Raw genomic sequence first — 72,089 nt, forward strand, 5'->3', positions numbered from 1 at the left:
TCCTCTTTGTAAGAAATCTTATTATCAATGAAAAATTTCCTTTGATTTGGCCGATGCTCTTCATGCTGATTTAGCCGATCTGACTTTGCCGATTGTTAGCCTAACCAATGCTCAATGACCAGATGGGGCCACGCCTTGGTCTCTCACGATAATCCGCGAGACAGGCCAATTCAGTCATCCTTCCAAGTTAACTAGCTCTGCCGATGACGATAACACTGGGTGCAGACGATCGCAGTAGACCGGCTTCCTTTGATTTTGAGCGGACGTTCCCAAGAGAGCCCCGGAACTGTTGCTGAATCAGCTTGGATGCTGAAACTGATAACTCTGTAATAAAGCATCATTCTTCAGAACAGTTGCAATGTAGAGCCAGCTGATTCCAACAAAATCGGCTCCCAAAGCCAAGAACCTCTCGGGCGAGTTGCCCTCCGAGCCTCATCCAAAGCGAGCCAAATGCGTCGCCATTGGTTTCCAAGTTATAATGCAGAAACAGCCGATTCCAACAAAATCGGCTCTCTAGAGCAAAGATATTTCAGGGCGAGCTGCCCCCCGAGCCTTTGATTTTCGGAAAAACAGTCGCACTGAAAAGCCTTGGACAGATCAGCAAATCTGTTCCTCGAACTAAGAAGCCTCAAACACAATGGCTTCTCAACTCCTTACTCGCGCCTTGCTAATCAGATCGGCTCATCATCTCTGGCAAACTTGGTCCATGCTAGGCAAAACATCATAGCCGCCTCCTTGGTCCATGCTTGACTGGTACTGCCGAACTTGGAGACTTGCAGAAGGAGTTGGGAGTCTTGAGAAGGAATTTATCCAGTAAGAAATCTTCTTGTAACTCAACAACTGTTCCACCAGACTTCTGCTCATAACAGCTGTACCTCTTGAGTCGATGGCCATGCATCGGCTGTATACCCACTGCGAGTGTATTTTTTTTTTTCTCTGGCCGATTTTTCCCATCGGCCCCCAATGGTTGCTACACACATGTTTACACATGTTTATCTGCACATGTTCATCTGACTACATGCCCCCCGAGCCAAATCTGCCAGGTGACTGTAGATATCGGCTTTGTGGTTAGCCAAGGCACTGTACTTGCACGTCGGCTCCGCGAGGATTCGTGCTGACTTATATCCGCCGACGTGGCCGCTGCCCGGTAGACCGATGTTGAACACAAGCAGAACATGTGGTGAAGATAATTTTGGCCGATTGCTGGAATCGGCCTCCATATTGATTGAAGCGCTGACTGAAGGTTCTGTAATGCTCCTTCATAATTTTTGGGGCCGATCACAAGGATCAGCCTCGCCACGTTTGCTTATCGCTTTGCTTCAGCTACTCGGTCAGGCTGGTGGATAAAACCAGCCCAACCTCTGACTTGATGCGCTTGCTGTCGTCCACCTTGAGTGCATCGTGTAATCGAGGAGCACTAAACTCCGTCGGAAGGACGAGCACCATGTTTGTGCCAGCCGATGTTTCATCATCGGCTTTCCTTTGCTTGGGGCGCCACTCCATTTTCCGTGGACGACCCTCTTCGTCCAGGGTTCGCTGAACCTTCGCAGCCAGATCAGGTCGTGCCTTCCTTAACGTATGCAAGTATAACCTTTCGGCTTCCTCCAGGCCGCGCAATCGCTGAACCCTGCGCTTTTGTGAACGGCTGAGTCCATCAGGGCACCACCTTGGTCGGTGGTACCTGTCTTCTTCCTCTTCTTGTCCCTCGTCTTCTGAATCCTCGAGATCTGCCCAGCGAGGGGACTCAGCGCGTTTGCTTTGTGGCGGGAGAGGCCCTAAACGCTTGAACACAGACACGTTGGTTGCCTCCTTCTTCTTCTGGTTGCATTCTGGGCAATTGCCGATTGTGGGCAATCGGCTCATTCCTGAATCCCAAGAAGAACCGAAGAAGGGGCAGTCCCAGTGCCTGTCGTTGTCGTCTTGCTCCCTTGATTTTTCCGTGGCACGGCGCTCGTGCTCCTCCTCATCGCGATCGTGCCGACGATGTCTTCTGGCTTCTCTAGCCAGACGATCTCTCTCATCATCATTGCTGGATCGTCAGCGCTGGTCATACTGACTCACATACTTGTTGAGGAGGTGATCAGGGAGGGGTCTTTGATATCTCATGTTCTTCACTTCTCCCTCTGTGACGTAGCGCTTGCCATCATGACGGAGCCGATCGCGTGGAGCGGCCTCTTCTGTGTCCTTGCTATGAGAGCAGCTGCCCTCGTCTCCATCTTTGCCAGAGTGGTTCCCAGGTCCTACCATGTTGATGCTGAACGAGGATCCTGGCTGGCAACCTTCAGGGTAAGTGCACTCTACCATGTTAACGGCGGGGAAGGGCTGGGTGTCGACCTTCATGGCGTATTGGTTGAAAATTAGACGCCCCTTTTCTATCGCCGCTTGGATGTGCTGACGCCATACCCTACAGTCGTTGGTGGCATGGGAGAGCGAGTTGTGCCATTTGCAGTATGGCTTTCCGTTCAGCTCTTGCACCGTGGGGAATTTGAGACCTTCAGGAATCGTCAACTGTTTCTCCTTGAGCAGGAGGTCGAAGATTTGCTCAGTCTTGGTCACGTCAAAATCAAATCCCCTGGGCGGGCCTGGTGGCTTTACCCATTTGCAGGATACGGGGGTTCCTCCCCGAGTCCATTCAGCCACTGCTACCTCTTGGTCTCCCGCAGGAACTTCGTCTTCCTCTGCATCGACCAGGACTACTGCACGCTTGAACTTGTCTTGGTACAGTCCGGTGGCGCTGTTCATATGCCGATAGTTTCTGAACCATGTGCGCCAGTGAGGGATAATCTGCTTGGGAGGCCATGTCCTTGAGCTGTGTTGCAAGGCCTGCTACTGCCAACTCGACTGCTTCTTTTTCAGTTATACGAACCGAATAACATCGGTTCCTAAGATTCCTGAAGCGCTGGATGTATTCTGTCACAATTTCTCCACGCTTCTGACGTAGTTGTGCTAGATCGGCAATGCCAGACTCGGAAGCCTCTGAATGGTACTGCATATGGAACTGCTCTTCCAACTGCTTCCAAGTCCGGATGGAGTCTCGTGGCAAAGAGGTGTACCATCCGAAAGCCGATCCCGTGAGGGACTGTGAGAAGAGCCTCACGCGTAGTTGATCCGACACCGGCCGGTCCTAGTTGCGCCAAATATCGGCCCACGTGCTCGATGGAGCTGGAACCATCTGATCCACTGAATTTGGAGAAGTCGGGGAGCCGATATTTAGGTGGTAGCGGGATCATCTCGTAGTCGTCGGGGTACGGCTTGGAATAGCCGATGGCCCTTCTTTTCGGCACCATGCCGAACTGGTCTCTCAGTATGGTACTGATCTGATCCGCTGTGCTGGCTGCAGGAGTTGAATTCTGAAGATTCGCCGGGGTGGCGTACTTAGCCAGCCATGTTTGCTTTTCCAGCTCTGAGCCAACTGCAGGAGCTGAGCTCTGGAGGTTCGTCGGGGTGGCGTACTTAGTTAGCCACGTCTGCTTCTCAAGCTCGTCGCCGACGTCCCTCCCCGTTTTCCCGTAAGTCCCCGATGTTGTGGCCTGGTTTGTGAGTGCCCAGCTGTTACGATCCGGGCACATACGTGCACGTGTACCCGTGAGGGACCTCCTTAGGCGCCTCGGGCAAGAACTGGTAGTCACTAGGGTCACCACCGATCTTGTAGACGACGAATGCCGGTGTAGCCGGCACTTCTGGTGCTGCCAACGCATATGGCAGCGGTGGACGGGACTGGAGTGGCAACTCTCCTTGATGCGTCCCGAGAGCTGGTCCTGACGGCGAGTACTGGTGCCTCATGATCTCCTGGATCACGCGAAGAGCGACACGCTCCAACGTGTTGACCAGGTTCTCAGAGTGGCGGTGTAGCGAGTGAGCCACCAAGTAGTTGATCTCCTGCCGCGCGAGGACCTGGTGCGTTCTTCCGACGGGGCAGAGAGGTCTATCCCATCCAAAGGCACCATTAGGCGAGAACCCCTTCCCCTTGATGCCATGTGAACGGGTTCGTGGAAAGAGCCGATGAGGTCGGCTTCGAGGATGACTTTGATCTCGTCATACTTCTTCTTGAGCTCGTCCGTCGATCCTCGTACGTGATCGGGCGTGCCGTCCGCCATCTCAGATGTAGATGGCGATGTGGTTGATGTAGAAGCGTGTCCCACCGGGCGTGCCAGAATGTGTTGTCGTCAGAAACCCACCGGCGGGCAGCGACGGGCAACACCGTAGAGCCGGGAACAACCTAGAGCTGCGGCTGGCTGAGGTCCCTCCGAGCGACGGCCCGCAAAGCATTCTGGTCACACGTCCGATGCCGATGCAGGCGTGCCACCCTGACCTATACCTGGTCGGAAGGTGATGGAGATGCCTCGCTTAGTTTCCTGCATGGCATACACGTAAACATTAAATACGAGCCTCGATCGGCTCTCGGGTTATCTGTGACTCGGCTCAGGGAGCCGATCCACCCATGATTCGTACGAGGTGCACGAATATATGGTGGTCCTGCTTGATCAAGATAAAGCTAATGAGATCTACGACGATTTAGGGTTTTCACCGCATAATCGGATCATCCTACTCACGGTTGGGCCTCGCGGCCACGCACGGTGATCGTAAGCCGATCCTAAACAAGGCCTAAAAACCAACACAAGGTTGATCCCCGGAACATCCTGTTTAGGGCCAGCGAACGACACCCTACGTGCCGCTGGATCCTCCACCCCTTTGTAAGGCCTAACTATTGCAGATATTAAACTAATCCTTGTAGAACAAGGAGCAATCGTAATGGATCAGATCTACTAAATAATGATCAAGCGGGGTGCCGCCCCCACACCTAAGATAGGTGTGAGGGCGGCTAGACATGCAAGGGTTGCACTACGATAGCATGTTACGCGAAGAACTATGCTAACCCTAACACATCTATGATAACTACGCTGCTCGCCATCAACAAGGCTTCAGTACGAGCAACGCATGAACAACGTGGAGCTTGTGCTGCCTAGATCGCAAGATGCGATCTAGGCAGCATGTTGCTTACCGGTAGAAACCCTCGAGACGAAGGAGTTGGCGATGCGCCGAGATTGATTTGTTGGTTGAACGTTGGTTGTTGTTTATTCCATAAACCCTAGATACATATTTATAGTCCAGGAGACTTTCTAACGTGGGAACAATCCCCACCGTGCACGATACAAACTCTAACTTTCAATCTAAGATGCGATCTGCTATAATTAAAGATACACGGGCAATCTAGCCCAAATTCTTCGCGCAAGGCCGCTTCAGAGATTCTCCATGCGTAATCTTCCAAGCCCATCTCCCTTACGGCCCACCTCCTGATTTGGCCAAAATCTGGTGATAACACCTATATGACATTGGAAGTAGTATCAACTATTTTCTGGTGCCATTGCCTCTGTGTTATTGCTACCGCTGTTGTGTTACTGTTACTATTGCTCTCATATTACTGCTGCTTTCACATCACCCCTGTTACTAGTGCTTTTCCAGGTGCAGCTGAATTGACAACTCAGTTGTTAAGGCTTATAAGTATTCTTTACCTCCCCTTGTGTCGAATCAATAAATTTGGGTTTTACTTCCCTCGAAGACTGTTGCGATCCCCTATACTTGTGGGTTATCACCCCGTGACACCCGGGGCGTGGCAGGCGAGTGCCTGAAAGCGATCGGCGAAGTCCTGCACCGTGGACGTGAAGGGGAGGCGCCCCAACTCCGCGAGGCGGCTCCCGTGGATCGTCGGCTCAAAGCGAAGGAGGCATAGCTCCCGAAAGCGGTCCCAAGGAGGCATTCCCCCCTCGTCTTGCTTGAGGGAGTAGTACCACGTCTGGGCGGCGCCCCGGAGGTGATAGGAGGCAAGCAAGGTTCGATCCGACGCCAGGGTGCGCTGCCCGCGGAAGAACTGCTCACACTGGCTAAGCCAATTTAGGGGTCCTCCGACCCACTGGGTGTAGCGGGACGGTGGCTGGGTAACCCCGCCGGGGCCGTGCACGTCGGGGCGCGCCTCATGGGGGCGTGCATACCCCCCGGGGGTGGCGCCCAGGAGGGAGGGCATCGGCGGCTCGGCGGCGGTGGTGTAGACCGGTTGGGTCGACGAGGCTGCAAGCCACGCCGGCAGCGGAGACGGCGACAGGGGGGAAGCGAATCTGGTGGATGGGAACACCCCCCGTGGCTGCGGCACTCGGGCTGGCGGGGGCGGATGGCGGCCACTGCGTCCAGGGCTAGGCCGGCGCCGGTGGAGGCTGCAACGGGGCGCCTGTGAAGGGCGGGAGCCGTGGCGCGGGCGCCTGCACGGAGAAGACGGCCGGCTGCGGTGGCATCGGGGGCCCCTGGGAGCCGATCAAGAAGAGGAGGATGCCTTGGACCGCGGTGACGAGGTCGTTGATGACCCCGCTCATCTGCTCGGGCGTGTAGATGACGGGCACCGGCGCGGCGGAGCCCGCCGTCGTGGCGACCACCGGAGGGACCGCCATGGTGCGATGACCGAGGGGGCGGGCGGAGGCGCGGATGACGTGGTGGTGGGCGGCGGAGACGACATGATCACAGCCGAGCTAGCTGATACCAAATTGGTAGAACCAACTAGTCTACCATCCCTAGGGCGTAGCTTGTAGGGGAAAGAGGGGCGGCGTGCGGACGAGGCGGCGGACACCGGAGGCAGGGCGTCGTCGTGCGTGGGAGGAAGAGGAGGGGCGGCGGCTAGGTTAAGAGACCGACTCCTCGGGGAGTCAGCAAAAATGAATATTATTATTGCTTGATGTTTGCCTCGTTTACAACTAGTATATAAAGAGCTAAAATTGATAAAGATTAATGGGCTAAGCCCCTAGTTGGGCCCACGGTTGGACCCCTTCCTCACGTAACTAATACCGGTCATAACATATCCCCTTTTCAAGAAGTAAAAATTGTATCTTACATTATGTGTCTGAAGATATCTTAATACTCACAATAAGTGCTTTTATACTTCACCAAGAGATAATTGATTTCACAACCATTATATGACAGGGAAGTGGCGGCCAGATGCAAGGGTGGAGAGCACTCTGCACTCCTCACGCATGGCTGACGGCACCAACTATGCATGTTCGTCTCTCCAGCACTTTCCCAAAGACTGCCCAACAGTAAGGGAGACCAGACCAAAAGGTATGTGATCTCGGTGGCCTCGCGGTTGATTTGCTAGGGCACGAGGGCTTGTGTTGTGGTTGGCCCATTGGTTCCCGGAGTTGACGTGTGGAGATGTGCATTTGTTGGCTGGTCGCTATGTGCGGCGAGATGATACACAAACGTAGTGAGATAGCCTGTGAGGAGAAGAGAGTGATGAATTTGTGTGTGCCATACTTTCATGTATTTATTTATTAGCAAATGTGACGCTTACTTTTTTTTGGAGCTGGATTACTTTTGTTTGACTAACGACGGTGATGGTGAGAGTATATAAATACATGATGAATATATTGTCATTTATTTTTGCTTTCTATTTCGTATTTGATTATTGTATTTTTATTTACATGATGAACACATGTTTTATTTCCTTTCATGTAACTTAGTTTGACTCCTAAGGCTGTGATTGGCACCTAGAAAATTATATTAACTGGTACGACAATGGTATAGACTTGAGGCATCTACTAATGAGATTATACAGAATGGAAGCAAGCTTAACACAGTTAAGCAATCGTGTGAACATGACATATGTTTCAATCTGTTGTCTATAACAAAATTTCCTATCCCGTAGCAACGCACGGGCAATTGTTCTAGTTTAATAAAAAAAGGCTGTAAGATTTGAACCTCCATTAAAAAAGGAGTTGGATAATATTCTAGAATGAAGAGCATCCACTCAAAACTGGAAAAGACAATTAAAGATGATCTTTGTTTCGTTATTCATGGAGCAAAGCAAGAGAAAGTCAACATTCTTGAAGACTAGATTTTTCTTGAAATGGGGTATCCCTGTCTCTCGATCAATTAATGCATACAGCTCTTTATAAAAAAATCACATCAAAGCAGTACACAATTAAGCTCAAGGATCACTTAGTTAGAGTCAACATGGATAGCGACCTAAAAAAGCTAGAAGAAAAAAGCGATGGAGCATCATGATGTGAGTCTCTTCTTAGACCGCCAACCGCACTGGCGGTAGAAATCCCGTGCGACCATCGCCAAATGATTGCACCCAATATCCATGTCCCGATGTTCCTCCATCAGATGCAGAAAGGACCACATATGGATCCAATGCGTGACCAATGGGATAACCTGCATAAAATATGTGAAGCATCTTTTATAAAATATAAAGTCATTACGTATCGTACATATATCCCACAATAAAGTGCACACACCAATTCTAATGTGGCCTTTCTGTTTTTTGGTACCCCATTTAACCAATGTCCAAACAAATTTAAGACACTAGAAGGATGGGGTAAGTGTCATATAAATAATCCTTCAAATAACTTTGGCAAACTGGCATAAAAAGAACAAATGTTGTATTGTTTCTTCTTGATCACAAAAGCTACATTTAGTGTAACCATGCCAATTTCATCTGCAAAGATTGTCTTTGGTTAAAATAACTTTATTATGGAGGAACCACATAAAAAATCTGATTTGATGTTCCAATTTTTTTATAACATAATCTGTGTCCACTAAGAAAGTCTAGGTATTGATTTAACACTGAACAAACCAGAAGTAGTTATCGACCGCCTAAAGACACCTTCTGTATCCGTCAATTGAAACATCATGAGGCGATTAATTAAATGGACCCATGTATCCCATTTGTTCCTCCTAAATCATATGTTCAGAGGTGTCGAACCCATCACATTTGCTTCCGTAACGTTTGTATGGTTAACAATGTTTTAAAGAGTCAGATATTGATCCTTAAGAGGCAAGTCCCCTAGCCATGTGTCTTCCCAAAATCTAGTATTTTGTCCCTTTTCTACGACAAGAGAACCTCTTTTGAAAAGCTCATCTTTGATATTCATTAAACCTTCAAAAAAGGTGAATTCGTTGGCTTCATCGTAAAGTGTCTTAGATTTCAAATACTTGTTTTGGAGTAGCTCTTGCCACACTCCTTCTTCATTCATCATCAGTTTGTACAACCACTTGATAAGTAAACTTTTGTTTTTTAGTTGTAGCACTTTCACTCCTAATCAATCTTCCGTCATCTTTGGGTCTACAAATAACTTCCCATTTTGCTAGTCTATATTTCCTTTTGTGCTATCGCTTTGCAAAAAACGAGATCTGAAGAAGTCTAGCCTCTTTCTTACTCCTATAGGTATCTCTTGGAAAAATAGCATAAACATTGACAAACCTGTGAGAACCGAGTTTATAAGAATAAGGTGATCACCATAGGATAGCATCTTTCCCGCCCAACAACTTAATTTCTTTTCAAAACGGTCTTCCACCGGTTTCCGCTCACTATTTTTTAGCTTTTGAAACTAGATTGGAACCCCTAGATATTTAAATGGAAGTGAGCCTATACCACATCCGAAAATATTTGTATACTCTCTCTCATCACCTTTCGCTTTGCCAAAACTAAATAACTCACTCTTATGAAAATTGGTTTTAAGATCAGAATGTTGTTCAAAAATACAAAGAACCATCTTCATGTTAAGTGCTTTGTCTAAACCATGTTCCCTGAAAAGAATAAGATCACACGCATACTGTAAAACTGAGAGTCCCCGTCCAATAAATGAGGGATTAAACCACTAGCATGCCTATCATGTTTTGCATGTTGGATAAGGATTTCAAGCATACCAGCAACAATATTAACAAAATAAGAGATAAAGGATCTCCTTGTCGCAAACGTTTTTTTGTTTGAAAATAATGACCTATGTCATTATTCACACGAATTCCAACACTCCCTTTTTCTATATACCTCTGAACCTATTCACACCATTTGGGATCGAACCCCTTAATTCGCATTGCTTGTTGCAAAAATAACCAATTAATTTAGCGTAGGGTTTCTGGAAGTTGATTTTTAAAAGAACACCATCCAATTTTTTCCTATGAAATTTGTGAATGGTTTCATGAAGGGTCACTACATCCTCAAGTACGTGTGTCCCACGCATAAAAGCGGTTTGGGTTGGCTGAACTACTTTCTCAACAATACCAGTTTAGTGAAAGTTTTCAAACTAACATTTAAAAGGCATATAGGACGATATTGTTGAATTTGAACCACATTCTCCATTTTCCGGTAACAAACTGATTGTCCCGAAATTTAGGTGAAAAAGAGGAAAGATCACCTAGATAAAAATCTCGAAACATATTCATGAGATCTTCCTTAATAACTTGCCAAAACGTTTGATAAAATTAAGCTGGAAATCCATCGGGACCCGGCGTTTTGTTTTCCTCCATTTGTGATATCGCCTTCAAACTTCCTTTTTAGTAAAGTCTGCAATTAAGACAAAATACAAAATAATCTCAAAAATCTGCTCTTTTTTGTTCCTTTTTCTTACTTAGACATGTAATATTTACTTTTTTTATTAATACAAAATACACAAGGACTATTTGTCCTACTGTTTGAGCGCCAAAAAGAAAGTCGGGCGAACTTAGAGCATCATGCACAGGTTCATCGCGCTCGCTCTCAATGATCTTTTGTGCATGATTACACATGCGTTCATCACCTCCCACATCTGAGACTCAGATCAAGTGAGAGAAGGGTACCTGACAACGGCGAAATGTTGTTGAAGCACCCCAAAAGCACGCTCAACATCCTTGCGAGTTGCTTCCTGGCATGTCGCAATATAGCGTCCATCTCCGAAGTTGGAGTCGGGATTGTCTTCACAAATGTAGCATACGTTGGATAGATATCAGCTAGATAGTACCGCTTGTTGTATGCGTGGCCGTTTACCTCAAAGTTCACGGCAGGAGCTTCTCCCTCGACTAGCCTAGAAAACACCGGAGAGCGCTACAACACGTTGATATCATTGTTTGTTCCTGCCATGCGAAAGAAAGCATGCCAAATCCAGAAGTCATAGTCTACCACCGCCTCAAGAATGACACTGCACTCATCGGTATGAACCTTGTAGATCCTTTGCCAAGCAAAAGTGCAATTCTTTCAACCCCAATGCATACAGGCGATGCTTCCTAGCATCCCAAGAAACCCTCGGGCGGCATTTTTTTCCAAGATTCGAGTTGTATCATATGCCCTTGATGCTCTCAAATAATCCCCACCAAACATGTTGACTCTGTCATCCGCAGGTAGTCGTTGGTTGTATCTGGAGGAGCTCTGTATGCAAGATAACGCATTGCAGTAGTGCATTTCTGGATAGAGGAGAAGCCCCACAAACCAGTGCAATCTTGCTTGCTCATGAAGTAGTCATCGTACTCCCTGATGCCGAAGATAATCTTCATGTACAGTTCCTTGTTCATCCTAAACAGGCGCCAAAATTCCTTCGGCGAATGAGTAGCATCGTTGGCGAAGTAGTCGCACTCAAGTAGCATGGCGCCGGCTTGACGATGCCGATCGACGTTCCTCCTCTTGTCTGGCCTTGAACCGGCGCGTTGAGGCACGACTAGGAAGGGCTAGCGAACATGGAGAAGGATCGCCAGATGATGCTGCTACCGCTGGACAACGGCAATGCTCTCCTCCTCCATGAACAACTGCACCAACATCTCGTCGTCGTTGTCCATCACGACAATCCGACGAGCACCTTGCGGGCAGGTTGTTTGGGCGATGGTGGCGGCGACCTCTATTCCGGCCGAAAGAGCGGTGGACGGTACAGGGAGTGGCGGCGATCTTGATGGCCGGCAGTTTATGGATAGGCGGAGTGGAAGGCAAGCACGGGGGCCGCGACATCGGTGATGGGTGGGAGTCGACTAGGGCGAGGGTGGGAGGAGAGGAGGGGGAAACCTGATTCGTGCCCTTTGCGAAGGGGCCGGCACAGGATTGTCGGCCCTTCTATTGGATCGAACCCACGGAGGGCGCGTTTTGGGGCGTGCCGATGTCCCATTAAAAGTATTTCAACTTTGTTAAAATTTGGATGTATTATCTACTAAACTAGCATAGTGGCCCTCGCACATGCGAGGGCAACATCTGAAACTATCCGGTAGATTTTCATAGATTTTCATGGATCAATAACACAATATGAATTGTCAAGATCAATTTTTTGTATTCTATTCACTCGTAGTTATTACCAAACTATCTGTCCTAAAATATGTAGTTATTGTTGGATATGGAATTATACTTCAAAAATATAGTTATATATGGGATATAATGTAGTATAATATGTGTATATTCTCTCTTCACCTAATCAATAATATAAACATGGGTATAGTTGGTTCACCGCTTCTCTTTGATATATTGTAATTTCTATAGATTGTAGTCCAATGACCTATCTATTTTCTTACGCTACTCATGAGAAAATATGATATTATCAAAATTGCATTAACCATGATATACCATTCCTGGGGATAATTGCAGGTAAGATTTGAATCTTTAGTTACTTGTATAAAATCTGGATTTTTAGGGTTTTCACTTTGTTCCCTTTAACAACTGCAATTAATCATCCATTTATGCTGGAATCAGTTTTTAAAAGTTATGATCTAACCGGCTCTCTCCGTTCTTGTTTCCCTGTAAAAATATTTTTATGGTTTTTGTATTCATAAAAATATTAGAGCTGTTATTATCTCGGTACCCCTTCAATCTCAATAGGCAATTATGGTGAAGTAAAAATACGCATCTACATTTTCTGCCAGGAACAGGCGGCTTAGTTTGCTGGTCTACTCTTATATTTTCAAACGAACTTCGCTAGATGTTTTTTTATACGAATGGACTTTGGTAGCTGGCTGGTACTTTTATTTCAGACGGTCTCGTCTAGCTAGCTCGTGTCATTTTATTTCCGAAAGTACTCGATTGGCTATTTATAGAACTTCCATTCCAAAATATTATGTTTAATAAAAAATTAGAAATATTAATCTCCTAAAATATGTACTTATTATTTGGATATGAAATTATACTTCAAATATATAGTCATATATGGGATAAAATGTAGTTTGATATTCGTATATTCTCTATTCGCCTAATCAGTAGTGTGAATATGGTTATAGTTGGTTCACCTCTTCTATTTGCTATATTGTGTTTTTCTTAACCTACTCATGAGAAAATATGGATAGTATTAAAATTACATTAACCATGATATACCATTCTTGGGGATAATTGCAGGTAAGATTTAAATCTTCAGTTATTTGTATAAAATCTACATTTTTCAGGTTTTCTACTTTATTCCTTTCAGGACTTCAATTAATTGTCCATGGATGCTGGAATACTTTTAAAAATTTATGATCTAACCGGCTCTCTCCGATCTTGTTTCCCTGCAAAAAATAGGTTTTTCGTATTCATAAAAATATTAGAGCATTTAATCTTAATAAGTCACAGAGCTCATCTTTTTTTATGATGTAATCATATCTTGTATCATGTCAAACGGCCTATTATACTTAATATTTGCTACTTCGTGCGTAGAATCATTTTGATTCATACTTATTGTGTCTCGTTGGTTTGTTTGCACAAATAACTCATTGGCATCAGCCCGTCATTTCTATTTAACTTTTTTCACATCAATAGGCTATGCATTTTCAGCTGGTCAAGTACGTTGTGCAAACTTCACCACAGAAAAGAGTATTTTTCTGTATATCACTTGATCGTTATTTTCTTGTCTTGGCATAGATTAGTTTGATGGCTGTACTTTTTTTTCTAGCTCACCCGCTCGAAACCCAATGGTTGTTTAATCGGTAGCCACATCTCTTTAAACTAATTGATTTTCCATATATATATGTATGTTTGCCACATTCTAGTCCGTTATGTGAAGTTACTTCTATGTTTACGCGGTCTTATGGACAAAAGGTTAAGAAAAACATAAAGATGAGTTAAATTTTGATAGCATAAAACTTTTATATAGTAGTTTAGACATTACCAGGACATAGAAACCTAGAGACATATTCACAATTTATGTGTGACATTATTTCATTTTATGGATTCAGTAAAAATATTGAGAAAAATCTAGTGTTGAATTTTTCTATTGGATGGCAGTTTAGATATTATAGAATGACCAGGTCACCAGGCATAGCAAATCTGGAGGAAAAATATAAATCAAAAAAGGTTGGTGCTGATTCTAGAGTATCACGTGCAACATTAGCTAGTGTTTTAAATCAGCACATGCATTATATCCCGATCCGGACATGCCTCAAGTTTCCAAATTTTAGCTTGGTCATCAGACGTGTATGTCTTGGACTCTTATTTTTTGAAGGGTCGCGCTGAGCGTCCCCCGGGGGATCAAATCCCCAATCCCCCGGGTCGCTAGCCACCCGATGCAACTAAAGGTAACCGTCGGATCTGGGGTCAACGCTCCCGCACGGAAAAAATAGAGAAGAAAATTTCCCTTCTCCCCGACCTTCGCGCGCCCGAGCTTGCAGCACCTCCGGCGATGTCGCGTCCGGGTTGCAGCACCGCCGCCCGACTTGGCAGCAACTCCGCCCCCTGCCGGCAGCACCCGGTAGCACGACGGACCCCAGCATGCAGCACCGCCGTCCGCACATAGCTTCGCCGGCGGCCTAGTTGCAGAACAGCGGCGCACCATTTGTAGCAACTGCCGCTGCTACTTGTAGCAATGTCCATCGCCGCTTGTAGCAGGTCGCCGCTGCTTTTCACAGCCATCGCTGACCCATGTAGCAGCCGCCGAAGCCCGTCGTAGCAGCAGCCACCGCCAGTTGTAGCAGCTGCGCCGCCGCGGCAAGCAGCAGAGGGTGGCGGTTATGTAGCAGCGGCCGCAGCCCTTGTAGCAGACGCCGCCGCCGCATCTAGCAGTCACCGACATCCATCGTAGCAGCAGCCTCCGCCTAATGTAGCAGCCGCATCCGCAGCAGCCGCGACATGTAGCAGAGGCCGGCGACCATGTAGCAGCCGCCGCCGCTGCCCTTGTAGCATACGATGACCCCGCATGTAGCTTCCGCGGACGCCGCTTGCAGCATTGGCTCCCGTCCCTTGCAGCTCCAGCAATGCCGGTCGCACCCCAGCAACTCCTCCGCCGCCCCCATCATCAGCGACGGCGTGGCCTGTATCCTCCGGCGTTCATGGCGGCCTCAAACTAGCTGCCCCCTGTAGGTGTCGATGTAAGAGAACTCGATGAGCTCGAGCTCGCGGCGGTGGAGCCATGGAAGGATAGCGGCGGGACGAGCAGGAGGCATGGGAGAGAGAGCTTTGGGCGGCGCGAGGTGACGAGTTTGGGTGCGGCGGCGCATCGCCAGTAGCTGCGCACGGCCAGCGCGTGGTGTTTCTGTGGTTGAGGAAGTTGGGATAAGGGATAAGAAAGGGGATGAGAGAGGAAGCGTCCAGAGACGATGCACGTGGGTGGGCCCATGAGGACACGCGTCACTCAGCGAAGGAGGAGGATGGGAGCGTTATGTTCCCCCGGACGTTCACCAGCATTTTCCTTTTTTGAACGCTGTCTTGGATTCTAGATCTAGGCTATGTTAACTCGGACACATGACTCTTATTTTTTGAGCGCTATCTCCTTTTGTATTTACGTGTCAGGTACTTATTTGTACATGTTTTTCGTGGTACGTAACACATCTTATTTTTCAATCTCATCCGTTAAAATTAGAATCAACATGGTATATATATTTGGCATATGTGGACAAACGTGGTTGCTTTATTTTTCATCCGCATTTTGCTTTTAGTATATAATAGATAGATAGTGTCTAGATACATCCAAATTTTAACAAAGTTGAGATAATTTTGGTGGGACGGAGCGGGTAAAACGCAGCTCATCTGTAGACGCCGTGTAGACGTATATAGGATCGGTACTTACGGCGCCGGTGGATGGGTAACGCTTGAGACGTACTGTACGAGAGAGAGACCAAAACAAGCTCATGACATGATGCGCCTAACCGCCATCAGCAAGCAAGTGGTTCGTCCATTTGCTGTATCTAAGGCTTTCGTTAGCTCGATCGGTGGATGCCACGGCTTTCAAGCCGCACGTAAAAGCGAGCTTTATTGCTTCCGAATCCGTCGATGGATGCATGCCATTCTTGGGCACGAGATGTGAGACGAGAGCTAGCAAAAAACCGCAAGCTAGCTTAGATTGTTCTTTTCCTGTAGCAGCAGCACATGCCCAGTGCCTTGCGCAAACTGGAAAACCCCGAGGGGCAAGAAAAGCTACGGCTAGGAATTTCTCCACGTGTGGGTACGTGCATGAGTGGTGAGAGCATCCATGTACTATGTTGTAGTAGTTGGAAGAAAAGCTAGTGGAGATTGGACAAATGATTTGGAGAATCTATGGAGTGGTAGCTAGCTTGGAAGTACAAGCTAGTCGATCATTCATAGATAGATGCAGTATTTATTGTGTGTGGAGTCATACGCGTATGGTCCATCCAAAGACAAAAGTGGCGAGCTTATCTTTCTTGGCTACTTTTCCTTCCTTTCCTCTTGGAGATAAAAGGCAGGGCAATATAAATGGAATTTGCTCTCCTAGCTTGTGCATGTTCCTGGTATGTTTATTTCTTCTTTTACTCCTTGAGAATATATTGATTCTTATTGTATATAATGGACGCACACATGTTGTTATTCCCCATATATAACAAAGCATATATGTTGCTTTCTTTTGAAAAATGGAATATATATATTAATATTATTGGAGAACGTTACTGATTGCTAGTTAATTGGAACCGCTCGTATTTTAGAAAATTATGAACCATCTCTGAAACAAATTTTTTTTTTGCAGATTCTCTCGAGTTCGGTGCTAGATGCGAGTCATAATCATGTGGATGGTTGATCTGTTCCCTTGCACCACCAACAACAAAGACAACATCATAGCCTTTTTTCAAGTAAGTTGGGGTAAGCTAGATATTAAACCCAATGAAAATATAAGAAAAAAGAAGGAAAAAAGAACAAGTAAACTAAAATTCTGACGCATGGATCGCTGGTTCCATGTAGTCCTATAAATAGCCAACTCTCTAGGGACATTTGAATCCATCAAGTCATAAAGTTGAATAGCTCCTGATGGACTACATGCATATCATTTCAGATAAACCAAGATTAGTACGTATAGGAGTGTAAGAAGGCGGGACAGAAAAAAAAAGTCCTTGAGAGGATAACACACAAATATTATCAATCATCCATGAAATGGTACATTGTTTAATTAACATCAGATATATATCATGCATAATTCTATTATGTCTCTCACTTGGCCCCTTTAACCTCCAGGAGAACGAGTCCTTAAGAGGAAAAAATCAAAAAGCGACCAAAAAAGATTTAAAAAGGGAGAAGGAACTTTAATCACTTTTTCTATAAAATAGTGACTTTTGAAGTTAGAAGAAACTAAGACTATCTTTAGTTCTTTTCATATAAGTATATCCAAGGCAACACCAGGCATAAACAATATATGCACGCCAGCCCTTTCTCAACATAAAAGATAATTCATTGCATCTTCCAAATGTCCTCCAAACTCCAAAAGTTTTCGGCAAGGCCCTCGGAGAACCCTTGTACCCACCCAGAGAGCTCTGAGTCTTGCATCTGGCAAGTTTGGTTTAGCTCAGGCCAAAACCCTTGATTCTGCTCTTGTTGGGTCCAGTCCCCGCTATTCACCATATCTCTTATGCCTGCATTTGCATAATCATATGACTCTGACACCAACGAGTCCGAGGATGACGTCACGACGCCGGAGCTTTCCATGTAGCCCATGACTGGTCGAGGCACAACATGATCACTGGCTGTAGATGGGCGATGGAGACGATGGTCGGCGAGGCGAGGCATCCATAGGTACTTCATGGCGTCCTTGAACTTGTTGCTGTTGGCATCGCAGTTGAGCTGCTTGGCGTGCTTCTGGACCCTTGTCCTCCAGTAATTCTTGATCTCGTTGTCGGTCCTCCCGGGGAGGTGCTGAGCTATCTTGGACCACCTTCATGTGCAAGGACAAGAGAATGCAATTAGGGAAACATCCATGGTGCTTGAAGAATCTTAATCGTTAGTAAGAGATTACTTAAGTATGCATTTGTTGGCTGCGGGACATAATGGATAGCTAGCTAGTAAGTGGAATATTTGCTACTATATCTAGCTAGCAAGACTATCTGGGTAAACATTTTTGGAAACCACCGCAAATATATACCAAATTAACTCAGCGATAATTGGGTATGCTCCCTCCGATCCGTAGTAAATGGTCAGGAGTTAGTTTTTTAAGATCAAATAATTAGATGTAGTTTTGTACTTTCCCAGTGTATGGGGAAGGGAAAGATAGAAGAGACGTGCAGCTTTGATGCACCGAGCGTGTCTAGTGAAAGAGAGAGGCATATGCATATGGTGCATGTGGCCATGCTGCCACCCATAGGCATCGTATTCCCATTTAGGTAGGTAGTTTAGCTAGACTTGTAGAATCTCAAGTGTGCCATCCGACGGAGCTGGAGGCTTTCAATTTGATTTGACGTGCAAGCTAGTCCACATCTGGCTAGCTAGCTAGATTTCAAGATTGGACTTGGAGCTAGCTGGCTAGTTGTACTGGCTAGTACAGTATGCACGAGCATGACATGCGACGTTTGAATGATACCTGTTGCCCCATCGGGAATGGAGGTCGAGGATGAGCAGCTGCTCGTCGGCGGTGAAGTTGCCGCGCTTCACGTCCGGCCGGAGGTAGTTCAGCCACCGCAGCCGGCAGCTCTTCCCCGTCCGCTTCAGCCCTGTGTGCATGCCATGGATGCTAGCTATCATCAGTTTGTTTGTAGGAAAAAATAGAGATTATTCGATGGACGATCCGTCATCCGTCGGCGGCGGTAGCGCGCGTACGTACCGGCGCCGCGGGCGAGTGAGTTCCAGCGGCCCTCGCCGTGGTCGGCGATGTAGTTGACGAGTGTGAGGTCCTCGTCGACGGTCCAGGGGCCGCGCCGGAGCTCCGTCTCCGCCTCCTCCTCCTGGCGCTGCGGGTTGTCGTCGAGTGGCATGGTCATGGTGTTGCTGCCGCCGCTGCTCGGCTGCGTCGACGACGATGACGCCATGTTCTCTTTCTTGCTTTCTGGGGCCGGCCGGCTAGCTTACTTGACAAGTTTGAGAGAGAAAGAAATGAATGGGAGAGGGATGTCAAGTACGAAGTCCTTTTATAGTGTTTCTAAGACAGAAGAGAAAGTTGAAAAGTAGCGAGAGAGAATACGCACGTGGTGAGATGGTGTGTGAGGGAAAGACAGAGAGGACGGCTAGTGCAAGGCATCCGCTCGTGCAAAATTATTTACTACAACTAAAAATGCATCTTACTGTTGAGGACGGGCTTACATGCTTGATGGTAGTTCCGCTGCCACTGACAGGGGATTTCTAATGTGGAACTACCTGTACATCTCGACTGAAATTTTCTGACTCACCTGTCGACAGTGGCGGCCCAGCAGGGTGGGGCGGGCCCCACCCTAAGATTTGACCAAACCTGGCCAACGGGCCGGCCCACGGCACGGCACGGCCCACTAGGGCACGCTAAGATAACGGACCGTGCCGTGCCGGCACGTGGGCTTGACATATAGGCCCAGGCACGGTCCCTTTGCTTATCGTGCCGGCACGCGGCACGTTAGCACTGTTGGGACATTTGGCATGTTGTGTCTGTTTTGGTCCAAACTGCTTCATAAAATTTGGAAAAATTACAGAAAAATGTGTCTAATTGTTGTATGGGATTTAAAAGGAGCTTTACTAATGGATGCCTCATTAAAACCTTCCATTCCATTTACCCGCAAAAAAAAAACCTTCCATTCCATAAGGGAAAAGAGTACAAATTTGTGGCCGTGTCGGGCCGAAGCACGCGTTATCCATGCCGGCACGCTAAAGGCACGGCCCGTTGGCCAGGTTTGGATTTGGTCCAGCCCATATATCTTCTATAGAAAATGAGAAAAAAAATTAAAAAAACCCAGCTCAATTAGGCCTGCCCCACCCTAACAAAATGGGCTAGATTCGCCACTGCCCGTCGACTGAAAACCACCGGCTAAAACAGATGGACAAAACCAATACTACGAATGAAGCTTTAATAAAGCATATCAGTAACACAAAAATACTATCAAGCAATATCGTCCAATTCCCTTGATCAATGTGGTCTTCAAGTTTTTGGCCAAAGATTATGCTTCTAGGCATGTTCGGGTAGCCACTCGATCATCACCCCTACTCAGACAACATTCATTAAGGGGAAATGCAGTCACGAGGGAGCCCTCGCGCTCCACGAAATTATCCGTGAGCTAAAGTAAAAAAAAAAGACTATCAAATGTGTTATTAAAATCAGATTTTCAAGAAGTCTCCGGTGGAAGGGTTTTGGTTTTTCTTTTTGAAAAGGGGAGCGATTGAAAACCACCGGCAAAAACGGACGAAAAAAGCCAACATGCGTGAAGCTTAAATAAAACATATCAGTAACACAAAAATATGGGAGGGCCTATCGCTCAGTCGAATGATGTCATTATATTTACTTGGGTCGTGCTTTAGCCCGAGAATCATGTTTAACATTGGTGGGCTGTTTTGCTTTATCCTGGATTTGTTGTTGGGCTTGCTTTTGATTTCTTGTGCCTATATTGATTTCATGGCCTATTGTTCCTGAAAAACGTGCAAGCACATTTTATTATAGAAAGATCCGACAACAAATACCATATTTAAAACAACTCATTGTAGAGGGCATATTCGACGATTATTTACAGAAAACCCCCTAACTACTCCATGTAACGAAAGAAAGGAGGGCGAACCTTGAAGTTCTCGATGGATCTCCAGTTTCACGACGACCCATAGAACATGATCTCGATGGATCTCCAGTAAAAAAGAATAGTACCAATTAATTCCCCTTCCAATAACTAGGTCTCCTTCACCTAGTAGCTAGTAGCTAAAACTTCGATTTGATTTGCTCTTACTGCTTGTCTTCACCGAATTCCTCTTTCATTACTACAACATACAAGATTTTGCATCCTGGTTTACCTGCAAATATAGTGATGTTAGTATGTCCAATTTACTCCCCTGCCTTCTTTTTGGAATAGAATTTTAAAAGCCGAACTTGAAATTTTGTTCATGAATTCTACATGTGTTGAAATGGATGGTGACACTGATATATGCACTCAGATAAAAAACAATATAAACACATGTATGGATGGTGACATTGAATGAAAGAAATAGATAATGATAACAAACTTTGTCTTTGATTCCTATGTATGTAGATTCCGACAACCACAGAAAAAACAAGTTACATTGGGCAGCATTCCAAGCATGGTTAAGAATTATCAGCAACTTCAACTAGTAACAACAACTGGAATAATGATCAGGTTAGTCAAAAACCACAGAAAACCTTGCCTATAGGTTTGTGATTGTACATGTAGTTGGTTGCAGTACATTTTCTTCCAGGCTCTTACCCGTAGTTGATTCCAACACACATAACTCCGCCAAAAGTAGGCAAACATAATTACAATACATTATATATTACTTAACATAGATTCTATAGATTTTTTGACATCAACAATAAACTAGTTGACAACAAAAACAAACAAACAAGCTCCGGTTACAATGACATAGCTAGCTAAAATAACAATACCATTTCTACTAGATAACTTACATCCTCCAGGTCTGCATAAATAATGTAGAACACAAAGGGGGGTCTTACAAACCACTGCATTGTCCTTTGTAATTTTTTTACAAAGGGGACACAAAGAGTTGTCAAGGACACAAAGTATAAGTTGATGAATACCTCGTCACCGATCTTGTAAAACATGATGATAACAACTTCCCTAGCCACTACTGCATTGTCCTTTGTAAAAAATTCAAAACTTCACTGAAACGGATCTTACCGTCTTTATAGGTGAAGTAGAAAGCTTCGCCGGCATTATCAGTTCCATCAATCTGCTATTGCAAGTCCACAACATGGGATTTCCAGGCTTGTGACAATGTACTTGGGGATATGTTGTGCAATAGAGGACCATGATTATAACATTTGGTAGTTATAGAATCAAATATCTCATGATAAACTAAGAAAATGACATGCATAAAATGAGTTGTTATTATTTTACAAATCAAAAACATATTAAACTTGTATAACTAAAAATTGCACTATTGTTCATATTTTGCCATGATGCAAAGGACATATCCTATTGCTCTATCATAATACTAATAGTAAATTAAATTTAGTGATGGCTCCAACAATAATGTGTAAGCAACATTAATTGGTGGGTGGATAAAATCACATGCAATAAATTTTTAAATGAATGAAACAAAATCCATAATTCCAGACTATCAATGTCAAGATAAAAATGTGTCAAGAGAACCATGCTAATTTGAGAGTAGTAGTGGTAGCAACATATATAAAACAATCAAGGAACATAACATGTAGTACTCCACAAAAAATAACTGATTTGGAAATGCTTAGACTATAGATAGCTTTAAAAAAAACAAAGCTTTACCATGTGATGCATGTAAAATGCATACATGAACTTTGGAATTTATTCACACATATTCCCACATATTTGCAGCATATATGTTTTTATATCCATATTTTATATTGATTTATGGAGATTTACTAATGATCCCCTTTATTTGGATTATAACTCTACATGATAGGAAAACCCTGGTTTGTCTACTTTTTACTTTCAGGGACCTACATCACGAGGGGGGGCCTGGAGGCCCAAAAGAGACCAGGTGGCCCGCCCAGTAAGGGTGGGCGTGTCACCCTATCTCTTTTGATCCTCTGTCGTCCGTTTCGCCCGATTCTTTTGCCCACAGACTCCGTTTGACCTAAAAGACCCTATATATATGACCCCGAGGGTTTCCTCGAGGAGAGCGCCACCAAGACACATAAATACCAAAATAGAGGCTACATCAGTGAAGATTAGAGGCGGAAACTCCGCCGGAGTCACCACTGGAGGGATCTCCACCATCTCCATCGTCTTCCACATCAACACCATGATAAAGGGGGAGTAGTCCATTTCTGGACTATGGGTTTTTGGTACTAGCTTGATCTATTTCTCTCTTGTTCTTCATAGATCTTAGTACCATATCAGCTTCACAACATGATTATGGTCATATTTGTAATTCCTATGTGGTGCATCTTTATTCTATGAGATTGGAATCTATTATGTGTGAGATGTATTGATAGATGCAAGTTATGTGCCCCGTTCTTAAGTGCTTGTTGTGATCCAATTTCAATGCAAGAGCATGTGAAGTGAGAAGTGTGTATTAGATGGAGTAGCATGGTTGTAGTGATTGAATAGTGACACAAAATTCATTTTCTATTATGGTTTTACCTTAACCTTAGGTGCCTCACTAGGGATAAAGTGAATGCATGTGCTATGTTTACCATGTGACAATCGTGCTAATCTTGTTAAATCATGGTAGCATATTTCATATTCAAACATTGCTTGGAGTTTTCCCTTTCTTGTGAAGTGTAAGAGAGATGTGCTCCATCATCTCTATGTTTGGATGTGATGCCCATATGAATGTTTATCAAACACATATTGCAGTCCATTGATACTTTGTCATTGATGAATTGTTAGTGTCCACTACAACTTAAAAAGAGAGTAGACAAGTGAACCCATGGACCCCAGTCCAATTTTAATCATAATAAACACATTTCCAACACTTTTATCATACTTTATATTTACTGTAATTATTCAATCTAAAAATACAAAAATACTTTCTTTACTTAAACACGCACAAAACCCGAAAACAATTATCCATTTACTATGTTTATCTATTTTTCTTATTTTATTTACCTTGCTTTATTTTAAATATCTCTTTTATATACAAGTACTAATACTAAACCTTCTGCTTCATAACCACACGGTGGAGTTGGAGACACAAGGCAAAACTTTGCTTTGCAGGATAGATGGAAGAAGAAAAAAAGAGGTGATAACTCCAAGCCAATTCCCCGAGAGTTCAATATTAATCCTCGAGTCACCCTTGTTTCGAAAGCTACTCTTGCTACGACACTCTGTGCTTAGAGTCCCAACCATTTGATGATATACGTGAGCGTCATCAAGACAAAAATTTCTAGCGTCATTGTCGGGGAATTCCTAGTAGTTACATCACAGTCGCAACATCATCAAACTAGGAGCATAACAGTTCCCACAACAACTGGAAGAAAGTTCTCTAGAGCCGTTGCATTAAGGACATCATCAACTTTGTGCAAACATCCAAACTTGCGGAGGTTGCACCACTGTAAGCTCTTCTTACTGTTTTAGATTTTGCAAAGTAATTTTCTTTGTCTTTTTTGTATTTTCTTTTTAGTTCTTATTTAAAACAAAAAAACATAAAAAATAGTACCAACCTTATGATATAAAATATGAGAGAAAAAGGTAAAAAACTATGTGACTACACAAACACTCATAATGATCACTTTATTGCTAAGCCTATTACAACACCTGAAATAACCGTTGGAACTATATGTGCAATATCATTGACTCAAATGATGGGAATGTGAAGTTTAAAGTCATACTCAAGAAGTGTATGGAACAATTTTCAAGGAAGAAGAAGGTAGCACCAAGATTCAAGCTACCACATGATTTGCATATCACTTAAATCAAGTAAGTAAGCCTAGCTATATTGCTTTAAAGAAAGCGCTTTACGGGAGGCAACCCGGGATGTTTTTATTTTTGGTTTTTCTTTTGCACTCTTGCTGTTGAAAGAAGGTTTGTTTTTTTGTTTACTCTCTGGCTTTTCAAATAAAGTACCAAGTTTTACCCATTTCAATGTTTTAAGGTTGTGAAACAAAATGGGCGTTATTGATTTCTACACTACATTTTTTAGTGCACGATTTTTCTGTTTTTTTATGGAAACTCCTCAGATGTTTAAAATTCAATGAAGTTGCAACTTATCATCCTATATATGCATAAAAACTGGCAAAAATTTCTGACATGTCTAAGTGGTAGAAAAAAAGCCCTGTTTTGCTCCTGCTAATTTTTTTGACATATTCTGCCCCCTAATGTTTGAACCATTCTTTTGGGTTTGAAAATGATTTTTTTCTGAATCTTTTGATTTTATAGTAATGTGTAGGACATTATGTGATCTATGTTCTATAAAGTAATAATTTATATTTGAAAAATATGGCAGCAAGTATGGTGTTTTTGTACCACTAATATCACCCCATAGAAAAGAAATGGGAGAAAGTTTTGTGTTAAAGTTTTTTCACAATAGAGGAACACCACACCAAGAGCTATCCAAGAATTGTGAAGAACTAATACCTCTGAAATTAATAATGCCATACATAGATTTGACACTATATACTCCATTAGGTTCCCACATCCAAATGAGAGCATCATTCTCCTCATTTAAAAGTAGGGTTTGAGCAATTTGAATCACCTCATACCACTGCACCATAAGTTTATGGTGAAAACACCTCTTAAAAGTTACTTTTAAAGATGTACCATCATACAGGTAAAAAATAGTATGATTTTGCTCATTGACCAGATAGTAAAACGGAGGTAGTACATAGTACTAGATATATTGTAGTATATGCAAAGGCCCATGTGTACTCCTTGACCATCTCTGTTGGTTACGTTGAACGCGCTGGAACATATGACGTGCATAATGCATAGATCGATCTCTAGAAAAGAAAGCTACTCTCTACGTTCTATAACAAGTGTCGCAATTTTCTCTAAATGCAGAAGTATTTAGACACATTTTAATTTATAGAGATATTTATATTTAGAAAAAATTCGATACTTATTTTAAAATGGAGGCAGTACATAGTACTAGATATATTGTACGCAAATGGCCATGTCGTTGATCACTCACGCGCCTTGCTAGCCTTTTTGGCTCGACCATGGACAGATGTGCTTGGCCCAACCTCTAAGCTCGTTTTAGAACACCGCGGGCCACGTGAAACGACGCGAGCCCCGTCACCTTTTCTCTCTCATCCACGGGCCTGGCGATGTACACACGCAAAATCAAATAAATCGGACGCAGAGGACATGTCAAACGCGATGCTTAGCCTCCCTGCATTCTCCAAAGCGAGGCAAGAGACAGAGAGGTAGATAAGAGATTTAGAGGGTCGATGGTGTCCCGCTTTCGAATTGCCCAAAGGGGCACGTTGGATAGGCGACGCGACGAAAGCTAGGTTTTAAAGAAGCTGCGAATACACACGATGTGACACGGCAACTTGGGGTTGGATATTGCAGCACTCCGTCGACCGGGATAACAGCTCATGAGTCACGACACACACAAATACGCGTCTAGTCTAGCCAAGCTATAGGACGTAGCCGCAAGTAACATCTGCAAGTATGCAACCAGTTACTGTGAAAGGGCGTATATGGGCAAAGGGCGTATATGGGCGTACGTTTTCATGGAGATAAAAAACACTTGAAAATGGGAAAAGCAAATATTGACAAAAAAATATATATCTGAAACATAGGTGTTCTGTTGGGTTTGTTTTGCTATTGGGGTCCTAGACATGCCATATGTCCCACAACATACCCATCCCAGCCTTTCTATTAGGCTTTCTTTCTTATCTATTATAAATAGGCAGAGCTTCTGCCGGGTTTACCCATATATATGATCTAGCGAGTTATATACATGCAAATAAAACAATCGCTCCTGAGTCAACGGGACAAAAATATGCATTAAAAACGCTGAAACATTTAGACGTGTGTAATTTCTCTAGTAAAATTTGCAAAAGTTTGGATATGAATTTTGTGCTAAAAGATGTTATTTGTTGACTTGTGCAATTCCGAACACATCATCTACTTCGTAATTTTTTATATACATATCTTCAGATTCCTTCACGGCCACCAGATATGCATGTGACTTGTGCATATACTTGAGTTTTAAAGACCCAATATCTAGTTCATCCAGTCATGTATCTATGGATAGAAGGATGAACAACCGATTATCTGTTTAAGGAACCGTAAGTCTTTTCAACTAGTTAATATGTATCCACATATCATGGAATTTGTATATGGAGTTGGTCACATCACGAGGGCATTAAGGCGCGCTCTCGGCTTTGAAGTTAATGGGAAGGCATGTGATCTTGCTTCATCCCCATTCAGTGACCGCATTCAGGCTTGCATCTCCCTTGGCTTTTTTGTTGACGTAGCTAAGTGTTTCCCATAAGAGCTAGCAGTCCATTTGTGCATCCATCATTAACTGGACAGCTTGGGCAGGGATCTATCCTCATAACGGAGTCCAATCTTAGACACAATTCAATCAGTTCCTAGCTGCCTAACTAGGCTCGACCCGGGCAACTTTAGGATCCCCATTTGAATGGAATATCAGTTTTCGTCGAAAATAAACAACATGCATCAGTATCTTTTCAGAAAAAAACATTCCGTAGGTTTTTCAGCGGATGCATAACATGTCATCAGGGTGTGTCTTGGTGAACCGTATAAGAAACCGGCAGATATGTAAAAAATTATTTCACAATGGATTTAATATTTATTTAATATTATTGATGTTATTGACTGTTTTTATAAGTTCGTCTTAAACTTGATAATGTTTGACTTAGGACAAACAAATGTACATCGTACTATGATGGAAGAAGTACATAACCCCACCGATCTCACCGTACAAATGGTGTGCCAACTAAAGCCATCTTCAAAACGAACCATGGAGAAGTTTGGATCATTTGATTAATGCTACACTTACGGGCAGCAGCTTACGGGGTAAAATCTAAGGGGATGATGTGCATGCACCTGGGTGGTTTAAATTTGTTTGGCCTTTTGTGCATGCACCAGGATGGCTTAAGAGCATCTCCAGTCCCGTCTCCCATACGGCGTCGGATCGAGAATTTGGGGGACGTGTTTTATTTGTGCTGCGTTTAGGGGACATCGCTTCCCAGCCGCGTCCCCCGAACGTCACCCCCAAATAAATATAAGTGCACGAAAATAAAGGTTTTCATTCAAATTTGATTATATATTACAAAGTTTAAATGAAAACGACTAGATTTCATCTAAACCTTAGCTTACTGGCCGCTCGGCAGTGCGTTCAATGGCACTGCCCCGTCGTCGCCTCTCCATGCGTAGGGCGCTGAGCAGACGCCGCTGCTCCATCAGCGCGTCGCCTGCCCTCCCCTGTTGCGCCGCCTGGAGGGAGAGCTCGACGGGGCAGCAAATCTGCGCGTCTTCACGGGCACGGGCGTCGTCCTGGAGCTTCTTCTCCGACTCGAAGGACTCGAGGAGTGCTTGTTGTTGATCCGCCGCCTCGTCCAGGTGCGGCCCGTCGTCGTCGGACCACTCGAAGTCGTCGGCGTCCACCTCTCCCTCCGCCTCCGCCCCCGCCTCGTCCTACATTTGCTACTCTAGTTGTGCCGCCAACGCGTCAGCCTCCGCAGCCAAAGCATCCGCCCGCGCCCCCGAGGCCACCTCCGTTGCCGCCTGCACCGCCTCCCGCTGCTGCCGCTGCTGATGCTCCGCCGCCTCCCGCCGCCGCTGCTCCATCACCTCCCGCCATTCACGGTACTGGAAATCCCGCTCCATGTGCAGGCGTTGCCGCTCTACGCGCCACCGCTCACCCATCTCCTCCGTCTGGCGCCGCCGTGGAGGTGTCGAACGCCACTATGGTGTCCGCCAGCGCAGTGTTCTCCTTAGCTTCGAGGTCTCCCGCTACTGACGCTCCTGCCGCCGCCTCCTGCTGCTCGATTGCCTCCCACCGATGTCGCCACTCTGCATGCCACCACTTCGCCTGGCGCCACCACGACTCTTCCTATGCGGCGGCGACGATGTCGAACTACGGTGCTTCCGGTGGTGGAGGTGGTGGTGGAGGGAACTGGCCGGCGCCGGGGCGGTTCATCATTGCGCAGTGGTGTTCGAGCGACGATGGTTGTGCTTGTTGCGGAGAAAGGTGTGCCGACGGCTGTGGCGGCTGCCCGTGAGCCGGGGGGGGGGGGGCTTTTATAGACGTCGGCGGGAAGATAGCGTGGGAAGAGGCCAGAAGCGGCGAGAAGAAAGCGCGGGAATGCGCGGTGGCGTGCGAACACCGGCAACGCGTGGAGGCTGCGCAGCACCGACGTCTCGCCTGCCCCTCCGTCGCCATTAAGGCGAAGCTACGACGCTTCGTTCGTGCGTCACTGCGCGCCAATAACTTCCGTCGCGAGGTAGGCGACTGTTAGGTTTAAACTTGAATGTGCCACCGACGCATCGGTCCCGCCACGCCTCGCCTCGCTTTTCGCTGTGTCTGGCGTGCCCCAAGCGTTCCCTGTGTAGCAGAGATGGGCTCGGGGCACCGGACAACGTATTGAACCGCGCCGAACAAAAAGAGGCTTTTGGGTACGCAGCTGAAAATGTTTTTTTGTTCGACGCGCCCTAAATCCCTTTGAGGGACGCTTTGGGGACGCAGGCTGGAGATGCTCTAAAACTGTTTGCCGAGGGAAGGGTAAACAAATTCAAACCACCCATATGCATGCTCATCATCCCTTATATTTTATCTTATAAGTTGCTGCCCATAAGTGTAGCATTGTTGAGTTTGGATACACTGCTTTGAGATACGCTGGTGTGTAGGTTTATAGAAATTTCATGTATTAACAGTATCGTGCCGTGTGAACTGAAGCCAAAGGATACAGGACGTTCCAGGAAAAACTACTAGCAACACAGCGCAACTTTAGTTATGGTCGTGCGGCCGGTCCAGCCCTTTGACAGTTTGACCCCAAATCATGAGCTAGTTTATCTGTCTACTGAACTGGAGCACAACCAAACTAAATTTCGGTAGGTAAGGAGCAACTATACGTGTTTGGCAATCCTCAGCACGGCAGGCTGCATGCGACGAAACCTTGCACGAATTCTGTGGTATTTAAGCCACACGACCAATTTCCAAACTAATGGAATGAAATCTAACCAAACTTTTGACAAAGCTGCTCATTACACAGTAGAAGTCTGCAAGAAAGAAAGAAAAGAGATGAGCTAACTATTCTGTCCACCAATCACGGCCGACGCAGACCCCATAACGTTTGTGCACGCTTTGACCTAGCTATTGCTATCTGACTTGCTTAGTTGCTTATTAGTCGTCGATTGTGAAGTGAAAGAGATGGTTCTGTTTATGCATGATTCCATTGTGAAGGCTGGGTCTCCGCTCCCCTTTTTGAAGAAAAAAAATTTTGGCAACGAGAAACTTCTGAAAATAAGGTAAAACAAAACGAAGGGCTGATCCCCATGGGGTCATGAGTGATTGGTCGTGTACTCGTGTGGTTAGTTTAGGTCAGGACGAACGTGATTTTCAGCTCGTTCGAGAAAAACACATGCTCCCTTCGATCCAACACGTTTTAATGGATAGATCAATTACGGAAAACCAAAACTGATCCCGGGTGCATATGCACCCTATATGTATAAAACATATTTTAAAAACGTAAAAAATTTAGGAAAAAAATTTAATATGTAGAGAGACATGTTCTATGTCTGCGCGTCAGGTTTCACATAAAACCGACAATTTTTGTATCCTGTGTAAAAAAGACAAACAATGCTTCGAGAAATAGACTATTTTAGCACCAAAAATTTATCTTTTTTGCACAGGGCACAAAACATATCGGTTTTTGCTGAAACAACTTTATAAGCATGTATCATGTCAAGGTATGCGCGAGGCATTTTTATTTGTATTTTTTGACATTTGTAAATATATTTAATATGTATTTTAAATAAAGGGTGCATATGCACCCGGGTGCAGAAACACCATGTCCGATCAATTAATATCTATAAACAAAGCAGAGTCAACTAATTTGAAATGGAAAGAGTATGTCACTTTTGTTTTTTGAGGGGAAGAGTATATCACATAGCACCAATGTAGCTGAACTCACCTAGGTCGGTCTTGCACGGCCCAAGTGGCCCAGATATTGGCTCTCGCCGAACCCCCAAGCCCAAATCTACCGCAATCCCTATCCTCCGCTCAATGCGGGAGGGATCTGGTGCTCCGCACACCCCTTGCCCTTTCCCGCGCGCTATGGGCCTGGCCCGTTAACTTCCGCTGACTGTTTCGTCTTAGTCAAAATCTGGTCGATCCTCTTTCTCGCCTCGCTTCTATTTCTCGCTGGATTCGCCCACCTCGCCTTGTTCTTCTCTGCGGCGGGCGCTGGCTTTTCCTGTTTCTCCGGGAGCGCCTCCCCTTCCGACGGCGGGCGATTCGATTCTTCGCCTCGTCGACCATGGCAGCCGAAGGTTCGTCTACTATTTCCCGTACCCATTCTGTCTCACTTTTTTTTGGCCGTCTAAGGTTTCCCGTAGGCGTGGGTGTAGTTGTGGATCGTTTTCGTTTCTTGGATTACCAGATTCGTGTGGTGTTAGCTTCTATACGTGTATTTTCTCGTAGGTGCGGGTGTAGTTTGTATGTTTTTGGTTTGGAATTAGATTTGTGTTGCTTCAGGTGGGTGGTTGGGGGTGATTTTTCATCTGGTTTGAAATTAGTGCTGGTGCTTCAGGTGGATTTTTTGTGTAATATAATTAGATGGATGACTATGTGTAGTTTTAGTTCTTTTCAGATGGATTTTTACTTCAGGTGGATTTTTGGTGTAATATAATCAGATGGATTTTTGGCTTTGCTAACCTAACACTACCTTCTTGTTTGCTTTCTTCTAAGCTAGGAACCTAACACTACCTTCTTGTTTGCGAAAATCGTATTAATAGTTGTAAGATACTTTTTATAATTGGAGGTAGTTTCAGGTTCCAGAAAGCGTGGTTTAGTTGAGATTTTGTTGGCAGTGTGTTTTTTGTGAAGAAGCCTTGCATGGTTCTTATCAGTACTGTTTTTAAGCTTATCAGCTAGTGTATGCTTAGTGAATTTTTGTGTTAAGAGTTGTAAGATACTTAAACAATTCTTAACAAAGTTGATAGTGAATCAGCAAATAAACAAAATTCGAATCTAAAACTAAAAAAGAACTAAAACTACACAGTCATCCATCTGTAATCCCGACCAGCTTGAATGTTTGATGCATTTATTTTTAATACTTCTGATGGTATAGTTACTTAGGTGTATTGTTATTTGTTATACCCAGATTCCACCTTTAATTACGGCGGTAACTTAGACTGCATTTGCTTGACCAATTCTTGAATCAAGAATTTCTTCTTTTTCACAGTTCAACTGATGTTTATCTAAATTCTTTATTTTTAGGCTTAAGCATAGATTGTAAACTGATCAAGAACGTAATTACAGTTTAGCATAGATTTCATATAATATGAATCAACAACAGATTAAGATTTCAACACAGATGGCATTGGAAACTGATCAAGAACATGTTCAGAGTTCAACATAGCCTGCATTGTAAACTGAATCAAGGACATGTTCAGAGTTTGTACTTGCGATGACGCTAGTGCTCTGTTTTTGGTGGTAGATCATCATTGGATTAGCCGGTACCAGCATCCAGACCTGTTGATTCTTGCAATCTGTGTTTGTTCTTACTTAGCTGTATGTAGTTTTGTGGTCGGTCAGTCTTTGCCGTTTCCTCTCACTGGAAAAGTATGGTGCTCTTTTTAGCATATTTCTTTTTTTTTGTGGGATAATCCGTGTGTCGTTGGCTTTGTAGGTGTTTCATCAAGAAGAAGGTGGAGCTCGAGGTGAAGGGCGATGGGGCTCCGGCTCCAGCAGTGGTGGCGGTGGAGGCGGGGGCAAAGCTAGCAGTAGCACCTGTGGCGGGAGGCGAGTCTCACTGAAGCGGAGGCGTCCTACTTGAACTTGTTCGTCCTTGAGTCGAAAAAGACGAAAAGCCCTTGTTTGCTTTAGTTGTTCCTTTTGCGTTTCTTCTTTAGTGCTGGTAGCTATCGTCCTTAAAAAATTACTGCTGTAAGACCTGACAATCTTTATTTCTCAAACTTCTTGAACACTTAATGGTTCATTTGCACCCTCATCAATGCCTACTAAACCATACAGAATATGCTGTGCTGATCCAAAGTTATTTCAACACAAACAAAAGATCATTTTTTTCTTTTTCACCAAATCAATTTGAGGAAGAACTCAACCTCCATTTCAGATTCCATTTCCATTCATTTTCAAGGTTGGAATTTCCTTTTTCAAGTAACAATTTTGTTTGAAGTTGAAACCGTTCATCTTTTCAATAATGTTGAGAATTTTTTTCATAATTTTTCTACATGCAAATCGTTGAAATAAAAAAAAATGTTCAAGATTTGAAAAACAGTTCACATGGTGAATCGTTAGAATTTTTCATTAATTTTTTCAAAGTGGGAAACTGTTCGTTACTCATAATTTTTGAAGGTGCGATACTAGAATTTTTCAAAGTTGTTCAACTCCCATATAGTATGTAAAAGTAGAAATTCATTCAAGTAACAAATTTTTTCGACATGGTAATCTGTTCGATTTTTTAGAAATTGACTAAGTTTAGAAACTATTCGAGGTGGTAATCGGTTCATTTTTTTCAAAAATGTTTAACTTGGGACTTTGTTCATTTTCAAATTTGTTCAAAGACGGAAATTGTTAAAGGCGGAAACCGTTTCATAGTTGGAATTCGTTCATGTAATAGGAAAATGTTCAAGGTGGAAATCCGTTAAAAAATGTTTAAGGAAGGAATCCGTTCAAAATGCTTTAGAATTTGTTCATCATGGAAATCCGTTCATGTAAACAACGTGTGAAAATCCGATCATCCTCGAAAATTGTTAAAGAAGGAAAAAGTTCATGCTTTTGCAATTTTGTTCATTATCGAAATCCGTTCATGTAACCAACCTTGGGAAAAACGTTCATTTGTAGAATTTGTTTAAGTTAGGAAATGTTCGAGGTGGTAATCCGTTCATTTTTTAAAAAATGTTTAACGTGGGACTTCGTACATTTTCAAATCTGTTCAAAGATGGAAATTGTTAAAGGCGGAAACTGTTCATAGTTGAAATTCGTTCATGTAATAGATAATGTTCAAGGTTAAATCCGTTCATGTTTTCGATTTTGTTCATAATGGAAATCCGTTCATGTAACCAACCTGTGAAATTCGTTCATCTTTGAAATTTGTTTTAAAAAAGGAAACCATTCATATTTTGAAATTTTGTTCATCATGGCAAATTTGTTCATGTCTTTGGAAAATTCGTTCATCTTTTCAAAAATTGTTTAAGTTGGAAACTGTTCAACGTGTTAATCCGTTCATTTTTCAAAAAAAATTCAAGGTGGGAGTGCATTCATTTTCAAATTTTTTGAAAACAGAAACCGTTCAAGGAGGAAACCGTTCATAGGTGAAATTCGTTCATGTAATGAGAAATGTTTCAAGAAAACCGTTCATGCTATGCAATTTTGTTCATCATCAAAATCGGTTCATGTAACCAACCTTGGGAAAAAGTTCACTTTGAGAAATTGTTTAAGTTAGGAACTATTCGAGGTGGTAATCCATTCATTTTTTCAAAAATGGTCCACGTGCGACTTTACTCATTTTCCAAATTCGTTCAACGTGGGACTTTGTTCATTTTCAAATTTGTTCAAAGACGGGAATTGTTAAAGGCGGATCATAGTTTAAATTTCGTTCTTGTAATAGGGGAAAATGTTCAAGGTGGAAATCCATTCAAAAATGTTTTAAAGAAGGAAAATGTTCATGTTTCGAATTTGTTCATCTCGGAAATCCGTTCATGTAACCAATCTGTGAAATTCGTGCATCTTTGAAAATTGTTTAAAGAAGGAAACCGTTCATGTTTACAATTTGTTCATCATGGCAATCTGTTCATATAACCAACCTTGGGGAAAACGTTCATTTTTTAGATTTTGTTTAAGTTAGGAACTGTTCGAGGTGGTAATCCGTTTGTTTTTTCAAAAATGTTCAATGTGGGACTTCATACATTTTCAAATTTATTCACGGATGGAAATTGTTAAAGGTGGAAACCGTTCATAGTTGAAATTCGTTTATGTAATAGGAAATGTTCATAGTTGAAATTCGTTCATCATGAAAATCCGTTCATGTAACCAACCTGTGAAATCCGTTCACGTCCAAAGATTCTTATCTACAAATAAACATGGATGCAATGCTAGTTGATAGTGAACCGGCATGGTGAAGATACAAGGGCACTGGAGTGGTGATATTTTTGTCATGAGACTGCACCAATCAAGAAAGTTTATCTATGTGCAAGGCAGCAAATGAATTAAATGGATAATTTCTTGGCGCTAATACTCTGATTTTTCACTATGCAAAGTTGCTGAAAAACACTGTTTTCTTCAGGACCATTCGGACAACTATGTTTTTCATAAGACAAATGTCTAAAAACTACTGTGACTTTCCTACTTTTGATTTTTCTCATTGCTACTTTGCTGGAATGAAAGTTTTATCCCTACGTAAAAATGAAAAGAAGCTGATACAAACATTACGTGCGAAAAGCGAAACGGAGAAAGTAACGCGAAACGGTAACACGAGAATGAAGGAGAATGTGCGAAACAGTAACCCGAAACGGTCCGAAACATTACGTGCGAAGCGATATGTTAAATGGGCTCCTGAAGAAACATTACGGCCCATTTAAACCTATCCTTCGTACACAGGTGCGCGGAGCCGATCTTCAGGTCCGCTTAAAGCGATCAATAGGCGCACCCCAAATCTACCGCTGCTTTTCGTCCAGGCTCCAAAGTTTCCACAGTTTTATTAGAGGAATGTTCTGAGCCTCACCATTCTGCATTCTGCGGCATTTTGCAACACGTGCAAAATTGGTTGAGTCATTGTCTCCGTTTTGGACCCATTACTGTAATTCTAGTTAGCGCTCTCTCAGTCCGCATTAGGTCGTACTGAATCCTCAAAGCTACTGACGCCGGTTGCTTTGCCTCTTCCTGCGGTGAATTCGTCGGCCGTTTTGCGGTTTATTTGCTTGTCGACCATGACCTGTACCGTCTGGTTTCTTCATAAGGACGAACGTGTGCGATGTGCCTTAGTTTCAAGCATTCTTTAGTGAGTCACAGACTCCATCTCACTGTCAGTTCTTAGTTGCAGAAATTTGCAAAAATTCCACATGGGTGCTCGGCAGAGCTGGAATATAATTAACCTCTTGCGATTGAGGTTCACTGCGAAGACCGACTCAAGCAAGCACTCTAAGTCTATTGTGCAATCGGAAAAGACTTACGGGCCTTTTTCCTGTGCGTTGATTGTTACAGGCCAAGCAATGCGAAATAAAAAAGGAAAGCTCACAATAGACTGTAAACAGTTTCAGTTAGTGCAATTCTTATGTAGACTTGATTTAGATCATTTGCATACTTCGTAGGCATATGCCCCTAAAATCCACAGTACAGACAACATTTTTTTCTTCTTATAAACGGACAATACCACAACATATCTGCTGATAGGATTGATGGGAACAGTGGGTAGAATTAAGAGAACTGCTGATGTAGAAAGTCATGTAATCAGACAAAGTTTATGCATAGAACTGGTTCATGGTACATTCTGTCATCATGGTCTACCTGTCAAAGAAGAAAGTTGTAAACATGAAGTCCATGATTCACTTCAAGAACATCGCTCCAGTGGGCCACTGGCAGTGAGCTAATAACAGCTATAATTTACTTGGTCACGATAGATATACTAGTAAATGCTGACTACTAAGCAAGTGAACCAGTGTAAAGTGTGCTAGAACCTTGTGGTTGGTTGAGAACCGTGTTCTTAATGTGACATCTGTGATTTGGAACTTTTCTTGCGCTAATATGCATCTGCATTAGTTTGCAAAGTAAAATTTAAATCATTGCAACACTAGAGTGTTTGGTTGAGCCTGGAAATATTGGTTCATTAATTGCACTAGGATCAACCTCAGCCACACATACATCTCCATAATTCCGAGTGTGAACCAGCCCGGGAGCGAATCGTCCGCGCTCATATATGGAATGCTTTTGGTCCAGGATTGAGATTCATATCAGATTTCCACAGTTTTGTTCGATGGAATGTTCCTGAGCCTCGATACTCTGCATTGTCGGCACTTTATAACACGTGCAAGTTTGGTTGACTTCTTGGTCGCCGTTTTGGCCCCATTACTGTGATTCTAGCTAGCACTCTCCAAATCCGCGTTCAGTAATTCCTGAAAGCTACTGCCTCCAGCTGCGTCGCCTCTTCCTCTTCAACACGTTCCCTCTAGTTCGTTGTGTGGTTTTGGCTCAGCAGTAGTTCCTGAAAAGCATAATTTGAACACGTACATGTGCCTTAGTTTCCAGCATACTTTAGTATCTACTTACTCCAGCTCACTGTCAGTTAGTTGCAAAATTTCCAGTTTGATGTGCATCCTTGTGAATTTCCACATTGATGTTACGTTGTCACTGGAACTGAACTATAATCAGCCCTTTGTCCCTTTGTGATTGATTCACTGCGAAGGCTGACTCAAGCAAACACTCGAGTCTAGGTGTACTACTACTATGACAGTCCTTACTCTAGACACCCCTAATGTCGAAATTATGTTTAAATGTCCAAACAGTTTCAGTTAGGGCAGCACTTTCGTAGAGTCGTTTTAGATGTTGCATATTTTTAGGCATATGCCACTAAAATCCATAGTACAGACTAACTTTTTTTTCTTTTTGAAAAGGACAGTACAGACAAAATGACTTCTGATAGGGGTGGGTAGATTTAAGAGACCACCTGATGTGGAAAGTCATGCAATCAGACAAAGTTGCTGGGTAGAATTCGATTGATGGCACACATTCTTTCGTTATGCATTACCTATCAAAAAGGAGAGCTCTAAACCTGAAATCCATGGTTCAGTCCAAGAAATATCGCTGCGCCACTGGCAGTGACCAAATAAGTACTGTAATGCAAAACAGCTAAAAATTACTCCGTACTTGGTCACTGTATATTAAATCCTGACAAGTTTGTGAGTGAACCGTTGTAGAATGTACTAGAACCTTGTGATCTGAACCAGTAACAGCCATGGTCGAGAATTTTTGTTCTTAGTGTGTGTGATTTGAAACTTTTTTTGTGATAATCTGCATCAATTTGCAAAGTACAAACTGAACCATTATGAATGTGCAATTTCTTGAAAACCTACTGTAAACTACAACAGTCCTGCTTTCCAGACGGAAACGTATGACTTACATGAGACCACTGGAGGTACATTCATTCAGGGAGTACATGGACACCTTTGACGGCTACTCCTTCTGTGCCGAACTGGATTGATCCAGGGCTGAGGAAGTGGCGCGGACATATTCATCAGAGGCCCAATGCCCCTGTATGAGATGTGACATGTCTGTCGATATATCGCCCCTTCGTCGACAATTCTGAAGCAGTACTTGACGGTGTTCATGTCGAGCAGGCTAGGTGCTCGACGCAAGTCCATGTTGTCAGCATCGTATAAGGTTGCTGGCATGAGGCAAATTAAATAATCAATGCCCCGGCAAAAAAAAAGTCAATGCAGATTTCATAAACCAATTAAGAAGTTTTTTTTTGAAACATAAAAAACCAATTAAGAAGTACATTTAATGATATTTTGCGCAATGTTAGCTAAATCCTGCTTGAACGTTAAGATGTTTTGCTATGTTGTTCTTCCAGGTGAACAAGTCCTAGGCTAGCAACATCAGTTACGCCAAAAGACAGGGTGCAGAGGCTGGAGTGGAACCGAAAGACCAATCAGATGTGCCCTCTGGCTGCAGTAAACAGAGCAAGATCTCTTGGAGGGCTCCCTTGGGTTCAACATGACCAAAGCACAAGGAAGATTTATAGAGAACAGAAGCAACAAACAATGCTTTGTCACGTGGAGAACAGAACTTTATATAGGTGATTAACCATCCAACACAAAAAAATGTAGAGCAACACTGAAATAAAATTTGAGGTTTTCTTCCCTGTAGCTCTTTACATCAGTTCACAGTGGGACACCAAAAGGTGGTTCTATATAGGCTGTCCCCTGTTGCATTGCCTCGTGGCCTCTCAAATGCCAGTGAGATGTCTACACTTTACAAGCACGATAATGGGTATCAGTTTGCTACCTCCAGATGAGCTTCAAGCGACAGGTGGCAACATTTACATATCTTCTGCAGATGAATCACAGGGGTGGATCAGAACTTCAGTCCAGGGTCATGGCGGCTTCAAACTAGTTGTTTTTTGCTGCCCTTTTCCCTTTCTGCTTCTGCTTCTGCTTCATTTGAGTGAGGCCGGGTGCGGTGATCTTGGCATTCCCAACAATTGCAGCCACCAATTCAGGATCCGTACATGCCTTCATTAGTTCCTTCTCGCGGTTTGTTGCATCAGGGATGTGCATGAATAAGCTCATAGCAGTTTTGGCAGCTGAAATTAACAAAACAAAGACATCAGGACACTTGATCTACCAGAAAATATAGAACACAGGAAAGGCAAAATGGTGTGACTTCATGTTCCAGAATGAGTAGAAATGTACCTTTTCCTTTCTTTGCGGTGCCCGGGGTGATCTTGACACGATATTTGTATGTCTGCAATGCATTGTAAGGGGCACATACAGGTACAGCATACAGCAAAATGTCACTTGCCAGCGGAATTCCAGTTAAGTAGTCCAAATCAATCAACTTTTCTTTCTCTTCATCACCAAGTTCATGGATTTCATCTTCATCCATGGTAATGCTGCCACCAACAGGAGCAGCAGTTTTGTCCATACCATCGCTGCTTCGACCAATGCTGACTCCAGTTGAATCCACCACAGATGTACTTTCCGGGCAATCACGAGATAGATGCCCAGACTTTTTGCATTTATAACAAATTTTTAATGAGTCATCTTCGCCTGCAAGGGTAAAGGAATGAAAGCTCAGATAAGAGGCTAAATTAGACACAAATCTAGTACCTTACACCACTAGTTCATTCAATGTTTTGTCATGACATGAAAGAAATATTGATACTATCTTATTTTATCTCGAATGCAGATGATTTGTTAACATGGTAATCCAGCACAAGTCCTTATCATGATATAGAGTGGAATAATAAGCGCAAAAATGTAACTGAACAATCACAAGGATAAATTTAAAAACAAGAGAAAGTTGTCTAAAGTACCAGTTGATGGTTTTGATTGTTTTGCAGTGGTGTCTTCTCCATCTTGTGAAGGTTTGTCCTTTTGAGAAGCTTTTCCAGAAGACTAGTACCGATAAAAGAAGTTGTCAGTCCCAATGAAAAAGGAGAATACAGTGCAATGGCAAACAAAACAAAAGAAAACAGACGGGTAGCTAGTGTTCTTACCGCAAGTAAAGCCATACGGATTTCTCTTTCTTCTTCATCCTGCTCTGCATACTTCTCTTTAATCTTCTTAAGCTTGCCCTTCTGTCCACGACTTGTTTTCGTATGAGCAGCCTTTGTGTTATCCTTGCCTTTTTCGTGCTGCGAGTTATCCAGCTTTTTGACAGATTCACCATTAGCAGCCTTTGTGTTATCCTTGCCTTTTTCGTGTTGTGAGTTATCCAGCTTTTTGACATATTCACCATTTTGGGGGTCACTAGTAAACTCACAAGTACTCTGGCCCTTCTTCAGTTTTCTTCTCTCTGCTTTTGATACATATGGTTTCTCTCTTAATGTTGATTTCTTCAAATCAAGATCATCGTCTTCAGCTAAACTTGAAAGACTGCTGATGGGCAAAGAGCTTTTACCCGACACATTGGCAGGGCCCAGACCAAGATTCTTATCCAATAGATCCTCCAGTTGAGATGAAACGGAATCATCCTGCGTTTCTTCCTTGAAAGCGGAGGTTCCATTGTTTTCCAAAGTTTTGGTTCCAGCAACCTGTTCAGATAAGTCGGCAGTATCCATGTTACCAGAGTTTGTATCATTATTTCGGTGAGCACTTGTATGGTCCATGCTTGATTCATTTCCATGAGTTACTATACTCATCTCACTGTCAGTAGCAAGCCTGTCATCTGGTTCAAGATTACTTGGGTGCTTTCGAGGATCAACTTCGATTTCTGGAAGGGCATCATCTTCACCCCTGATCCTCCTTTCATTTAGATGAGATGCCAAGCAACTCTCATCCAAACGGAAGAGAATACCAAATCCCATAACAAGGGGATGAGGTGGGAGAAAGTTTTTCTTGCCACGGATCATAAAACTGCCAACAGTGAGGTACTCGCCAGTGGGGGCTGTTTTGCTAACTTGATGAGGATATACCCACCAAGCACTTGTAACAATTTTTGAATCCCACGCTTTGCTGTGGCATACCTGCAAAAGAAACTCGTGATCAGTAGGGATAATTCATATAAACACACCCTTCACAAGTATTGCCACAACGCATGTAGTAAATTAGTAATACATAATCACATATTTAACTCACAGTGTAACATCCTGCTTGGTTTAGAGTCAAGGGTGGTATTGGACTGTCAGGTTTGTGGTTCTTGATGATTGTACTGGAAGCACCATGTAACTCAGCATGCACATACCTATTAATGATTGAAAACAAGCCAGTAGCTTTTGTAAGAAATAAGATACATACCACTATGGTATAAAAGTTACAAGATATGGGGTAAAGTGGTTCTATGATGAATTGGAAAATGAAATGAATAGTTTGGCAACAAGCTTATAAATGGGTAATAGGCTAATAGCTAATAAGGGTACTTACAAATCTCCTTTAGACATATACCGCTTGACAACCAACTCATTTTGTTGAGCATCTCGACCACTGATAATCAAATAGTTTTCACTGCTGATAAACCAATTGAATTTCTCAAACCAGTGAACTTTCCTCATATGAGTGATTGCAGCCACAGTTTTTTCCTACAAATGTGAAGATATGAAAGTTTTTTAATATAATACAAAGACAATGATTCTTGGAATAGAATTTACTGTAAACACATAGTATGAGTATAGTAAACAAGCCAAATACACAAATAATTGGTTTTGGAGGACAGGTAAAGCTTTTTACTAGTTCATCGACCTCTAATTATTAAAAATAACTCGATTAAGAAGAAAACCAAATGAACAATGTAGATTTTTTTTCTAGAGGATATAGGATGAAGCTGAGTTGCACCGTCTTATGTACTTGCAAGGAAAACTAAAACTTAACCAACATGTTCTAGTATGGAGAAAATGTTAACTGCCATTTTGCTACTGATGGAGCTCTTGGTAGATACAACCGTACAAGAGAGTAACAAATACAAGTGTACTACATGGGATAACAAAGTAAGAAACCTGAGCAAGCTGAAGACGTGTCTTCTTCTCGGCTGCTTTGAAAGCTTTCTCATGTGCTGTGATAGTCTTCTCTTGTTTGGTTTCCTGTTTTTTCTTCATTTCGTACCACCGCCTAGCATTTGCATGTGCAGAAAGTGACAGATCGACCTCTACCTAAAAGAAATGAAAACAAAGTTTGTCATGAAACAAAATGGCATGGAGAAATTATTAGTGCTAAACTGAGTCGCACGTAATATCCAGGTACAGTGTGTAAGCAAGATCAAATATTGCAGTAATGAATACAATTAGCCTCCTAATTTCCATTCTGCCGCATCTTTTTTGTGTAAAATAAATACAAATCAACTCTCTGTCTAATCAATCTTCAATATTTCAATTCAGGATAAATAAATCCTCCACATGAATTTGTAAGGAAAATAAAGACAAGTGATACACTAATACAATATATGTACTGATAAGTAGTGAGAGGCTCTCCATAAGAATAAGTAGTTGGTAAAATTGGCTGTCTAGAGAAATGGAAGGCTAGAAATTTTATGTTACTCCAATTAAGGCGGATGCATGAGGGGATTAACCAAGTGGTATCCTCAGCTTAAAGAACTTACACCAAATCAGTGCAATGTTGATAGAAGTGTAAATATCAGGGGTAAAAAAAATCAACAAACCAGATAGAATTGTTTGTGGAGCATGACACCTTAGGTCACATAACCATACATCCAACATTGCGAATAAGATATAATTTCAAGTATTCAAAGAATATGATACCTCCATGACAAAGACAATAATCATGGTACAAAACTACAAATTAGGTGTTTGTGGAACATACCTTCTCAACAGGTGCAGTTTTCTCATCCTCATCCATGTCATCAAGATTATTGCTAAGAAGTAGGCTAATGCAATTTTTTTCAAAACTGAGCTTATCGATCAGACCAGCTACCGGATTTCCAGCCTTTCTCTCCTCTTTAATCATGCGAGTAAGAGCTTCCCAACTCATTCCATTTGCAAGCGAAACACGAACAGCTGTAATTGCTGCATCGACATCCTCCAAATTGTACTCAATTAGTTCTGCCATACTGATGCAATGGTCTGCTTCCTTCCTCAATGTATGCACACGATTCTCCTGCATGACAGAACAGATGAATGGACTATTAGGTATCGAATGTACTGCATGTTTGAAAGAGAGATGCCCTTCAAATAGAACCAAACTTAAGCAAATTATGAGCAATGTGATTGCAAGGCATAAGATGGAGAGTGAAGTGGGGCGAACCTGATCCAGCTTTATTTTGTTGAGCCTATGGACTGCTGAATCCTCTTTTGCTTTTTGCTGTAGATCCACCCTTTGACTTTCTATTTTGCTGTAGAACTCATCTAATGCATCATCAAATGTCTGAAATTCATCATATTCCCTTGACTCAAATTGCTTCAGCAGGATAGGGCAATATTCATCATATATCTGTGTATAGCAGACAAATTACAGTTAGTACATTGGTTTGGAATTCACCATATCATATGCAAATGTGCTGCTGCCTAAACATAAATTGGGGAAAAATCCTCTTTAGATCTGCAAACAGACATCACTAATGAACAAACACAACTAGCAAATATGTGCAGTCACATACACAGGAGTACAACTAGAAACACAGGAAAACGACGGAGGCACCTTCTGGTTAGTAGAAGACCCTTCTGAAGGTATGATGTTTTTCTTTGCAGCCATCTTATTCTTCATGAGAATGTATCCCTCAGGAATCTTTTGGCCAGAGATGATATCTACGAGCCAGTCCTCAAACCTTGTAACAGATTCTACAAGAGACTGGATAGTATGATCATCAATACTGCTCTCTGGATCTTTCCCAACCTTTGAACTTGGAAGCAACCCAGCATCTAATATGATATGCTCCGCTAGTGCTGGGCCATAAGCCAATGCCTCCCCAAGAAGTGTCTTCAGAGTAGCTTTATTTGATTGACTGCCATCGCCCGCTTTTGCATTGGAACCTGCCTGCTTAATTTTTGCAGCAGACTTCTTTTCTGTTCTTTTAGATGGTTCTTCCGATTTATCAGTAACAGGCACCCCATCATTGGCGTGTTCAGAAGGTTGCTGACCATCAACTGAACTAGGTGTAACTTGAGAAGATTCTTTGTCATCGACTGTATTAGACAATTTCAGAGTTTCTTTTAACTTTGTTAAGTCGGTCCTTTCAAAGGTACGGCAAGCTTCTACCGGATAGCGATGGCGCGACATGATAGCCAATCCTTTGTTGTCGTCTCTGTAAGTTTCACGACAAAAGATGAGTACAATAAACAAACAGTAAGCATCAAAGGTTAAGAGAATTTCTGGATTGCCAGCGGAGATTATGATAGTTTATTGTCCTACTAAGTCCTCACTTCAGCAACAGAGTAATGGCACCTAATATATACAGTAGATTGAAATAGTGGCGCACGAATTAGACAATGACCTATGAGAACGGAGTAGTGTCATCACTGTGTATTCCGAATCTGTGAGGATGATATTTCCTTGGGCATACAGCTCCAGAATTATAAAATGTGCATTACTGCCAAGTCCAAATTGAAAAAGGATCATCTGCAGTTCAAACAAAGGCATCATCAAACGGTGCAAGCCTCAACAAGTACAAAGCTGCTGAATTCAAAAGATTATCCAAGAGGAGTACCCTATCATATCCTAGCATACGGACATCTTCAAGCCTCTTGCTACGAACGTGTTTCCGCAGCTTGAGAGTGAATCCGGAAGGCGTGCTGCTCTTGTCACTGAAGAAATAGACACACGAGTGGATCTGTGCATTAATATTTTGAAACAAATGGCATCATATAAATGTATACATCAACAACTGTGAGCAGCATCCCACCGAACATATTGAGTGGTGTGCAGCCTGACACCACTTTCCATGAGCAACAAAACCTTCTCGCTTTCCCCTGACTCGGTGATCCCACTGCTGTTCATCAGCTTGAAGATATAGGTCTGTCCAAGCGAAAAACAGATCATGTAAAACATCACCTGGTAGATAGCAAAACAAGATGCAGCATGCAAGGTTTCTAGTTTTCTACAACTAGAATGTAATCCACTAGAGGAGGCAGTTCATGGATCGGCCAGCAGCTTCGCCAAGCAATAGACAACATTACTGCATGAAATGTGTAACTGCATAATAAATGTAACAAGATAGTCAGCCCGCGGCACAGAGAGTCCAAACCGATTTGGCAATTTTGACTAGCGAATTTTAGGAACACAGCCACAGCAGAAGGAAACATTTACAGAATCTGACACGGAGCAGCTTCGGAGCATGCCGAAATTGCAGGCAGGGCAGCACACACTGGGGTGGGCCTACACCTACCCTAGCCCCCAAACTGTATCTTAACTACGGCGGGTGAGGCGACTATGCCGCTATCGTTCCGTGCCTAGGGTTTGACGCGAGCAGAAGAGGGGGGAGGAAGGGGCGTGGCGAAGAGAGAGACGGGCGACCTTGGGGGTGAGGTCGTAGACGTTGGAGAGGCGCATGCCGATGAGGCGGCGGAGGCACTTGACCTCCGCCGCCACGTCCGCCGTGGTCATCCGCGCCTTCACCATCTTCGCCGCCGCCGCCGATGCTTCCTTCCTTGCGGCCGGGGTTGCTGGGGTTCTCTTCTTCCGCTTTGCCGAGGCCTCTCCACTCCTCGACTCGGGCCCTTATTGTGATGGGCCATTCCAACAAAGGCGGTTTCATTTTTGTGTTTCTTTTTACCTTTATATTTATCGTTTTCTATTTTACAAATGACCATTTTTCTTGTACTTCTAAAAAAAATTACACTGAAGTGTTATCAACATTTTTTCACATATGATAACAAATAATTTCTAGAAATACATGAACATTTACATTTTTTAATATATGCACATTAGGAGTGACATTTGTTAACATTTCCACAACACATGAAGATTTTTTTTTCTATCAAAGTTATTAATAAAGTTACTAGAAAATGTTGAGGAAGTTTCTTATCGGTTTCAACTCAGTGGGTAGGCGATTAGCGACTAATAGGCAAATCGACCAATAAATGAGTAAATCGACCCACTGAGTAAAATAAATAGAATTAGTTTCTTAGGAGAATAAATACAATTAGTTATATTGGTATTGAATAAAGCAAAAAAAAATATGTATGGCGTGCCAAATGTGTCCCACGTGGAATCCCTTTATGGCTTTAGGGCATCTCCAACGCGGCGACCCAAACGTTGGGCCGTCCGTTTTTAACCGTTTGGGTGGCCGCGCGGACACCCGAACAGCGGCCCTGGTCTGCGTGTCCATTTGGGTCGCACACTGCGCCCAACGTGGTGACCCAAAAAGCCGTCACGTGGTTCATCTTCCTTGGGCGGCGCTAAGCCATGGCAGGCCTCGACGGGACAGCAATGGCGGGCGGGCGGGAGAACACGCGGGAAAGTTCCCGCGTGCACTAGGGTTCCCGCGCGCGCGCTCGCGCCCAAGTTTCCTGCCAAGGCCACCGGCTATAAAAGATGGCGCCGGCCTCGCAGACCTCACACCCGCTCCTCCGTCCTCTCCCTCCTCTACCTTCTCTAGCGTCCTCTCCACCTCCATTGCCATGCCGCTCACCCTGCAGGCCACGTCGGCCAAGCTCTCCCTCGCTGCCTGGCCCAGGCACATGTTGTCGCCGCCATTTAAGCGACGTCCTCGGCCAGAAGAACCAGCTCCTCGCTATGCGAGCAGCCCGTCACCTCATCCAGCTGCCCTCGCCCGAGCGGCGCGCCCGATAGGCTGTTGCGTCGGTGGAGCATGGCCGCCAAGAGCGCATGCGTCGTCGAGATGAGAACCACGAGGCCCAGGACGCCGGCCATGTCCGCCTGGAGGCACGGACCGCTGTGGAACGTGTCGTCGCGCAGGAGCTCGAGTTGTGCGGGAAGCGGATGGTGCCGCCGCAGGAGGCGGAGCGCGAGCACGCCCAAGCTGCGCAGACGGAAAGGAGGAGGGCGGCCACGGAGGAACGCCGCAAGAGGGCCGCCGCCGAGCCACCCAGCTGGTAAGCTGGAGTGGAATCCTCACGCGTACAGGCCACCCGCGTCGTGTGAAATCCACGGCCCCGGCGGTGAGTCGCCGGCGTGGCCGCCGGCCCGGTACGTAGCTAGACTAGTAGTAGGTAGATTTAAGAAAAATTTAATATCTCATTTTAATGAAAAAAGATGCTATCTCCCTATAACACGCGGGCTAGGGGCGGACGCGAGCGGCCAGCAAACGGTGTTCGCGGTCACGCAAACGCGGCCCAAATTTATGCCCGCTTTGGGTTGTCCCGAACGCCGCGGCCATCTGTTTTTGGAATAGATCCGCGCGCTGGGCCAGGTTTTTGTCCGGTTTAATCCATCCAGACGCGGGATGGGTAGCCGCCGCGTTAGAGATGCCCTTAGTGCCCTTGGCGGTAACTTAGAGCCCCCCTCCCGGCCTCCCCCAACTGCATTTGTTCCTGGGATGGAAAATGGTGTTACTGTAAAAACTAAATAAATAAACACGCTTGTCCATGTTCAATGTACGCATGCAAATTTTCTTCGAAAACAGACAAGTTTGGAGGCATGTGTTAAAATATAAAGATGGTGCTCTTAAATTTTCTTTCCAAAGACCTAGTTTTTTGTTATTTGAGGGCACATCATATGTCGTTTATATTCATGACACTTTGCAGACACACAAAGACAAAAACATTTGTTGTCAAAAAACTTCGGAGTTTTAAAATTCTTAAAACATTTTACTGCTTTTACTGTCCCCATCCAAGAGCAAATACAGCCGCATTTGGTTGTGTGGCACAGTCGCCAAGCCATTTTGGCAAACCCTTGCAAAACCTACAACTGAAACTGCAGTTTGCATTATTTCTTGGACAAGTTCTGAACATAATTTGACTGGATTAGGAATATTACACTACATTAATAAAAAGTTCAGGATAGCTAGCCATTGTTTTGCTCTTCTTGTAGCCTTTTTCCATGTAGTTGGCGAAGGTGATCCCCAAACAGAACCATTGGTCAGTGGCATCATTTTTGCATGTTTTCCGATTAAAGTACAATCACAAAAATAATATGCATCTATTGTAAGTAACAAATCTCATTGAATTGAGTAGGTAAAAAAGAACTTATCACTAAAGTGGAATCACAACAACCCTGTTACATGACCACATAACGACATATTCAAACCCAAATCAACAAAAATGTACATCAAAAACAGGAGTTGGAATTGGACAGTCAAATAGTTTATATCAAGCAATTCAAAGTCTCGACGGTCAACCAATTAGTCCATTCCCCGCAGACATAGAAACAAATTTCAATGTTCCAAATGGGACCATCGAACATTTAGATGACGTGGTCACACATTTCTAGCATGAAAGGTTCCAACAACAAATGTACCACCCATTGATGGCTGACTGAGAGCACAAGGCTAGACCCATTACTGAGCGGAATACCACAAATGAGCAGATATAAAACGTTGCTAAGAACATTCCCCATTGAGTATTCAGCTAATCAAGATGTCGCTGTAGCAATTTTCAGCACCTCAAAATGAACACCTATCATGAACCCTGCAAATGAAATGAGACTGGCTGAGTGAGATTTATAGTATGTGGCATTTTCCTAATAATGGCAGAAATAATCAACAAACTGGGAAAGATGACTTTGTTTTACTATGAGCAAATGAAAAGTTTGTCATAAAATCAACTAGTACTGATAAGAACTGCATTTAACCTAACCGTCAAGTGACAGCAAAACAGAAGTTTTACACTGCACAAATGGGGAGACAAAATAGTGGCGATACAACTTGTAGCGGCAGCATCAAAAAAAAAAAAAATCGAAAAGGGTTGCCCCAGCCTCTGCATCCAAGAGATGCATACGGCAGCATCAAAATGGGGGACATGGATTGGGAAGACATATAAAAGAAAGTCTACGACTGCTGATGGCTGAAGCAAAGCAGTACCAAGACTTTACGTCAGATTCAGAGTTAGTCTGCAAAGAGCCAGAGTTTGAAGTTAGCAAGTATATATGTGTTTAGGAGTCCAAGAGACCACTGAGTGGTATCCTGCTAGATAGGCGTACTATATAAGCACAGGGATTGTGATCTTTTTAATCAAGCAATAAGAAATCTATTCCTCATCTCCTTTCTCCTCTCTCACCACCGATATCCTAAAAATGCACCGTCTCGGCGATACGGCGACCAAACCCAGAGGACAGAAGCCGGAAAGGAGCGGCCGCTGACCTGTACAACTACCCATTACGCTCGTTATCTCGAGAATGTAACACGGATACGTTCTTGAAAAAAAGATACATGTACTGTGCAAGTAGCAGCAGCTTAATCAGCTAAGATTTTCACTGAGATGTGTGCATTGAAAAAGATCCTCAGAAATAAAGCTTCAGTGCTTCACTCAAAAGACAAGAGAGGGAAAATAAAGTGGATGTGGACTTATCATCTCCAACAAACAATTTTGCTATATTACTGAATGTGCATCACTTACATAGAGCATAAGTAATTAACAGAGATTCGATGTATATTTACTCAATCTCCTATATGACAGCAGTACATATATAAATTGTGCTGGTTCATCAGTCTGCATGTTCCATGCGAATTGTCAAAGAAAAGACATAAAAAATGTAAGAAACACAATATGCATGTGGCTTTCATTTCATGCTCATCATATATTCATGTTCCAGTCAAAACAGTAATATATCTGAAATGTAAGAACCAAAAAAATGCATATACAGTGGGTTCCTTAGGGACCGATTCACTCTACATGATTGGCTGAACGCCCAAAGCCTTCCACTGGTAGATGGGCATAGAGTGGCGACTAAACAAATCAAGTAATCAGGTCAGAGCATTCCATCTGACATAAGTAACTGGATAACCTGGAATGCACCATGGCATACCAAAAATCTCTAAGAAATGCAAAGAATGGCTTGTGGCATAAAAGAATGAATATTACCTCAATTATGTGTTACGCACTCAATTCTCAGCATCAGCCTCCGCTTCTGCCAGTTTATGCTCATCATCCTTAACGATCTCTTCTTCATCCCATCTACTAACTTCAAGAGTGAACTCATCTGAAAGACAGCCAGCGGCATTCTTGACAGCATCCTCCAAGGCCTCCACCTCCCTAACCTTCGCACCATAACAGACAATCTCGACATGGAGATGCTTGAGCGAAGTAAGATTTTGGATGCCAAAATCAAGATCGCCACACAAAGAAAACACACCATGCGCATTAAATGGAACTCGGAACTTCTCAAGCTCAGGCATGGCTCCTGCTTCAACAAACAGTCCTCTTCCGGATTCCCAACAGGTGAAGTAAAACTCCTTCAGGCATCGGAATCCGTTGCTGCTGATAACGAGCCTATCTTTAGGTCTTGCTGTTCTTGAGGATATCCAGAGAAATGATAGAGAGGGCAAGTCCCCAAGGATTTGGAATGTTTCCTCATCCACTGGATCTACATAGATTCCTAGGTAAGAGAGATAATCAAGTGAGGCTACCCACTTTGGGATTCTGGGAAAATAGTAGTTTGTGGACATATCAAATATCTGGAGTAATCGAGGAGGAGGAGACCAAGTTTCAAGTAAGAAGTCAAGGGAACAAGAATGGTAGCTTTGAACTTGTAGTGAACGAAGGTTGAGCATGCCTAGTTTGCGGAGGGACAGGATCAAGTTATCTACAGAAGCTTCCATGCCACTGTTTGCATTACTTTTGTGCCAATTCAGGTTCAGCCCAAGTATTCTTAGTTTGGTCAGACTACCCAGCTCCTGCAAAGAGGACAGACAGGTGTTCTGATTGATTTCAATCTCTGATAATTCCTGCAAAGCTTGCATATTCCCAATCCCTTCAGGCAACTCTGCACTGTTAACCAAGAGACATGCCAGTTGCTGTAGTTGAACAATACTCGCTGGTAACTGTTTTACCCATGTCCATCTTAAGTCTAACGTCTGCAAATTACACAACTTCCCTAGCTGTTCGGGAAGTGCAGTAATTCTTCTTACATCGAGACGCAGATACTTCAGCTGAGATAGCCTGCTTATGTGTTTAAGATAATCAGGTTCCAACACCTCTCTATTTTCTAGATCTAGCACTCTTAAGGATTGCAAGTTTGAAAGAGAAGGCATATGTTCAGCACATCCAAAGATAGTGAGAGATCGAGCATGAGACATAATCATGTTTGATGGTACCATAGTATGTTCTCGAGCATGATAGTTGAGGGATAGACGGCGAACCTTGTCATGCTGCAGCGAGTTGAGATTTTTGTCAGCAGATAAGGTTACAAAATTTTCTTCATGCGACTTGGATATAATGAGGTCAAGAATCATATCATGGACACGGCAAGCATCAGCTCGACCATCATATTGGATTTCAACTGGTTCAATCAAGCTTCTGTTGATCAGATCATTAAAGTATACTTCTCCTACTTCCTCCAGATCCTGTCCACCTTCTGTGGTGATGAAGCCTTCAGCGATCCATCTCCTTACTAGCCGATCCCTCTTGATCTTGTAATCTTCAGGAAATATACTTAGATATAGCAAACATGTCTTCAAATGGTAGGGGAGATCATTGTAACCAATGAGCAATATCTTTTTCATCTCTTCCATATCTGAATCCTTTTCCAGTTCTGAACCAAAAGAATTCCGTATCCTCAGCCATTCTTCTTTGGTACTAGCTTTATTTGCCAACAAGCTAGCTACTGTAATGATCGCCAATGGCAAGCCACCACATTTTTTTAATATTTCATCTGAAACTTCCTTTAGATGAAGAGGGCATCCACATTCAGAGCCAAAAGCTCGTTTGAAGAATAAGCCCTTAGAGTGAGTTGCACTAAGAGGCTTTATGTCATACACACGATCATGGTGCTGAGAGGCACAATACTTGGCTACCGTGACAATACGCGTTGTTGTCAGTATTCTACTGGAACAACTATTTTCAGGAAAAGCACATTTGATAGCTCTCCATGCTGACAAGCTCCATATATCATCGATTACTATGAAGTACCTATCACAAATTGAAAAAAAAAGCATGTAATTCCAAAGCTGCAACCAATGAATAGCAGGAGTAAGCACGATGTACATAGATTATGCTATGAATAAGATTGATTTAGCACTAACACAACATTAGCACAAAATATATAAATTATTGATAACATTACACCATATTAGTTCCAAAACAGGATTGCCATGAGTAAATAAGGTAACATACCTTTTATCCTTGAGGACTTGTCTTATTGTGTTGATGAGTTGCTGCTCATCACATGCTTCGTTGCTGACATGCTCTTGGCAGCAGATCTGGAAGAGTATATTTCTTAAAATCCTCTTCAGGTTAGGGGTTTGTGACACCGACACAAAAGCTTGACATTCAAATTTCCCCTTGAGCTTCTGGTACACTTGATTAGCGAGAGTAGTTTTTCCAAGGCCTCCAAATCCAACAATTGACACTACCTTTAGCTGCTGCACCAATGCACCTTCCCCTTCTGTTAGCAACTTGACGAGATTATCCCTTGGGCCCTCGATGCCAACAAGCCTCGTCATCTCCGTGAAAAATGCTGGTAAGCGAGGGTCTATGCTTGTCCTGCTCAGCCTGGATACACCAGCATCAACCTTGTACCTGGCACGCCGACTGCTAGCCTCCATAGCGCCACGTTTGAGAACTTTTATTTCCTTGGCAATCCGATGGCGTGTCTTGGAATTTGTAAGTAAGTCCATGCACCTGCCAGCGAGACCCTTGAAGCCACGGGGTTTGCGGATGGAGTGAACACCGTGGGATAGCATGAAATTGTCAATGCCGTCCTCCATGTCGTAGGACAGCTCCCGCACCTCCTTAATGGAGCACTTGGACAGCTCATCTGGGTCCTCAACCTCAGACATCATCTTGAGGAAAGCATGCATGCTCTCAAGCTCAGCCTTGAGAAACACGAGATCACGTTTCACCCTAGTGAGAAGCTTGAATTCATCAGAGAGCAAATCACCCAGTTTCCTTAGTAGGGAGACCATGGCTCCATGTGCTGCACAGACAAGGGCCTCCATCCCTCAGTGTGTTGGTTTGGGTCTTTTTGTGACTGCCAGTTTGAAGCTCCAAAGCCTTATATATATGCATAATAAGTCAAAGAATCCATGAAAAAGAAAATGAGGTTGGTTACTCAAAGTCAGAAAGGTGCAGTGAGCGAACAGTTGAGACGCCCGCAGCATCTTACCATATAAAGGTGCACAAATTGTACAAAAAACATTTCATAATCAAACTGTCAAGAAGAAAAGAAAGTGTGAACGCTTGCACCACGGATGCAAGGTTGGTCTATTAGTCAAGAGAATCATAAGCCACCTAATGAGAAGACTACACAATGTAGACAGATATCAATATCTCATTAACATAGGAGTATATAAAGTCAGAAAATCACCATATATCGACCTCAACTTACAACGGGAATGGGAGAAAGTACATGGCAAATGAAACCATAAATGGAACAGGTTTCTTGGAGCAAACTGTTATTAATTTAGATGAGTGAATGTACGATTAGCTAAGCTTCCAATGCACGTTTAGTCGCTTAATACGGTTCTTGCAGATATTGACTTCGCTGAAACAATTATTCAGACATGTTGGCAGTTACCTTCTTGGTTAGTGGCAGGTCATACTGATTTGAATCTCCATGTTAACCACCATGCTAAACACCATGGAAACAATATAGCAAAAATATATAACTGGAAAAGATTCCGGGTTAGAATCTCATTCCATGTTGAGAAGTTTTCTCATCCATGTTGGAAAGTTTTCTCATCCATGTTGGAAAGTTTTCTTTAGCAGACAAGAGGCACTAGAAATTTCTTGTTTGAAAACTCAATACTAGTGGGTAGGTGGTTAGGCTCACTCTGAGGAGCATTGCATTGCACCGTCACATTCACAGAATACTTAGTGTGTGCAACATTATCAAAGATTCCGGGTAGTCGGTCAAGTTGCGATCAAGATGAGAAAGACAGAAAGAGACCACATTTCACAATCTAATCTAGGCGTCACATGAGGAAATCGCTCCGACCCCTAGGGTAGTAAAAGGAACAAAGGCATATTGCGAAGAATAAGTCACTGGCGAAATGACAGGGCAAATTAATTAAGCTAAAGGAGACAGTTAATTAGTGAGCGAGCAGGTAAGCTTTTGCGCGCAAAGAAACGTCTGCTCAGATAAAGGTACATACAGGCAGCAGGAAGTAAAACTAAGGATCAGTCGATTTGTCAATAAAAGGGGATTTTTCACTAACATGAAAGAAGTGAGGTGCGCAAGTGCACATCGAGGTAATGCAGATCCACTCAGGCCAGACAAAATCATCCAAAGAGTTCACTCACCGGTGAATATATGACGAGGCAAGTAAAGCTAAAGGGGACACAGTGTGGAAGCCTGAGATTTCCCGGCGAGTCTAGTGGAAGCCGCTTTCCTTATGTGCCAAGAGGAGTGTGGGGGAGGGTACAGGGGTATGATTTCATTCGGCGGAGGTGTATGAGGCAGTAGTGGGGGCACGATAGGAGGATAACCAGAGAGCGTAGGTCGACGGCGCCATCGTCGGTAGTCCGGTGGGCGGAGAGGGTTTGCCAGAACGGGAAGGGACAGGAGAGACGACGAGTGAAAAGAGACAGAGGAGGGAGGTCTGGGCTTCCGGGCCAAAATAATAATGGGCCTATCCGGGAACTTGATTGTAGCCTCCTAAGCCCACTTCTGGCCCATGTTGCCTTACACCGTCTGCATTTCCGAGCGAGCATCGTGTTCGTGTATACCAGTGAGGCAGTGACAAACGCCCAGTGTTTCTCCGCTTCATCTTTTTTTTTTCGGGTAAAATTAGATCCTTATTAAGCAAAAGGGGTTACAAGGCGCTCCAATTCCAGCTCCTGGAGAAACACAGGAGGACCAGAACCGAACGATAAAAGAGACTGACGCTCTGTCCTTGCCCAGTTAGCAAGACAGTGACTAACCCTAACTTGCCTACGATCCACTTTTACAAAGTTGCAAACACGAGTAGAACTAGCTAAATTCTTAATCCCTGTGATAATATGCAGGAATGCCGAACGGTCCTGCGCAGCTGCGCTGCATTCTTCAGAGCTGATATGAGTTGTGTGCAATCAGAGTCGATAAGTATTGGTAGCTGACAGTGCTGGATGGCAAGGCCTAAACCTTCAGAGCAAGCCAATAATTCGGCTTCAAAAGCTTCCTCACAAGAATTAATAAACTGGCAAACTGAAAAAATAACTTCGCCTGTATCATCCCGCAGTACCATGCCGATTCCTGCTGTGCCATCCTCTGCACGGAAAGATCCATCAATTGTTAACTTAACCCAGCCCGCCGGGGGCTTAACCCAAGGAACATCAGGTGCCTGCTCCTTAATTGGAATAGGCCCGGCTTGCGAATCTGGGAAGAGTAACGGTTGTTTCCCTTTCAGAATCTGCTCTGTGGAGAGCTCCTTGATATCACGAAGTGTTTTGGCGTAGCTGCACAAAAACCTCTTAGACCCTTCCACTGATGGGAGTGCTTTGTCATGTGTTATTTCATTCCTTGTATACCAAGCCCTCCATGCCACCAACAGTAAACAGTCCACCATATTATTTGGAATCTCCATCACAATCGTTCTAAACCAAAGGGGTGAAGAAACTTGAAGCTCTTTAGCATGGTAGATGCCAACAGGTTCGCATCACATTCCATAGATTCGTGGCATAAGGACAATGACAGAGGGCATGCGCTGCATCCTCCATATCATCTTCACAGATTTTGCATCGACCTGAAACCTTCATATTTCTTCTCAGTTTGTTTGTTTCCGTAGCAAGCGCATTAGATGCAGCACGCCACGCGAAGGTTTTCACCTTAGGAGGAACCGAAGAGCCCCAAATTTTGGACCAACATGGATCCTTCTCTATCCGAGTGCTAGAGGAACCGTATGAGTATCTGTTTTCTTCATCATCGAGGCTTCCCTGATCGGTGGTGGGTTCATCTGCTTATTTGGGCCGACTTCGGGGTGAGCTGGTCTTCCTACCTGGCCTCGGCACCGGAAGTTCTTGTCATCTCATCTAAGGTTTTGTAGTGATGGTTGATCAAGCTTCAGATTCGGGTGTGAAGGATAAGGAAAAGGAACTGGCTGCTCTGATGGAGGAATTAAGGCTGGATGAGGAGGATCTAAACGATGTGATGTTCAAGGAAGAAGCTCCGCTGGAGTCACCCCATTGGTTTGCAGCAGGGCCGGGCCGACAAAATCTGAGGCCCTGTGCGAGATTGTAAATGGGGCCCTATTTCATTAAAAAAATATAATAATTAATGAAGAACTATAATTTATATATGCCTTAAATGGGCATCTAAACTGAGAATTACTTGCTTGCACTTGTATATTCTAAATTTGTGATAAAATCAGCTTAAAATTATGTTAAGAGGAAATATATTGCATAGCTTAAAAACCGATCGGACCGGTGATCTAACCGTAATGGTTTCCTATTTAGGTTTTAAAAGTAGGAAAATACTTTCAGAATCCCAACATGTAGTGCATATTATAAGAATTATCCCATGACAGAAATATAATAACAGTATATTAAATTACCTAACAATCTATGAAATTAAAATGTAACAAGCTATGTTTAAGACTTAGAACTAAAATTGAAACGTCTTAGCCATTAGTCGGAATAGCTAAAATCAGAGGGGAAGAAAACTAGATGCTGCCGCAAGGAAATCAGAGGGAAAAAATAAAATACGCGGTAAGCAAGATTCGATACTGCCACCTCCAACTATACGTACCGAATCGAAGGTAGTTGTGCACCATCACCAATCTGGCTGAAATACTTTTGTGATTGTGTTCCCATGTACAGACTGTATCTGTGAGCCCGGGTCTGGTCTGCAGTTGCCAAGGTGCACACAAATTCAAGGTACAACCAAAGTCGGTTCTTTGCATAGTTCTTTGCAAACATGCGATCAGCATGGGGCTAGCTCAAGACATCAAGTTCCGCGCGATAGAGAGTAACATGTATATTCTCCATTTTTTCTATTGGGAGACTAGGATGGGCTAAAAAAGCTCTTTTGTTTGTTTCCCTGCAGCCAACCCTAAATGTCGATGGAGATGGAACTACACCTGTTTGGTACCATTCAGGAAAGCGTAAGGTCACTTCTTCTCTACAATGGGTGACTTTACCATATTATTACCTCCCATCACATATAAATCACAGTTCATCAGTTGCACACTTACGAAGCTAGGAGTTCACAAATTCAGACCTAGCTACTACAGTTCATCAGTTTCCACCTCCAACTATACGTACCGAATCGAACGTAGTTGTGCACCATCACCAATCCGGCTGAAATACTTTTGTGATTGTGTTCCCATGTACAGACTGTATCTGCGAGCCCGGGCCTGGTTTGCAGTTGCCAAGGTGCACACAAATTCAAGGTACAACCAAAGTTGGTTATTTGCATAGTTCTTTGCAAATATGCGATCAGCATGGGGGCTAGCTCAAGACATCAAGTTCCGCGCGATAGAGAATAACATGTATATTCTCCATTTTTTCTATTGGGAGACTAGGATGGGCTAAAAAAGCTCTTTTGTTTGTTTCCCTGCAGCCAACCCTAAATGTCGATGGAGATGGAACTACACCTGTTTGGTACCATCCAGGAAAGCGTAAGGTCACTTCTTCTCTACAACGGGTGACTTTACCATATTATTACCTCTCATCACATATAAATCACAGTTCATCAGTTCATCAGTTGCACACTTACGAAGCTAGCAGTTCACAAATTCAGACCTAGCTACTACAGTTCATCAGTTGCCACCTCCAACTATACGTACCGAATCGAATGTAGTTGTGCACCATCACCAATCCGGCTGAAATACTTTTGTGATTGTGTTCACATGTACAGACTGTATCTGCGAGCCCGGGCCTGGTTTGAGTTGCCAAGGTGCACACAAATTCAAGGTACAACCAAAGTCGGTTCTTTGCATAGTTCTTTGCAAATATGCGATCAGCATGGGGGCTAGCTCAAGACATCAAGTTCCGCGCGATAGAGAGTAACATGTATATTCTCCATTTTTTCTATTGGGAGACTAGGATGGGCTAAAAAAGCTATTTTGTTTGTTTCCCTGCAGCCAACCCTAAATGTCGATGGAGATGGAACTACACCTGTTTGGTACCATCCAGGAAAGCGTAAGGTCACTTCTTCTCTACAACGGGTGACTTTACCATATTATTACCTCTCATCACATATAAATCACAGTTCATCAGTTGCACACTTACGAAGCTAGCAGTTCACAAATTCAGACCTAGCTACTACAGTTCATCAGTTGCCACCTCCAACTATACGTACCGAATCGAATGTAGTTGTGCACCATCACCAATCCGGCTGAAATACTTTTGTGATTGTGTTCACATGTACAGACTGTATCTGCGAGCCCGGGCCTGGTTTGCAGTTGCCAAGGTGCACACAAATTCAAGGTACAACCAAAGTCGGTTCTTTGCATAGTTCTTTGCAAATATGCGATCAGCATGGGGGCTAGCTCAAGACATCAAGTTCCGCGCGATAGAGAGTAACATGTATATTCTCCATTTTTTCTATTAGGAGACTAGGATGGGCTAAAAAAGCTCTTTTGTTTGTTTCCCTGTGATACGTCCAAAACGTATCTACTTTCCCGAACACTTTTGCTATTGTTTTGCCTCTAATTTGTGTATTTTGGATGCAACTAACACGGACTAACGCTGTTTTCAGCAGAACTGCTCTGGTGTCTCGTTTTTGTGCAGAAATCCAACTTTCGGGAAAAACCTCGGAATTTATGCAGAAGGCCCTATTTTCCCAGAGAACTGACGGAGCCAGAAGGACGAACCAGGTGGAGGCCCGAGGGCCCCACACCATAGGGCGGCGCGGCCCAGGGGGGCCCGCGCGGCCCTGTGGTGTGGCCCCCTCGGTCGGCCTCCGACGCCCTCCTTCGGACTACTTATCGGCCTCGACCTAAAAACGCACGGGGAGAAGTCGAAGTCGCAAGAAACCCTCCAGAACGCCGCCACATCGCGAAACTCCGTCGCGGGAGCCAGAAGTCTCCGTTCTGGCACTCCGCCGGGACGGGGAATTGGAGGAGATCATCGCCGCCATCACCGCCAACGCCTCTACATCAACCAGCCATGTTTCCCCCATCCATGTGTGAGTAATTCCCCCGCTGTAGGCCGAAGGGGATGGTAGGGATTGGATGAGATTGGTCATGTAATAGCATAAGATTGTTAGGGCATAGTGCCTAGTGTCCGTAATTGGTACTTTGATGATATTGTTGCAACTTGTTATGCTTAATGCTTGTCACTAGGGCCCGAGTGCCATGATCTCAGATCTGAACATGTTATTGTTTCATCATGATATTCATTGTTTATGGTCTTACCTATAAGTTGTATACACATGTCGCTGTCCGGAACCGATGGCCCCGAAGTGACAGAAATCGGGACAACCGGAGGGAATGGTAGCGATGTGAGGATCACATATGTTCACGGAGTGTTAATGCTTTGCTCCGGTACTCTATTAAAAGGAGTACCTTAATATCCAGTAGTTTCCCTTGAGGCCCGGCTGCCACCGGCTGGTAGGACAAAAGATGTTGTGCAAGTTTCTCATTGCGAGCACGCACGACTATATATGGAACACATGCCTATTGATTGCTTTGTACTTGGACACCGTTTTATTATTATATGCAAATGCCCTGCTATGATTGTTACATGAGTTTCTCTCATCCATGCAACGCCCGTCATCCGTCCCCGTGCCTACAGTATTTTAATCCTGCTGTTTACTAAAATCACTACTGCTGTCTCTGTTACTCTGCTGCTGTTATTTCACTACTGCTACTGCTATAAACTGTTACTACTGATAAACTCTTGCGAGCAAGTCTGTTTCCAGGTGCAGCTGAATTGACAACTCCGCTGTTAAGGCTTCCAAGTGTTCTTTGTCTCCCCGTGTGTCGAATCAATAAATTGGGTTTTACTTCCTCAAGACTGCTTGCGATCCCCTATACTTGTGGGTCATCAAGACTATTTTCTGGCGCCGTTGCCGGGGAGCATAGCTTTATTTGGAAGTTCACTTGGATTAATATTGTTCGCTGCAAATTCTCCATCATGGGTAAACCTCGCGATACTAAGATCGCCATATTACCATCCACTACAAGAAAAGGTACAATTCTGAATACCTCTGCTGCTCTTGATTCACCATCTGTGATTGATAAACTTGTTTCACCGCCACATGCTTCGCATGCGGGTACTTCTGCTGAATCTGAAAACTCTCATAATATTGATAATGTTTCTGCTGTGCTTGATGATAGTGGTTCATTGGGATCTTTTCTAGATGCTACAATTGCTAGGTCTAGACAAATTGAAAATACTGAAACTCCTAATGCTACTACACCTGTTAATTCACCTGAACTTGATTATTTTAGTGATGATCATGATGAAGATTATGTGGAGCTTAATGATGATTTTATTGAAAAATGCAATGCTACTACTGATGCAAGAAAAATTAAAAAGTTGCTTGCAGAACATGCTGTTAGATATAAACTGTCTCCTGATCCTAAGTTTGCCACATCTCCTATAAACATTAAGGATAAAGATTATGATTTTTCTCTTGATCTATCTCATATAGCTATTGTTGAGAAAACACCCTTTTGTGGTACTGAAAAAGAAAGTGCTGTTGAACACATGACTGAGTTATCTACTCTAAGTAGCTTGTTTTCTGATGATGTCAAGATGCGTACTTACTTTGTTGCTAAAATCTTTCCATTCTCATTAAAGGATGACGCTAAAACTTGGTATAATAATTTGCCACCTAATTCTATTAAAAGTCCAAAAGAATTGCTTGATGTTTTCTTCCGCAAATACTTTCCTGCTAGTGCTCAACATATTGCCTTGCAGAGAATTTATAATTTTGACCAGGGAGATGAAGAGAAATTGCCTGAGGCTTGGGAGAGATTTTGCTCTCTTATTAGAGCTCAGCCTGATCATGATCTGGAAAAGCATGATTTACTTGATATATTTTATAGTGGACTAACCATTGAGTCTAGGGCATACCTGGATAGTTGTGCTGGTTGTGTTTTCAGGAAAAGAACTCAGGATATGACGCTCGAAGAATTATTGGCTAAAATAAGCCGGAATCATGATGATTGGACTACGCCTGAACCAACTCCAACTCCAATATTGAAGAAGAGGGGTTTAATTAAATTGAATGATGAAGATATGAGGGAAGCCAAGAAGTCTCTCAAGGAGAAAGGTATTAAATCTGAAGATGTGAAGAATCTACCTCCCATAGAAGATATATGTGAGATAATTCCCCCTTCATCCATGATTGAGGTAAACTCCCTTCAACGCTTTACTAGGGAAGATATTCCGTATTCGAAACCTCCTGCACAATGCTTAGATGAGTTTGATAATTATATTGTTAAGCAAGAAAATTTTAATATGAGAGTAGAGAATCATTTAATGGAAAATTCTCGAGCTATTAGTGAATTGCATGATATTGTAGAGAGAACCTCTAATGATGTTAAGATGCTTGTTAAACATTTCCATATGATTCAAACTCAAATTGATCAACTCACTAAAGTGCAAAATGACTTGTTAGGGAATAATTCTAAAGAGAAACATGCTTATGAAGTAACAACTAGAGGTGGTGTCTCTACCCAGGATCCTCTATATCCTGAAGGGCATCCCAAAAGAATTGAACAAGATTCTCAACACATTGAACCTAGTGCTCATTCTAGGAAGAAAAAGAAGAAGAAACATAAAAATGTTGTAGAATCCTCTGAACCTGTTAATGATCCTAATAGTATTTCTATTTCTGATGTTGAAACTGAAAGTGGTAATGAACATGATAATGATAAAGATAATGATAAGAATGATACTCCTGATAAAGAAGAGATTGAAGAAGAACCTGAAAAGCATGCTAAAAATAAAAAGTATACTAAAGAAGACTTTATTGCTGAGAAACATGGTAATGAAAGAGAACCTTGGGTGCAAAAGCAAATGCCTTTTCCTGCTAAGAAACTAAAATCAAAGGAAGAAGAACACTATAATAAATTTTGCGATTGGATGAAACCTTTATTCTTGCAAATCCCTTTGACTGATGCTATTAAATTGCCTCCTTATTCAAAGTATATGAAAGATATTGTTACTAACAAAAGGAAAATCCCCAATGAGGAAATTTCCACTATGCTTGCTAATTACTCTTTCAATGGCAAAATACCAAAGAAGTTGGGCGACCCAGGTATACCTACTATTCCTTGTTCTATTAAGAATAATTATGTTAAAACTGCTCTATGTGACTTGGGAGCCGGTGTTAGCGTTATGCCTTTTTCTCTTTATAAGAGACTTTACTTAGATAAGTTGATACCTACTGATATATCTTTGCAAATGGCTGATAAATCTACTGCTATTCCTGTTGGTATATGTGAGAATGTTCCTGTTCAAGTTACGACTAACTGCTTGATATTAACTGATTTTGTTGTGTTGGAAATGCCTGAAGATGATAATATGTCTATTATTCTTGGGAGACCTTTTCTTAACACCGCAGGGGCTGTTATTGATTGCAATAAAGGGAAGGTTACTTTCAATGTTGATGATAGGGAGCATACCGTTTATTTTCCCAAGAGGATTGAAAAAGCGTGTGGAGTTAATACTATTTCTAATGTGAGAACTATCAAAGTGGGAACTATTGATTGTCCTATATATGAGCCTAAAGAAGAATATCAAACTCTCGTGATTGGATCCATATCAATACAATTCAAGGTAACATGATTGATTTGAGGTTTATTTCTTCTTATGCTATGAAAAAGTTATTTGGTGACAAGACTTGATCAACCTTGTTAACAAATATCTTTTACATGCATAGAGAGGGTAAACAACATCTCTTTCTTCCTCCACTTGCTCTAGTTGTTGTAGCATTTTTAATTTGCAAAGTTCCTTAGTTATTTGAAGATTTCAAAAAAATTCCTGGCCAGTAATAATAAAGTAAATGCCCAGAAATGTGCATTTTTCAAAGTTTTCAAAAATTCACAAAAATTATACCGTTGGTCCTATTTTTCGACGAGGCACCTGGGAGCACCAGAGGATGACCTGTGGGGCACCAGAGGGCGCCAAACCACAGGCCGGCGCGGCCAAGGAGGTGGCCGCGCCACCATGTGGTGTGGGCCCCCCTTTGCCCCACTTTGTCATCTCTTCCTCCCAGCACCTTCTCTCTCCCGAAAAAACTCGTACCAAGTTCTTCTCTCTCGCGTTTTTGCTCCAGAGCTCCAGATTTCTCGATCTCTTTGCTCAGCCCAGATTTCCTGCTGAAATTTGGCACATTTGCTCCTTGGTATGTGACTCCTCCACCCATCCAAGTAGAATTTTGTTTGGTTGAGTATATCTTGAATATTTTGCTGCTGTAGGTAACATGTTTAGTGAGCTTGCATGCTTGTTCTAAGTGGTAGAAACTAGTTTTGATGCATGATTAGTACTCTAGCAAGTTCCTATGGTAGTTTCCCTCAATTATATGTCACCAAATCAAATTTTTATATTGTTTGTTGAAATTTCAGAAAATGGAGTGGAATAGATATCACTTGAACCAGCAAGAATTGGAAGTCCAACAAGTTATGAGAGTCAATCGTGAAGAGGGAGTATACCCCTCTTACTACCCGTGCACGGATTTTATGAGAAGCGCGGGAATACTTGAAGATGTTCAAAGTCTAATTTCTCGTGCAGGGCTGAGTGACTTTGTTGAAGGAGAGCCAAGACAATATGTTAAATTAACTATGTCTTTTGTGCAGGACTTCAAGTTCAATTGGTCGCGATCTAACCCCACGGTCCAGTATAAAATTTACAATAAAGCTGTCAACTTGCCATTTAGTGTTTTTTGTGCAGCAATTAGAGTACCGCAATGGGGGTCATGCAAGAAGATAAGGGGATCGCCGCAAGAACTCTTGGACCTCTTCAAGATGATTAGCGATGGAAGGAGTTTCTTAGGGGATAATGGTAAAATCACTAGTATTCAGCTCCCGGCTATCCGCTAATTTGCCTATTTTATTACCAAATGCGTTCTTGCTAAAAAGATTGGTGGTAAACTTTCTATCCCGGATTTGGCTTTTCTAGCTGCGGCACTGCAAAATAGTAAGACTTATAATTTGGGGGCATTGATAGCTTATAGACTTGCTACTAACCGTGAGAAAGGTGGAATTTGTGGAGGTCTCATCGCCTCCCGTTTACTAGCTTTTCATAATGTAGAACCTCATCATTTTGATATTCCATTCTCCATAGAAAGACTTGACATAGCCTCTATGATTAAACATGAATTTGTTTCTGATTCCTCCAACTTGGGTAACCTGTATTACAAGATGGTATTTTATAAGAAAGTCTGGAGAATAACTAAGAAAACTGAGAAACTAGTAAGATTGCTCATACTGCTTTGTCTAACCTTGATTCCAGGGGAGATTGGTCGGTCACAGAAGGTGCACTGGATGCACATATAGAGAGAGGAGGTCAACATGCAAGAGACGACACGGAGGTCGAGGAGCACCTCGACTCATCATCCGATGCAGCAAGTTCCTCGTATCAACATGGTGGATATGCGGAGCCTCCACGCTTTTCTTCTGCACAGGAGCTTTACTATGACTACTCCATGAATTACCCACCGGCAAGGAACAACGACCCTCGTTGGGATTGAGCTCCACTTAGGCCAAAAGCCTAAGCTTGGGGGGAGGTATACCGACATCACTCATTCTTTGCATATTATGGTTGCTGGATACTTGCACATACTTGTTTTGTTCGTTTGAGTGGTTTTCTAATGAGAGGAAGATAATATTTGCGGAAGTGCTGCCTGAAAACAGATTCTGGAACATTACCGTAAAAATTCTCAAAAATAGCCAGAGCGTCATTTTGAGCTGCCAATTTTTGTGCAGGTTCCCCAGGTTGTTATCTAACTTTCATTAGTTGAACACTTTTCGATCTGAGCAACGTAAGATTTTTGTAAAAATCGATTTCTGTACTGCTATCAGGTTTTGGCAGATTTCTGCCATCTCGCTTTTCTGTGTTTCTTTTAATTTGCTATTTCTTGTTCTTGCTTTGTTTCCTTCCCAAAACACAAAAAAACCAAAAATATTTCTGTTGTTTCTCTTCACCATTTGTTTGCTTTGGTTTCTTGCATTTGTTTCACTTTATTTGCTATTGCTAGTTTGCTATAAGAAAACCCAAAAAGATTTTACTTTGTTTGTTTGTTTCCTCTTGTTCTTGTTTCTAATTTGAAAACACCAAAAATATTTGCTGTTCTTCTTTGTTTTGTAAAGTTCTTTATGAGTTCAATGGTCTTTGGTGGCTGGAGCGTGGTTTTCATTTCATATTATCCAAGCTGCACAAGTGAAAAGGCAATAATGACGATCTACGACAATCTGATTGTGGTGAGAGGCTGGTATGAACTCTATTTGTTTTCATTTTTGTACATATACTCATCCATATGAGCATGCTTAGTTGGTTCATGTGAGATATATGTTATTTGAGAAAGTCTAGTAGTTTATGATCTCTCATGTTTAGCTCCAATCTATTAATATGAGTAGCATGTCATGGATGTTTGTTTGCATTGTTTAATTCATAAGTAAGTATGTCATTGTGGTATCCTCCTCTGAATAATTCATTTATATCGACTTGGCACATGCTCACGCATGCATATGACTGAACAAAAGTCAATTAAGCCTCGATGATCTATATTGCTTCAGAGTTCTTGTATCACTTTTATGCCTCCGTTAATTTATTTTACCGCAAGCATGATTATGACAGTTACTGCTCTCTTGATTTGTCGCTCCCTAGTCTATTGCTAGCCTTCACTTGTACTGAGCAGGAACGCTGCTCGTGCTTCCAAACACCTGAAAACCAAGTTATTCCAGAGTGTCCACCATAAATACCTATGCATGGCATTTCAAACCATTCCAAGTAAATTCTCGTGCGCTACCTTTAAAACCTTCAAAATGCTTCTCAATTTGTGTTTATGTTTCATAGCTCATGAGGAAGTATGTGGTGTTTAGCTTTCAACCTTGTCATTTACTTTTGACGGACTCTCATATGGACTAGTGGCACATCCGCTTATCCAATAATTTTGCAAAAAGAGCTGGCAATGGGATTCCCAGTCCCAAATTAATTAACTTAAATAGACACTCCTCCATGGTTTGTGATTGTTGGACGGCACCCGAAGGATTCGGTTAGCCATGGCTTGTGTAAGCAAAGGTTGGGGGGAGTGTCATCATCATAATAAAACTAAAATAAAAAGGCACTCCTTCATGGTATGAGATTGTTGGCAGGCACCCGAGGATTCGGTTAGCCATGGTTTGTGAAAGAAAGGTTGGAAGGAGTGCCAAATAAATATGCAATAATTCATGGGAGCTGCTCTTGAAAGTCCGGTTGGCGAGGTAGTTAGTGTACCCATTACCATTCGTTGACAACAACAAACACCTCTCAAAATAATTTTACTCCTGATTTCAAAAATGAAAAGCTCTAGCGCATGTTAATCCCTGCTTCCCTCTGCGAAGGGTCAATCTTTTACTTTTATGTTGTGTCTCCATTATTTCTTTGAGCACTATCTTGAGAGCACAACTGTCATTCTTAGTATAATATGCTTGTCTCAAAATATGATTGATTGTGGTATAACTTTGATGCATTTATCTTTGACAATCACTACTTCTAGTCTTTCTATGAACTCCAAAGGTGCCCGGGCATTTATGTTTTGCCAACCAAATACAGGCAAGCGAGATACCACTTTATCATACTCTCTTATGAACATTGGAATCTTGCTTATATACATGATTCATGATGCTTATTATTAATTGTTGGTACCTCTCCATGATTGACATAACTGTTAAATGATCTTATTTGCATGTATCTCATTATGAATTGCTTAAGTATTAGCCATAGCATGAGAATATATACATCATATGAGCAAATGTGTTCGTGAAAGTTCTTTTATCGCTCAGTTGTTAACTGAATTGCTTGAGGACAAGCAATAAGCTAAGCTTGGGGGGGAGTTGATACGTCCAAAACGTATCTACTTTCCCGAACACTTTTGCTATTGTTTTGTCTCTAATTTGTGTATTTTGGATGCAACTAACACGGACTAACACACTTTCACGAGAACTGCTCACGGTGTCTCGTTTTTGTGCAGAAATCCAACTTTCGGGAAAAACCTCGGAATTTATGCAGAAGGCCCTATTTTCCCAGAGAACTGACGGAGCCAGAAGGACGAACCAGGTGGAGGCCCGAGGGCCCCACACCATAGGGCGGCGCGGCCCAGGGGGGCCCACGCGGCCCTGTGGTGTGGCCCCCTCGGCCGGCCTCCGACGCCCTCCTTCGGACTACTTATCGGCCTCGACCTAAAAACGCACGGGGAGAAGTCGAAGTCGCAAGAAACCCTCCAGAACGCCGCCACATCGCGAAACTCCGTCGCGGGAGCCAGAAGTCTCCGTTCTGGCACTCCGCCGGACGGGGAATTGGAGGAGATCATCGCCGCCATCACCGCCAACGCCTCTACATCAACCAGCCATGTTTCCCCCATCCATGTGTGAGTAATTCCCCCGCTGTAGGCCGAAGGGGATGGTAGGGATTGGATGAGATTGGTCATGTAATAGCATAAGATTGTTAGGGCATAGTGCCTAGTGTCCGTAATTGGTACTTTGATGATATTGTTGCAACTTGTTATGCTTAATGCTTGTCACTAGGGCCCGAGTGCCATGATCTCAGATCTGAACATGTTATTGTTTCATCATGATATTCATTGTTTATGGTCTTACCTATAAGTTGTATACACATGTCGTCGTCCAGGAACCGATGGCCCCGAAGTGACAGAAATCGGGACAACCGGAGGGAATGGTAGCGATGTGAGGATCACATGTGTTCACGGAGTGTTAATGCTTTGCTCCGGTACTCTATTAAAAGGAGTACCTTAATATCCAGTAGTTTCCCTTGAGGCCCGGCTGCCACCGGCTGGTAGGACAAAAGATGTTGTGCAAGTTTCTCATTGCGAGCACGCACGACTATATATGGAACACATGCCTATTGATTGCTTTGTACTTGGACACCGTTTTATTATTATATGCAAATGCCCTGCTATGATTGTTACATGAGTTTCTCTCATCCATGCAACGCCCGTCATCCGTCCCCGTGCCTACAGTATTTTAATCCTGCTGTTTACTAAAATCACTACTGCTGTCTCTGTTACTCTGCTGCTGTTATTTTACTACTGCTATCGTTATAAAATCGTTACCTCTTGATAAACTCTTGCGAGCAAGTCTGTTTCCAGGTGCAGCTGAATTGACAACTCCGCTGTTAAGGCTTCCAAGTGTTCTTTGTCTCCCCTTGTGTCGAATCAATAAATTGGGTTTTACTTCCCTCGAAGACTGTTGCGATCCCCTATACTTGTGGGTCATCACCCTGCAGCCAACCCTAAATGTCGATCGAGATGGAACTACACCTGTTTGGTACCATTGATACGTCTCCGACGTATCGATAATTTCTTATGTTCCATGCCACATTATTGATGATATCTACATGTTTTATGCATACTTTATGTCATATTTATGCATTTTCCGGCACTAACCTATTAACGAGATGCCGAAGAGCCAGTTGTTGTTTTCTGCTGTTTTTGGTTTCAGAAATCCTAGTAAGGAAATATTCTCGGAATTGGACGAAATCAACGCCCAGGGGCCTATTTTGCCATGAAGCTTCCAGAAGACCGAAGAGAAGACGAAGTGGGGCCACGAGGCGGCGCCACACTAGGGCGGCGCGGCCCAGGTGCTGGCCGCGCGGCCCTAGCGTGTGGGCCCCTCGTGACTCTCCCGACTCTGCCCTTCCGCCTATAAATAGTCTTCGTCGCGAAACCCCCAGTACCGAGAGCCACGATACGGAAAACCTTCCAGAGACGCCGCCGCCGCCAATCCCATCTCGGGGGATTCAGGAAATCGCCTCCGGCACCCTGCCGGAGAGGGGATTCATCTCCCGGAGGACTCTACACCGCCATGGTCGCCTCCGGAGTGATGAGTGAGTAGTTCACCCCTGGACTATGGGTCCATAGCAGTAGCTAGATGGTTGTCTTCTCCTCATTATGCTTCATTGTCGGATCTTGTGAGCTGCCTAACATGATCAAGATCATCTATCTGTAATGCTATATGTTGTCTTTGTTGGGATCCGATGGATAGAGAATACTATGTTATGTTGATTATCAATCTATGTGTTGTTTATGATCTTGCATGCTCTCCGTTACTAGTAGATGCTTTGACCAAGTTGATGCTTGTAACTCCAAGAGGGAGTATTTATGTTCGATAGTGGGTTCATGTCTCCGTGAATCTGGGGGAGTGACAGAAGCCCCTAAGGTTATGGATGTGCTGTTGCCACTAGGGATAAAACATTGATGCTATGTCCGAGGATGTAGTTATTGATTACATTACGCACCATACTTAATGCAATTGTCTGTTGTTTGCAACTTAATACTGGAAGGGGTTCGGATGATAACCTGAAGGTGGACTTTTTAGGCATAGATGCATGCTGGATAGCGGTCTATGTACTTTGTCGTAATGCCCTATTAAATCTCACAATACTCATCATATCATGTATGTGCATTGTCATGCCCTCTCTATTTGTCAATTGCCCAACTGTAATTTGTTCACCCAACATGCTATTTATCTTATGGGAGAGACACCACTAGTGAACTGTGGACCCCGGTCCATTCTTTTACATTGAATACAATCTACTGCAATACTTGTTCTACTGTTCTCTGCAAACAATCATCATCCACACTATACATCTAATCCTTTGTTACAGCAAGCCGGTGAGATTGACAACCTCACTGTTTCGTTGGGGCAAAGTACTTTGGTTGTGTTGTGCAGGTTCCACGTTGGCGCCGGAATCTCTGGTGTTGCGCCGCACTACATCTCGCCGCCATCAACCTTCAACGTGCTTCTTGGCTCCTACTGGTTCGATAAACCTTGGTTTCTTACTGAGGGAAAACTTGCCGCTGTACGCATCACACCTTCCTCTTGGGGTTCCCAACGGACGCGTGCTGTACGCGTATCAAGCTCTTTTTCTGGCGCCGTTGCCGGGGAGATCAAGACACGCTGCAAGGGGAGTCTCCACATCGCAATCTCTTTACTTTGTTTTTGTCTTGCATTATTTTATTTACTACTTTGTTTGCTGCATTATATCAAAACACAAAAAAATTAGTTGCTAGTTTTACTTTACTTGCTATCTTGTTTGCTATATTAAAAACACAAAAAAAAATTAGTTACTTGCATTTACTTTACTTGATTCATCATGTTTCCTCCTAAGTTTATTCTTAAGGATGTACCGGTAGGCCGAGGGTCTATCCTCGGGAAAAATAATATAGAAATTTTTTTCACTCATATTAGTACGGTTGAAGATTTTGTAGATAGACACTTGGTAGAACTTGCTCCTACTTATGAAATTGCTGTTGCTTCTTTAGTACACGCGTTAGAAGCTAGATTTGTTAATCTCAATCCTGTAATTCAACATATGTTTCTTACACTCAGTTATATGGAAGAAGGAGAAAAGAAAGATTTTGTATTAGAAACCCTTCTTAAAGAATTTGGGGGAATAGCAAGAGAAGCTAGAAAAGTCTTCACTAAATATAATATGCTAGGCTCTTATACCAACTTTGCCAGTACTCTTGAAAAGATGGAAAAAGATAGACAAAAGTATACTAATCAAGTTAATTATGAGGGGGATATTAAAACATCAATACCTTGCAAGCTCTTAGGAAAGTGCGAGGCACTAGAAAATAACTATGCTTGGCTTGTTCCCGAAAATTTGTTTGATGAAAATAGCAAGCCTAAGACTAATGAAAAGGGAGCCTCTGAAACTCACATAGATAAGATACAATGCATAGTTGAGAAAACTCCAAACCCCGCTGTTGGTGCACCATCTCTTGATAATACTTGATACACACTTTCTGCGCCTAGCTGAAAGGCGTTAAAGAAAAGCGCTTATGGGAGACAACCCATGTTTTTACTACAGTACCTTTATTTTATATTTGAGTGTTGGAAGTTGTTACTACTGTAGCAACCTCTCCTTATCTAAGTTTTGTGCATTGTTGTGCCAAGTAAAGTCGTTGATAGTAAGGTTCATACTAGATTTGGATTACTGCGCAGAAACAGATTTCTTTGCTGTCACGAATCTGGGCCTAATTCTCTGTAGTTAACTCAGAAAATTATGCTAATTTACGTGAGTGATCCTCAGATATGTACGCAACTTTCATTCAATTTGGGCATTTTCATTTGAGCAATTATGGTGCCTCAATAAAATTCGTCTTTACGAACTGTTCTGTTTTGACAGATTCTGCCTTTTATTTCGTATTGCCTGTTTTGCTATGCTTGATGGATTTTTCGATTCCATTGACTTTCAGTAGCTTTGTGCAATGTCCAGAAGTGTTAAGAATGATCATGTCACCTCTGAACATGTAAATTTTAATTGTGCACTAACCCTCTAATGAGTTGTTTTGAGTTTGGTGTGGAGGAAGTTTTCAAGGATCAAGAGAGGGAGATGATACAATATGATCAAGGAGAGTGAAAGCTCTAAGCTTGGGGATGCCCCGGTGGTTCACCCCTGCATATATCAAGAAGAATCAAGCGTCTAAGCTTGGGGATGCCCAAGGCATCCCCTTCTTCATCGACAACATTATCAAGTTCCTCTAGTGAAACTATATTTTTATTCCATCACATCTTATGTACTTTGCTTGGAGCGTCGGTTTGTTTTTGTTTTTGTTTTGTTTGAATAAAATGGATCCTAGCATTCATTGTGTGGGAGAGAGACACGCTCCGCTGTTGCATATGGACAAGTATGTCCTTAGGATTTACTCATAATATTCATGGCGAAAGTTTCTTCTTCGTTAAATTGTTATATGGTTGGAATTGGAAAATGATACATGTAGTAATTGCTAAAATGTCTTGGATAATGTGATACTTGGCAATTGTTGTGCTCATGTTTAAGCTCTTGCATCATATACTTTGCACCTATTAATGAAGAAATACATAGAGCTTGCTAAAATTTGGTTTGCATAATTGGTCTCTCTAAGGTCTAGATAATTTCTAGTATTGAGTTTGAACAACAAGGAAGACGGTGTAGAGTCTTATAATGTTTACAATATGTCTTTTATGTGAGTTTTGCTGCACCGGTTCATCCTTGTGTTTGTTTCAAATAGCCTTGCTAGCCTAAACCTTGTATCAAGAGAGAATACTTCTCATGCATCCAAAATCCTTGAGCCAACCACTATGCCAGTTGTGTCCACCATACCTACCTACTACATGGTAT

General features: G+C 43.1%; 4 protein-coding genes across 4 annotated transcripts; all 4 read right to left on the minus strand.

Moving 5' to 3' along the window:
- Positions 1-17,048: 17,048 nt before the first annotated feature.
- Positions 17,049-18,984, minus strand: LOC127299252 (transcription factor JAMYB). The gene is made up of 3 exons (XM_051329197.2): positions 18,714-18,984; positions 18,474-18,603; positions 17,049-17,831 (listed from the first exon to the last, which is right to left on the minus strand). The coding sequence occupies exons 1-3, from the start codon at positions 18,916-18,918 to the stop codon at positions 17,351-17,353; spliced, it is 816 nt and encodes a 271-aa protein (XP_051185157.1). The 5' UTR covers positions 18,919-18,984; the 3' UTR covers positions 17,049-17,350.
- A 19,453-nt stretch (positions 18,985-38,437) lies between these two features.
- On the minus strand, positions 38,438-45,476 carry LOC127299253 (uncharacterized). Its single transcript, XM_051329198.2, has 14 exons — positions 45,292-45,476; positions 44,681-44,793; positions 44,486-44,582; positions 44,273-44,397; positions 43,480-44,083; positions 43,087-43,272; positions 42,646-42,939; positions 41,826-41,978; positions 41,257-41,411; positions 40,972-41,077; positions 39,891-40,859; positions 39,708-39,789; positions 39,085-39,441; positions 38,438-38,975 (listed from the first exon to the last, which is right to left on the minus strand). The coding sequence occupies exons 1-14, from the start codon at positions 45,394-45,396 to the stop codon at positions 38,782-38,784; spliced, it is 3,540 nt and encodes a 1,179-aa protein (XP_051185158.1). The 5' UTR covers positions 45,397-45,476; the 3' UTR covers positions 38,438-38,781.
- Positions 45,477-47,913: 2,437 nt separating this feature from the next.
- Positions 47,914-54,393, minus strand: LOC127299254 (disease resistance protein RGA5-like). Its single transcript, XM_051329199.1, has 4 exons — positions 54,135-54,393; positions 52,008-52,886; positions 49,758-51,803; positions 47,914-48,365 (listed from the first exon to the last, which is right to left on the minus strand). The coding sequence occupies exons 2-3, from the start codon at positions 52,829-52,831 to the stop codon at positions 49,778-49,780; spliced, it is 2,850 nt and encodes a 949-aa protein (XP_051185159.1). The 5' UTR covers positions 52,832-52,886; positions 54,135-54,393; the 3' UTR covers positions 47,914-48,365; positions 49,758-49,777.
- Positions 54,394-54,808: 415 nt separating this feature from the next.
- LOC139831489 (uncharacterized) lies at positions 54,809-55,396 on the minus strand. Its single transcript, XM_071820777.1, has one exon. The coding sequence runs from the start codon at positions 55,394-55,396 to the stop codon at positions 54,809-54,811; it is 588 nt and encodes a 195-aa protein (XP_071676878.1).
- Positions 55,397-72,089: the final 16,693 nt, after the last annotated feature.

This window comes from Lolium perenne, chromosome 5 (assembly GCF_019359855.2).
Source record: "Lolium perenne isolate Kyuss_39 chromosome 5, Kyuss_2.0, whole genome shotgun sequence".
NCBI lineage: Eukaryota > Viridiplantae > Streptophyta > Magnoliopsida > Poales > Poaceae > Lolium > Lolium perenne.

Coding starts and splice junctions, on each gene's coding strand:
- LOC127299252 (XM_051329197.2), bottom strand. CDS start 18,918: ATGGCGTCATCGTCGTCGACGCAGCCGAGCAGCGGCGGCAGCAACACC. Junction 18,604..18,713: donor CTCACTCGCCCGCGGCGCCG/GTACGTACGCGC, acceptor GCATGCACACAG/GGCTGAAGCGGACGGGGAAG. Junction 17,832..18,473: donor CATTCCCGATGGGGCAACAG/GTATCATTCAAA, acceptor TTGCACATGAAG/GTGGTCCAAGATAGCTCAGC.
- LOC127299253 (XM_051329198.2), bottom strand. CDS start 45,396: ATGGTGAAGGCGCGGATGACCACGGCGGACGTGGCGGCGGAGGTCAAG. Junction 44,794..45,291: donor TCTACGACCTCACCCCCAAG/GTCGCCCGTCTC, acceptor TCGCTTGGACAG/ACCTATATCTTCAAGCTGAT. Junction 41,412..41,825: donor CACGTCTTCAGCTTGCTCAG/GTTTCTTACTTT, acceptor TCACATTTGTAG/GAAAAAACTGTGGCTGCAAT.
- LOC127299254 (XM_051329199.1), bottom strand. CDS start 52,831: ATGGAGGCCCTTGTCTGTGCAGCACATGGAGCCATGGTCTCCCTACTA. Junction 51,804..52,007: donor CAAGTCCTCAAGGATAAAAG/GTATGTTACCTT, acceptor AATTTGTGATAG/GTACTTCATAGTAATCGATG.
- LOC139831489 (XM_071820777.1), bottom strand. CDS start 55,396: ATGGAGATTCCAAATAATATGGTGGACTGTTTACTGTTGGTGGCATGG.